At 43.9% G+C, this 72,089-nt stretch overlaps 2 protein-coding genes across 5 annotated transcripts in view; both read right to left on the reverse strand.

Moving 5' to 3' along the window:
- The window catches only part of TBKBP1 (TBK1 binding protein 1), an 18,057-nt gene extending 7,378 nt beyond the window's left edge, over window positions 1-10,679 (reverse strand). Inside the window, exons 1-7 of one of the 4 annotated variants that reach the window (XM_049860918.1) lie at window positions 10,620-10,679; window positions 8,408-8,667; window positions 7,877-7,999; window positions 7,476-7,580; window positions 6,043-6,226; window positions 5,294-5,469; window positions 5,011-5,072 (exon numbers count right to left, since the gene is read on the reverse strand). In XM_049860918.1, the coding sequence (XP_049716875.1) occupies window positions 5,011-5,072; window positions 5,294-5,469; window positions 6,043-6,226; window positions 7,476-7,580; window positions 7,877-7,999; window positions 8,408-8,632 (875 nt within the window). In that variant the 5' untranslated portion in view covers window positions 8,633-8,667; window positions 10,620-10,679. The other 3 variants (XM_049860917.1, XM_049860919.1, XM_049860916.1) reach the window with 3 other exon arrangements.
- Window positions 10,680-19,019: 8,340 nt separating this feature from the next.
- On the reverse strand, window positions 19,020-45,043 carry KPNB1 (karyopherin subunit beta 1). The gene is made up of 22 exons (XM_049860054.1): window positions 44,640-45,043; window positions 44,476-44,534; window positions 41,760-41,942; window positions 38,618-38,818; window positions 36,934-37,086; window positions 36,059-36,118; window positions 35,326-35,415; window positions 34,968-35,078; window positions 34,097-34,198; window positions 32,317-32,541; window positions 31,271-31,462; window positions 30,529-30,659; window positions 29,437-29,584; window positions 29,038-29,109; window positions 27,175-27,319; window positions 25,918-26,000; window positions 25,301-25,408; window positions 24,601-24,744; window positions 24,378-24,483; window positions 23,594-23,708; window positions 22,794-22,955; window positions 19,020-22,079 (listed from the first exon to the last, which is right to left on the reverse strand). Coding segments are annotated over exons 1-22 (2,631 nt in total). The 5' UTR covers window positions 44,680-45,043; the 3' UTR covers window positions 19,020-22,078.
- Window positions 45,044-72,089: the final 27,046 nt, after the last annotated feature.

Genomic DNA, 72,089 nt, shown 5'->3' on the forward strand with positions numbered 1-72,089 from the left:
CATTCATTCTTTCCATGAATAACTCAGGGATCTCAAAAACTCATCTGGCATCTGTTCTGAAGCAAAGAAACAAGACTCTTCCCTGTTATTGATAAAGCAACTCAGATCAGAGAGGTTAGAGACCCAAGTGTCCTCCTCTGTAGAAAGCCTCTTTCTGCCCCCAAACCAGCTGTGAGACACGTTGGCTTCTATGTGCCACGTCTTCCCCTGGGAAGTTTACTGGGTGCCTCGTGCTGTACTGGGACAGCATGAGGATGTGGTAGGGTCGGGATCCAGGCTAGAGCTGGATCATGATCGAAACTAGCGATGGGCTTGAGGTCAGGATAAAGCTGGAATTAGAATAGGGCTGAAGTTGATGGTTCATTTGCAATCAGGACTGTGGACTGAGTTGGGGTCAGGTTAGGGATAAGGTTAGAATTCAGGATGCAGTTAGTGTTAGGGTCAAGACTGGGGTCAGGATTAGAGCTAGTCATGTGGTCAGAGCTGCAGTCTGATTCAGAATTAAGAGGGAGACAGAAATCCAGCATTCCCAGTCTTTTCATCCTTGCCTGTAGCTGCCCCCAGCTACCTCACCCCTTTCGGGGAATCTAGGAACCAAACTTTCCACCACCCACAGGCACACCCACTGTCAGTCTTCCCGCCCGACCCTTAGGGAGGGGACCACAGGCACCCGGCCGTGGAGCGGACTTGAGGTTGCGGGCCAAGCGGGGGGAGGAGGAAGTCGCATTGCAACAACCCAGCGCTCTACCACTTCCTTTCAGGCGCCTTGAGCCCCTTCACCCGCCTCGACCAGCTATGACTTGCGGTCCCCAGAGCCCGGCTCTTCATGGCACCCCCACCATGCCCCTAGCACAGCCAGATGTTTGCTGCATCTAGAAAGTCTCCCCAGATGCAGCTGAATTCAGTAGCTCACAGCGAGGCTAGAAACCAGAGTCCCCATTCAAGAGGGTGACCGTCCATCCCACTTTACTCCAGACTGTCCCGATTCAAACTAGCTGTCCCAGCTAATTATTAATAGTGCCCCTTTCACTTTCAAAAGTGTCCTTGTTTGGCCAACAAATCATGTGGTCATGCCCATATGGGGCCTCCTACGTGGAGGGGAACCTGAACCAGAAACACACCGCAGAGGTACTGAAAGGGTTGGTGGCTCGAACCCATCCAGAGGGGTCTCAGCAGAAAGGCCTGACAACCGATTCTGAAAGGTCACACCCTTGAAAACCATATGGAGCGCAATTCTACTCTGTGACACATGGGTTTGTCGTGAGTCAAAATCAACTCAACAGCAACTGGTTTGGTTTTGGTTTTACCTGGAGAAGAACCTGAACCAGAAATAATGCCAGAGGTGTCATCACCCTGGCTGCTCCGGACTTGCTTGGTATTTGCACTTAAACAGATGACTTAACTTCTCTGCACCTCAGTTTGCTCATCTGTAAAAGGGGGACAAATACCTACAGCACGTCTTTTTGTGAGAATTTAATGAGACTTTGTATGGAAATTGCCTCGCATAGTGTCTGGGGACAAAGAATCAGGGGGTGCCTAGGAGACAGGTGGAGAAAGGGGGAAACCAGTTTTGATACTTTTGCAAAGCCAGCTCAATGACTGCTTTAAGAATGAAGGGGGGAATGTGGAGTTTCCCATGGAGGGAGAGAACATGGGAAAAAGCTGCTCTCTGCCTGCCTGGCAGGGAAAGGGTCAAAGGCTGGGTTCAAAAGCGCACCATCCCTCAGACCAAATTAGTGGGAGCATGTGGACCCCCAGCTTCAGAACCCCTTCCCACCTGAGAGCCCCCCAAGGCTACAAGTGCTGAGGGGTTAATTCCTGTGAGCACAGGGTGCCCTGGCTGAAGAAGGTTTGAAATAAAGGAAGTAGGGAGGGTGAGAAGCGTGAAGGGGGAGGCCCTAGACCCACAGGTTCTGGGGCATGAGGCTAAGTTCAGGGCATACGGGGGTCTCCGACTTCCGTCCTGACCTACCCCACACTGCCCTTGACCTCCGTGCAGAGTTTCCATCCTCTCTCTCCGAGTTCACACTTCTCCCCCACCACTAACCGCAGCCCACGCAGAGGCTTGTGGGCGGAGAGAGGGGTGTGGGGGGTGGGCGGAAAAGGGCCCAGGCTGCAACACCGAGCCCCCCGTGTTGGGAAAAAAGAAAAGCTTAGCGCTTTCCCCTAGTCACCCGGACTGAGCCCCTGTCCTCTCACCGACCCCCTCTCTGTTGAGCCCCCTCCCCCACTGAGCCCTCATTTCCCTCAGAGCCCTCACCTGACTCAAGGAGCCCCCTCTCCACAGTGTCCCCTCCACCCTTAGCACTGGCCACACCTTCAGAAAGACCTGGCTCAGGACCTTTGTGCTTTTGAGCTGCGTTCAGAGTAGAGGGGGCCATGGGTTCTGCACGTTCCACTTCAGCCAGGAGCCCCCCTGTTCACCCTAAGGAGCAAAGTGGTCCCCACTCCCGGCAGCTCCATCATCACCACGCTTGGACCTTGGGTAACCCCAGTGGCTTTTCCTCTGGGGCAATTTGACCCTTAGGCACTGGCCACCAGGTGCTGAGAAATCTTACCCTGAGGTCAGATGCCATGTTCAGAGGGCCGTGGATGACCAGATCTTGTGGCCGGGGCTTGGACGGGAGGGACTGGGAAACCTTGGGGCTGGGGCTGCCTTCCAGGCCTGCTCCCTTGGGCCTGGGATAGGGTCCATGGAGGTGAACTAATAGAGGCAGGATCCAAATCCATATAAGGGAGGGTATTGTACCAACCAGAACCCCCATGATAAAACTGGCTGCCTGGGAGGTGTCCAAACTGAGCCTGGGTGAGCGTCTTTCCAAATGGAGAAGATTGCCACACAGGAGTAGGCTAGACTCAGGAATTTCTGGGTCCCCCTCTTCAGCCTTTGCATCCCCTGGGCCCTCTTCATCCTGATTAACAGCCCCTCCTGGATAACCCAGTCCCAGGGCACCACGCTCCTGAAAAGCCCACATGTTAAATACCCACTAGCCTGGAGGGTCAGGCTGAAGTCGAAGGAAGAGGAGGGGATGGTGGGAGAAAGGAATTGAGAAGGTGACTGAGGCCTCAAGTGGGAGGACCACGGAGGGAGCACTCGGGACGCAGCCTATTACCAAAAGGAGCTGAGTTTATAAGAAAATAAAACTACCGGGGGAGTGAGGACTTCCTCTGCAAATTAACTCTTGCCAAGCTGGGGCTGTCCTAAGATCCTTAGCTGGAAAAGGCGTGAGGCTGGGCAGGCAAGGCCCAGCTGGCTCCATGCACGGAGACCCAGGAGGCCCTGAGACAGAGTCTGAACCACAGGGAAGGACTGGAGGAGCTGGGAGGTCACCTCCAGCAGGACTGGTTCAGGCCAGCCCCCAAGCAGAGCCCAGCTCCCTGTGGTCAAAGGGACCAGGGTAGGACAGGTTCCTTGGGGTGAGAAGAAAAAGGGCTGTTCTGGCCGAATAAGCAGCGTGGATGACACAGCCTCCAAAAGAGCACCTCCGTGGGAAGGGTTCTCTCACTCACTTCACACACAGCCTTGGCCCTTTGGGATCGGACACCCCATCTCTGATCACCCACCAATATCCACATCATCTTCCTCTCACATCTCTCAGCAACGCCTAGGCCCACGAGGGAAATCTGGGGTCCAGAGAGGTGAAACCACTCAGCAAAGCCATTCAGCATGCCAGGGAGGGCCCCAGGGATTTGAAGCCTGATGTTCAGATTCCAGCCCTGCCTAAACAGTCCTCCCTGGACTTCAGACAACTGGGGGAGCCTTCGGTGCTGGTCTTATAAAAGAGTTTGGACTCAGTGACCCATCGAGAGCACTACAATGTGATTTCTGGGGGAGCTAGGATTCTAGAAAGTGTACGTATGTGTTCCAGGTCTGGGCACATGGGCTAGAATGGGCTCAGCACCCCAGCCACAAGCTAGGTTGGACTCTTTCTGTAGAGGTCCCCTGTACCTCCCCACTAGCAGCCTAACCGATGGGCCCCACCCACCAGTCTCACAAACTGGGTTCTCACCCCCCAGCTATCACAGCTCCACCCAACCCCTCACCCCAGAGTGGAGAGGAAGGCAAGGGGTCTCCCCAGTTGGCCAGAAGCTGGGAGGAAGATGAGTTGGAAGCCTGCTGGAAGACAGGACCCTTGTGGTCCTGTAGCTAGGTATCTGTGTGATGAAGGGTTAGTTCCTATCCCTCTCTGGGCTTCAGTCTCCCCTCCAATGAAAGTAGGGAGTCTACGCCACAAGCCTCATCTTGGGGGAAGAGGACTTAGGCAGAAGGAGGGTTGAGCTCTATTTCTTAGAAAGTGGGAGAGGATGAGTTTGGGTGCGGATGTGACAGGCATGAGGCTCCACTGCTGCAGGTTGCCACTTACCCCCTTCCTTGCTGCCCAGCGCTCCCCCAGAGGCCCCTGGCATTAGGCTCCCCACCGGCACGGCTCCATTCCTACTTCCTGCTGCCCCTCTTTCCTGGTAGGATTCTAAGGGGACACCCCAGAAGGGGACGTTCTAATTTCCCACCCCACTGCTGTGTAAGCCCAGGGAAGCCCTTCCCCTTCTCTGAGACTCGGTCTTCTCTCTCCTGAGATAAGGAGGCAAAGCAGCTCCTAAAACAGACCACCTCCTCCATCCTCACCAGGGAAGGAACAGTTTACCCAACTGGCTTGGCCCGGTTACTGATACAGAAAATGGGGCCCCAGAGAGGCCCAAAAACTCACCAGGGGACACAGAACATAGCAGCAAAGCAGTTAAGTAAATCTCTCTCAAACCCTAGCACCTCTAGAAGATGTCCCAGAAGAAAGTAAAGGGAACCATCTAGAACCTTATCACTCCCAGAGCCTTACCTCCTTCCTATGGAGACTGCACAGCCACAGACCCAACCCAAACACCACACCCCGAGGGCTGGGAAGAGAGGCCACCCAAACAACACGGAAGGAGGAAAGCAAACCAAAGGGGGACTGAGATGTGCCATCCCCAGACGTGAAGAGGTTAAGAGGGAGAGGAATTACAGATGCAACTTACTGATCATCCCCAACTCTTTTCACCCACGCCATGTCCCGCTCCGACTGGTTGGAAGCCAAGTCCTAAGGGGGAGATTGAGAAGTCAGGCTCCAACCTCACCCTAGCCTGGATGCCCCTTCTCTGCCATTGTCTGTACTCAGGGAAGAAGGCAGAGTACTCCACAGAGGCAGGGGGTTGGACCAAGTGGCCTCTGAAGGTTGTTTCCTGCAGCCCCCCAGAGGTCCACAGTGTTCTGTGAGTGCCAGAGCAGAGCGCCGGAATCCAGAGCCCCCCTGGCAGTTACCTGGGCCCGGGTCTCTTGCAGCTGCTTCAGCTCTCCCTGGAGCCGCTCACACTCCGCCTGAAGCTGCTCCTCCCGGAGCTGAGCGCCCCGAGCCTCTCCCTGGGCAGCCTCCAGAGCTTCTTCTAGCCGCTGCCGCTCCAGCTCGCTCACGCTCGGCGAGGGGCCCGGCCAGCCCACTGCCAGGGGAGGGGACAATGTGAGGCTGGGTCCAGCTGTCCAGCTGCTGGGCACCTCCCACCTACTCCCAGATCAGCACAAAGTGAAACAGGTGAGGATTGCAGCTTGACGGATCCAAGAGAGATGGCCAGTAAGACAGTGAGGAAGGATGGGCTGAGCTGCTTTTTCTAATATTACAGGTGAAAAAAATAAGATAGACTCTCCAAGGCTTCCCTGGACACTCAAGCCTACAGCATCCTCAGGGGCCTCTAGGAAGGCAACTTATTACCGGCAGGGGTCTGGGTGAGGGCGCCCTCTGCCGGTGAATACAGGAGTTGCATTGGGGTAGCCAGGGATTGATCAGGAATGCAGGCGTGACAAGGGGGATGTCAGTGGGAGAAATTGGGACAATAGTGAAAAAGGTGGGGGAACAGTTAGTAGGTAGGGAGCACAGTGATTATGGGAGAAACTGAAAATATTAGAGTGGGGTGTGACATATCAATAAGAAAAGCAGGAGGTGTCCCATGGTGTTGCAATGGGGGTTAGGATCAGAGAACAGGGGATAGGGAAATCAAGGGTCTCCGAGATCTCACCGTGACTCAGGCCGGGTCCCCCTCTCAGTGCCAGGTAGTGCAAGTCCAGATCAGGACAGGGCAGGGCAGGGGCCTGTGGCGGAGGGCTCAGGCTGGGGAAGGCTGTGTCCTGGAGGCCTTGCTGTTGCTGTAGCTGCTGCTCCAAACCACAGATCTGCTGCAGGTGGGTCTCTACCAGGGCCCGCTGAAAGAAGACAGAGGGGTGGGGGTCTGCACAGGGCCAGGGCACCCCTCTGGGCTCCCCAAACCTAGGACCTCCTCAAGTATGGATAGTCATCACCCCCAAAACTAGAGCAGAGACCCTCAGGTCACACACCCCAACCCCACTCTCCAAGTGGCCATGAGTGCATGGTCTCTCCTCCCAGCAACCACAGTGCAGATGTTTCTGGCTGTTGCAGCTTGCAAGGTCAGGGGTACTGCCACTTCCTTGTCATTAACACACAGGGGCACTCATAAGAACATTCAGCCCCTGTCCAGACACCACCACCCCCTCAGTGATAAAAGGGCAGGAGCAGAATAACGTACATTTGCATATTGTGACTTAACTGGGCTTCATCTACATCTATAAAATGGGGATAACAATATCACCATACTTACCTCTTAGGGTCATTAGAGAATTAAAAGAGATAAGAACGGTACCTGGCACATACTAAGTGCCGTATAAGTGTTAATTATACTGTATTAAGTCCCTGGGTGGTACAAACAGTTAACTCACTTGGCTGCTAACCAAAAGGTTGGAGGTTCAAGTCCACCCACAGGTGCCTCAGAAGAAAAGTCTGGCAATCTACTTCCAAAAAAATCAACCCCTGGAAACCCTACGGAGCACAGGTCTACTCTGACACACATGGGGCTGCCGTGAGCTGGAGTAACTCCACGGCAATTGGTTATTATTATTAAGGCAAAGCGTTTTCACACAAACGCCCCATCTGCTCATGACAGCTCAGCAAGGCTGTTATCTTTGCTCCACTTTTCAGAGGTAGGAACAGAGGCTAAGTGACTTGAACAAGGTCACAGCTAGGAGTTATCAGGGAATCGTGTCTCCTGATTCTAGTGCCTGCTGACCTGCTCACACGCATGGCCACGCCCCAACTCAGAATCACACACATGCCGTCTTGGTAGTCACAGACACTCCTGTTCACCTCTGCGTTCCACAAGGTCACTCACAAGGCCAGCGTGCCACACACACATCATATCTGGTCACTGCACAGCCAAGATGTAGAGTCACCCACAGCCTGGATGACACACACAGTCTCACTCACAAGGCCAGATGGGTACTCATAGACACACACGAACACAAGCAGGGTGCACACTATAAGCACACACATAGGGTCACACACAATTACCACAGAGTTGGGATGCTGACACACAGAACTACACGGAAACACACACAACCAGGTATACACCCTCAGGCACCCCAGCTCCCTGGGCCTCACCATCTCTCCCAGCTCCGTCTCCAGATCATTCTTCTCCACACAGAGTTTCTCGTAAGCCTGGATCATCTCCCCAAGCTGTTCTTCCTGCTCCTTATTCTTCTGCAACTGGATGGGGCCCAGAAGGGATGGGGTGTACACCACAGAGTCAGGCCCATCCCTGACTTAGGGACTGGGGGCTCCCTGTGCCTCCCTGCCCCCACTTCCAGCTCCCCATGGAGGGGTGGAAGGGCAGGAGGAGCTGCAGCTGGTTCTAGGAAGGACCATGGTCATCCATCCAATCAAGGGGGCAGAAGATCAGAGGCTGTGGGGAGGGGTATCAGAAACAGATTGGCACAAGGAGCTCAGGGAGATGGGACTCAAAGGGCTCACCTCATGAAGGGCTCACCTCATAAAGGACTCACCTCATGCTGGAACTGGTTGAGCCGTTCCTGCAGACTGACCTTCTCCACCTCCAGCAGGGAGCCATCCTTGATTTCATACAGAGAGAAGCCATGCTCCTCTCCAAAGTCATTGATCAGCGGGTACTGCGAGCAGGGCAGGGGCCTCAGGAGGGCTGGTTCCCTGCTCCTGCCCAGGCCTCAGCCCCACCATGGTACCCCTGCTCCACAACCTGCTTCTCCCTCCACTGTCCAGTGGGATCCTGTACATCCCAATTCCCATTGGCCTGTAGGCGTCTCCCACCAACCAGGTCCTTTTTGGACCCAACGTCCAGCCCTTCCAAAGTGGATCCCTCCTGAGCCCTTCCTGATGGGCTTGGGGCTCTCTAGAGTTCCCATTCAGAGCAGCCACAGTCCTTATGGGTGATTCTCAAGTTTACGAGGGTCTGTACCATAACCCCCCTCTTGGATCCCTGGAATCTCTGCCAGATCCCCAGTTTCTGCCGCGCCACCAGCCCCACACACAACTGGGCCCCCCTCATCTCCAGGTTCTACCTTGACCTCGTAGACTTTGAGGCGGCGGCGGAGGGTGGCGTTCTCTCTCTCCAGGCCTCCCAGCCGCTCCTTGATGTCTCCATAGGCCGTGATGAGGGCAAAGTGGGAGGCAGAGCACATGTCTCCCCCCAGCGAGGGATGTCCAGGACCGTCCAGCCACACCTCACTGGGCCCTAGGGCCTCCTGGGTCAGGATGCTGATGTCATCCTCAAACATGGACTCCATGGTAAGAGCCTGGGCCACGGCCCACACTGGGCCTCCTGGGAGAGCAGGAGTAACCGTGGAGAGGGCCACTTGGGTCTTGTCCCTAATACCCATCATCCCAGTCCGAAGGACCCTGCAGCCATCTGAGATGCAGCCTGGAAGCTCTCTGCCCTGAGCTCAGTGGGGAAACTCCCACAGCCCCTTCCCAGACTACTAAACCCCATCTTCTCTGCTGACTTTAGGGGAAGGGGCTGGGATCAGGTGAAGACGAGGGCATGAGGGAATGTCTGCAAGTAGAGACAAATATGCCAGGCCTGCAGCAGGGAGGAGCTCCTTCCGGAGCCCAGGGAGGTCTGTGGAGGGGACAGAGTGGTTGTCCTGGCATGGGGACCAGACCTCAGCCTGCCCTTGGCTCCCTACCTCAGCCCCTTCTTTGCCCCAGGCCTCGCTTCCCCAAATACCTCTCTGCCCAGCTCCTCATCCCAGGCCTCTGGCACCCCCAGCTTCTCCCCAAGTCAGGCCCAGTGCTGCTCTGAGGGTCAGCCCCCTATAGTCAGCACATCCTCTGCCGCTGCCCCCGCCCAATTCCCAGCTTCCTCCTCCAGGATTTCAGAGTTCAGGAAAAGGAAACACCTCCCCCACTGGCAAGGGCCTGTGGCAACCATCCAGGCTCTCCTGTCCCTGACCTGGGACCTACAGGAAGTCCTTGGCTGAGAGAGGGAACAAATGTGGAGAAGGGTGTTATGGAGGGGTATTAGTGCAGGACGGAGCTAAAGAATTCCCAAGGCCATCCCTGGGTGGCTGCATGCAGGGAAATGGGGAGCCCTGAGGGGGCAGGAATGACTCAGGGCTCCCAAAGAGTGGGCGAAGGGGTGCTTGTGTGTGTGTACTTCTCCTGGCCTATTTATGAATGTGTGGCTGTGGTTGGCATGTGTGGGGGGAGTGTGTCTGTGAATGAGTGTAGGTGTGTCACAGTCTCTGCCTCAATGAGCGCGCTTTCAGGGTTGAGGGGGTGTCGGGGGACAGAGTTGGGGAAGTGGCCGGGAGGGTGTGTGTGTTTGTGTGTGTGTGCGCGTCTGTGCATGCGTGCGTGAGCGTGTGTGAAGGGTGGGCACGTTCGGGCCCTGTGTCACGTGAGGCACTATGGGAATGTCCGAGGTGTGTGCGCGAGCCGGAGCGTGTGTGCGCTTAAGAGGGGGCTCAGCGGTGTGGTGTGAGTTGAGACAGAGGGGTCCCCGACCTCCCAAAGCTGGGCCGCAGGTGCTCGGGGTGAAAAGAGCTCAGGCCCAGGCCCCAGCACTCCCCTCCCAGCCTCATCTAAGTGCCAGGGAAACGCGTGTGACCCCATCCGAGTAAGGAGTGTGTGTGCCCCTGTTTGTAGGGCTGGCCCCACCTTTAACCCTTCCGTGCCCATGCCCACGGCCTCCCCCCTCAACTCCGCTGTCACCGCTCACCACACCCTGCCCCCCAGCCCCGTACCCGCCACCTCAGGCCCAGACCCACTTGCGGGGGCTTCGTCCCTTGGGCCACCCCAACAAATGTTTCCTTTCCTCCGCATGCTTCCCTTGGCCCGGCGACTCCGGGTGAGGGCGATGAAAGGCGGGCGGGGAGGGGGTGCCACAGTCAACCCAGGGCCCCTCCTGCGGCCCCTTTAAGAGCCGCCCTTTAAACCCCTTCTGCTCGGCCGACAGAAATTGTCGCCCCTCCCCTCTCGGGGGCTGAGACCACGCAGCCCCCTCCCCCATTGCCGGCCGAGCCGGGGCCCCCGGCCACCCGCCCCAGGCCAGGGAAGGGGCTCCGTGGGCGGTGCGGCCTGAGGAGCGGGGGAGGAGGGGGAAAGGGCGGACTGCGGCCGGCTGGCCGCCACTGGCCCCTTCCCCTCTCAGCCATCCTGGGCAAACTGCTGGCCAACCTCCCGCCCCCTCCTCCTGCCCACCCCGCGACCCTCAGGGGCCGGGCCCGGGGCGCCGCTTCCCTCCCCCCGCCCTAGCCCCAGCCGGGGACTCACAGCTGCTGCCGGTTCCTGCTTGTAATCGCAGCTTCCCCCCTCCGCCTGCTCCCTCCCCAGACGGGCACCGGTGCCCCCACCCCCCTGGCACCGCGCTCCGCTCCTAGCCCTGTCGCCGCCGCCGGGTCTCTCCCCACCCCCCACCTCTCCCCAGCCCCCCTCCCTCCTGCCCGCCCCGCTCCTCCTCCGCCGCCGCCGCCGCCGCCTCCTCCTCCCCTGCTGCTCCCGGTTGCTCCGGCTGGGAAGGCGCCCGGGACCCTGCCGCTGCCACCACCACGTGGCGAGGGGCGGCCGGCCCCCGCGGCTGCGGCCCGACCTGGCAGCGCGCCCGGCGCCCACCCGGCTCCCTGCAGAGCGGCGTGGCCCGCGCTCGGCTCCCCCTCCCGGACGCTTCCAAACGCAGGGTGGCGTGGTGTGTGTTGGGGAGCGTCTGCGGACAGTGCAGGTGGTGCTTAGGTTTTCTGGTTTGGGACTGTTTATTTTGGGGGTGGTGATGGGGCTGTTTATTTGGATTTTTTTGGCGTTTGCTCTTTTAAGAAGGAAAACATTAGACCGACCTACTCTTCGTTGCTCTGGTGGGGGAGGGGGGCATTGCTCTCTGATGATAAACATACCGAATCTAGGGTGCAGTCGGACAGATTAGAGTTAAATCAGTAACTTCGGAAGTGAGAGTGAACTAAGGAGGTCAAAGGTTCACGTAGAAAGACAGCTTTCTTCTCACACACAACTCCCTCCCCTAACAAAGAAGCACCCACGGGGGCCGGTGACAAGAAGAAACAACAAATTTCACCCTTTCCACAAAGATTATTTGTGCACCTGCCAAACTGTGCTGGGTAGGACATGAAAGGTTTCTGTGTGTGTGTGTGTTGCCACTTTCCCACTGTGTGACCTTGGACAAGTTACTTAACCTTTCAGAGTTAAGCGGGAGATGATTCCTGTCCCAGGGCAACCTTATGGGTGAAAAATGGGGATCAGAAGTAAAGGTGCTCTTGACCCCTCAGGAGATGGTAGTGGATAGGAAATCCTTTGGATTATTCCCTGAGGGATTAAAAACCCGGTCAGCCTGGGTGCAGGTTGGGAATGATCAGGGGAAATTCTGGAAGTCTCTGGCTAAAAAGCATATTCAAGGAACAGAGAGATGGCCAGAGAAACAGTCCCCTCTTTATCTGACAAGCAAACCCAGGACTCAGGGTATAGACAAGGAAGAGAGCTTCTGGTGGGGGTGGGGGGCTTAGTGAGGTAATAAGCTCCCACAGGCAATCTCTAAATTGAGCCCTCCCCCCCATTTCAAGTTGAATAGATGTTGATAGTGGTGAGGAGTCAGCAGAAACACCCCCCCCCCTTGTCCAGCTGCCTCAGTCAGGTGCCTTTCTTATTTGTGGTGTCTTGGAATGTCATTCTGGGCCTCATCTGGTGCCTCCCTGGACTTGTGCTCTGCAGCAAGTGCCCGTCTGCCCACCTCCCTCCCTAGGCCTCTGCTTCTGGTAGGCTCAGCATTTAGATGTGACTCACCCCATCTCCAGGAGGGTTTTAGGCTGTTGGGCACCTGAGTTTATCTTTCTGGTTTCTGGGGAGATTGAGGGGAAAGAGGGAAGAAAAGGTTTCTTTCTCTCTGAGCTGAGAAAAGCAAGAGCAACTGCCATCTATCCCCCACTGTGGGGAGAAAATTCGACTGAGAGGTGAGCTTGCCCCAGGACAGCCAGCAGGAACTTTAGACTCTTTCTTCAAAGAGGATTTTCGCTGGCTTCCTTCCTTCCTTCTCCTGCTGGGTTCCCTTTCAGTCTTGCCTGCCAGCGCCTGCTCTCTTTTATAATCCAGAACAGGAAGGCACTAGTTTCTCTGAGCCACGTAGGATGACCTACCCACTAATCCCAAGTGGTGTTACCTTCCTCACTTGCTCCATAAGTTCTCTTCTGAAGCAGGAGAGCAGGCAAAAGAGGCTAAACTAGAAGGTGTGAAGTTATCTCAGGGCCCTCGATGAGTGTGGACTTGGTCGAACTGGACCTGTGAAACGGATTGGTTGAAGCCATGGCCACGACAGCATGGCGTCCATCACCAGAAAGGGTACCGGGTCTAGATGTCCTCTGAGCGCACACTCGGCTGAATGAGTTGTCAGCCCCTGCTGCTGAGGTGCTCATACCTGGTTGAGCCACTCAGCAGGAGGCAGCCAAATGGTTCAATCCTGGGTTTTGGTGGTTGGTGCCACAACCCAGCTGAGATTAGGCTCGACTTTGGTGCTATTGTTAGTTACCTTTGAGTCATCTTAGACTCATGGCGACCTTATAACAGAAGGAAACGTTGCCTGGTCTTGCACCATCTTCATGATTGTTGGTATGTTTGAGCTCACTGTTGGGACTATTATATCAATCCATTTCATTGAGGGTTTCCCTCATTTACGCAGACCCTCTACCAAACGTGATGTCGTTTTCTAGCGATTGATCTTTCCTGATGATGTGGCCAAATGAAGCGAGCCGAAAACTGACCATCCTCGCATCTCTGGTTGTATTTCTTCTAAGGCTGATTTGTTTGTTCTTCTGGCAGTTCAGGGTATATTCAGTATTCTTTGCTAGTACAATTTGAATGCATCAATTCTTCTGTCTTCCTTTTTCATTGTCCAGCTTTTGCGTGCATATGAGTTGACTGAAAAGACCATAGCTTGGGTGAGATACACCTTTGTCATCGAAGTGACATCTTTGCATGGATGCCCCTAAAATGGGCTTCCCTCCAACAGAACCTGATCTCATTGTATTCTCCCTGTTTCTAGTTCTGTTGCTCAACCCAGATAGACAGTTCTGAGAGCAGGGACTATTTCCCTTTCCGCTTCGTATCCCCAAGTGCCCTATTTGGTGCCTGGTCATTATACATTTTTTCAGCAAAGATTTCTTGAGCACCCATTATGTGCTGGATGCTGGGGATACAGTGATGAACAGCACAGACTTGTCTCTCTTTTTCCATGGAGCTTATTACATTCTAGAGGGGGAGTCAGGCCAAACAAAAAAGATGAATAAAACAACGACAAATTGTGATAAAAGGTAAACAACAAGGGGCAGCTATCCGAGGAGAATAGGGGTGGTGGGATCAGCTTTAAATAGAGTAGTAAGGGAAGGGCTCTCTGATAAGGTGACATTTAAGCTAAATCTTAAAGGGTAAGGAGTATTCTTTGTTGAATGAATAAATGAATGAAGCAGTGTGAATTTGAATTAGTTCCTTCACCACTCTGGGCCTGTTGCCTCATCTGAGAAAGCTGGAGATGGGTCTGAATTCCTTCTCAGAGCCCATGATATTATCAGGGCTCATCATAGTGGAGATTGAAAATTATAAAAAACTAGGAGCACGGTGAAAGGGAAAGCCCGGTAGGAGCTAAGGCAGGAGAAGGAGAGAAGGGAATGTGGTGGACAGCTGGTCAGGTGCATGTCGTAGAACATTTTAAATGGCCTGTAAAAATGGCGTGGTGGGAGCATCATCTGACCTCCTCTAACTTCACAAGGGGGAAGGATAATCAAGATCAACAGCTTGAGGCTAATTCCTATGAGGCAGAGATCAGACATACCTCTTCTCTCCAGCCTTTTTACCAATTCTGACACCAGCTGTCCCTCCCATGGCACTCTCTACATCTCTGCTGGGTTCAATCATTCATTGCAGTGGCCACACAGAACTCTCAGACAATACTCATGATTATGGGGTTTATTAGGGAAGTAACAAGATACAACTCAGGATCAGAAACAACTCAGGATACAGTGCTTCGATCAGGACAGCTTCTAAGCCCTGCTGACAGGCAGGCCTTTCTCCAGCCTCTTGGCCTTGCCTCTGCCCTGCTCAGGCAAGTGTTACAAAGCTCCCAGCTGTGAGGGTCGGCAAGCCCCACTGCAGGCATCTCACACCTGTCTCCTGGTTCCTGCCTTCACGTGTAGCTATCACTTTTACTCCTGCTTACTACTACTGTGCCCTGTCTCTGGCTGTCTTCTATATCACTGCTGCTCTCTGTCTCCATGTCTCTCTTTAAGCCTAGTAGGATGGCAAAACTGACCAATCCCCTCATTAGGGTTCAATACACCTTGTTTGCATGGTCTCACCCCCTACAAGGGTGCCATGCACCTTGTTTACATTATTAGCAAGCTATCCAATCCCTTGGTGGGCCACGAGAACCTCATTTGCGTAGTTCCACCCAGTCATTTGATGGAAGTTACAAAGACTATGGCTAGAAGGGTCATATTAAGTAATCCACTGCACCCCGGGTGTGCAGGGTATGGTAAGAGAGGACCTGCCTCTGGCGTCACTGGTAGGTGAGACAGTGCAAAAGCAGCCCCCAGTCATCCCTGTATTTGTTTCCTCCTTGGAAACCATCAGGGAGAGGCTGTCTCCGACTCAGAGTACTCACTCTACAGAAAGACTTTCTTTCCTGTCCCGTTCTTGCCTGAAAAGAGTCAGGTGGTGGCATTAGCAAGCCGGTAAAGGGGTCGAATCAAAATAAAACCCAGATGACTCAAACAGAATCAGGCAGGCAGGGAAATTGATTAGACACATGTGATAATGCAGGATCTGGGGGCCACCTTAGCCCTCAGTTCCAAACCTTAGGGAATTAGAGTTCACTGTGGAATCATCCTGAGACTCCAACTGCAGCTGCTGGCCTTCCGTCACCTCAGAGCTTAGAACAGTGGGGGAAGATTCCTTCCTTCGCCAAGTCCTCAAATTCCTGTGGAACTAATGCACACCCTCTAATCGAATTAGCAGGGTTTTAGGTGCAAATAGAGTGTGTTTTGTTTTGGTTGTTTTATAACTCTTGACTGAAAACAGTAGCACTGTTTGTGCTTCGGTTTCTCCAAAACCAGTTCATTTCTGCTGTCCTTCAAACAGAATTTTAAAAATTATCATACTGACTTATGGAATACTTCCTATGTACTATCCATTAGAATGTGAACTCCATGGGAAGGAGATTTCATTTAATTCACTGCTGTATCCCCAGGGGAAACCCTAGTGGCATAGTGCTTAAGCCTTAACGGCTGCTAACCAAAGGGTCAGCAGTTCGAATCCGCCAGGTTCTCCCTGGAAACTCTATGGCGCAGTTTTACTCTGTCGTATAGGGTCCCTATGAGTTGGAATCCACTGGACGGCACTGGGTTTTTCTTGTTTTTTTTTTTTTTTTTAATATCCCGAGGGATTTCAGCAGTGCCTGCCACATACTAGGTAAATAAAACCAAACGAACCCGTTGCCCTCGAGTCAATTCCAACTTTTTTTTGGTGCTGGATAAACAGTTGTTATTAATTAGTGAGGGTGCTAGGCACTGTACTAAGAACTTTTTATGTATTTATTTTGCATTGGGATCCCTGTTTTACAGATGAGGAAATTCAGGATCAGTAAAGATGAAGAATTTGCCCAAGGTCATACATCAAAAGACTATAAAATATTTTGAAGGGCAGTGCTCAGAAAAGAGCAGGCATTGCTCATTGCTCTGGAGAGCTTATTCACACAGAGCCACTTCTTAATTCTCCTTCCCTCAGGATGGTGACAGGCTGCCCCTCTGCACTAACTCCCCGGAGCTCAGGCCGGGTGCCACAGCTGAGATGTACTTTCCTTTCAGACAAGGTGTATTTCACACTGAAGACAGCTCAGCTCAGGAACCTGTGGCCTACAAGCACCTGGGAGAGAGAAAGGCTCCAGCTTCACAGGCCTCCTGCCTGCTGTGCTGTAGGATCAGCTGACAGAGCCAGGATAATTCAGATGTGGAGCTTACTCAGCAGCCCTGTGGCCTTTCTGGCCACCAGGCACCAACATCCACCCCCTCCTGCAGCCCTGGTTTCGGAAAGCTTCACAGTTCAGAGGGGAAAGGGCGCAAAAGTGCAGGGAGATGGTTTACACTCCAGGTAGGGGTAAAGTTGACTTTGGGGAAAAGGTCACCCCCTCACAGAGTTAAGAATTTGGCAGTTGCTAAAAAGTTAACAGCGGACCTTATTATAGAATTAACACAGAATGATTTTGCTAATGAATTCCAAATGCCCTTAATCAGGGCTTTCCGATTGCTAACCATAAGCTCCTGACAATAAAGCCTCATCTTCTTGTGTTGTTGCTAGTGGCAACCCCATGCCCAACAGATCAAAGTGCTGTCTGGTCCTAAAAAAAAAATGCTCTCAGGTCCTGCACCGTCCCCGTGGCCTGTCGCAGGTCGGACCCCTGTGGTCCAGAGTTTTCGCTGACTGGTTTTTGGAAGTGGATCGCCAGGCCTTTCTTCCTAGTCCATTCTAGTCTGGAAGCTCCACTGAAACCTGTTCGGCCTCAGAGGCTCATCTGCTCATCCTTAACCTGCATTCAACAGTGGTATGAAACAGACTGTAGTGGTTACAGGAACAGCCACTGCTTGCTGGCTGGTGTGACTTTGGGCAAAGGTTCTTAGCTCCTCTGTGCTTCAGTTCTCATTTGTAAAACGGAACTAAAATGGTGCCTCTGCTATAGTGTTGATGAGGATCACATTTATTACTATACGTAAAATGCTTATTACAGGTCTGGCATCTAGTACGCGCATAAAATGGCCATCGTATACTGACTACTGACTGGTCTCATTCCTCCAATTCACCCAAGGTTAATAAGTTTGCCTGGAGTCATCCAGCAAATGAGAGGAAGAGCTAGGTGCCTGTCTCCTGAGGCCCTGCCCCTCCCAGGATTCTGGGTGCCCTGCCCTTCAAAGGCTAAGTGATGCCACCACAGAAACTCCCTCAATGGTGTTGGCGTGTCATTAGTTCAACCAAATACTTATCGAAGGTCTACTACGTGTCAAGCGCTGCTCTAGGCTGGCGATACCGTGGTAGCAAGACAGCCAAGATACTGCACTCAGGAGCATACATTACAGTGGGGGAAACTGGCATCAAGTAAGCAAGCACATTTAAAATACACTTGCCAGATCGTACTTTGTTTTGTATCCCTGAGGGACTGACAGTTATCTGTCCTGGGCGAAAGTGTGAAAAGCTCGGGTTTTGGTATCTGACAGACCTGGGTTTGAATTCTGGCTTCTGTGTGACCTTGGTGTGACAAGTTGATCTTTCTGGCTCTCCTACCCCATCAGTAAAATGGGAATAACTCATTGCCGTCAATTCTGACTCACATGGACCCTACAGGAGAGAGTAGAACTGCCCCATAGGGTTTCCGAAGAGTGGCTGGTGGATTCAAACTGCCAACGTTTTTCTTAGCAGGCAACCTCTTAACCACTGCACCACCAGGACTCCAAAATGGAAATAGTGACTGTTAAGGCTGTTTTTGAGTATTAAGATATAATGTAATACATGAAATCTCCTCTTTGATGTTTACTTTTTCATTTCAGGTAGGTCAAGTTGGACTCTTGATGAGGCCAGGTGGGACCGTAACCTTTCACTGTGTTTGCTGTTGGGGAGGGGTGGTGGTTAATATGGTAATGAGATACCTGGAGATATGATATATACCAAGAGAACTGTAGCAGAGGAGTAAATTTTTTTTTTTTCCCTTGGGAAAAGCAGTCCCTCCCCACCATTTGATAATGAACATGTATCATTCTTCCCTCCAAGTACATCTCCAGTGAAGAGCTGTCCTCAGTTGACTGCTGCTGATCAGGACTTAATGCAGTCTTATATGTTAAGAATTACAAGCTACCCTCTGTAACCCAGTAATCTCTGAAATTGGGTGAATAAATAAAATATTATAACTTCTATTTATATTTATTTTTCATATAATTGCTCTTTAATTTTTGTGTTTTACCATTACACAATATATAGGTACAGAATTACAAGTATATAAACACATGAAGGGGGATGCATGATCAAAAATTCCTTACTGACAGGGTGTGCAATCAGGAAAGGTGAAAGGCCAGATGGAGGCCAAGGGAGGAAAATTAAGTTCAGCCCTCATTTTACTTACCCAACATAAAGTGCCTATTTCCAAAAAGTAGCCTCCAAGTGCCACTACGCTATTAAACAGTAGGATGAAGGAAAGGACCCCAGTGTTTTAAATCCCAAGTTAGTGTCCCTTCCTCTACAAGTTTCTTGGGGGCTGGGGATATGGGAAGTAGAAATGAAATACATGCTGCCAACTAAGTAAAAAGCCAGCCTTTGGCTGAACCATCAAACAGACCAGGCCATTAGCCTGAAAAATATGCAGCAGAGGACAACCTCCAGTACTACCTCAGAATCAGATGCTCCGAACGGGAAACCCCTCCGTGTACTACTTTCTCTCTACCTCATTTGTAGGGAATTCTTTTTGTTTCTTATTTATTCCACAGAACACTATGTAGAGTCCGTTTTAAAGACATATTTTCTTCCTTTTCCCAGCTCACACACACAACTATCACCACACACTCCAGCTTCTTTCAAACCATTCATTTTACCGCAAAGGAAGTAACACCCTCTGGAACCAAGAATGAAGCAGCAAAATGTTGAAAATAAAAATAAAGCCGACTTTATTTAGAAGATAAAGGTGGTGTATCAGTTTTGGTTAATAAAGTTGGGCTCAAGTGTTTTAACAGGTCTTTAATGCCATCACAGACTGGCATGCCAAGGGCATTCTGAATGCCAATTACAGATTGAAGTTATTTCAAAAACCAAGATGCTATCAAAAGCTGATGGAGTTTGGATTTCTCTTAAAGTCAGACTAACACGCTTCAATAGTAAGAGTGAATAATTACTTAGTTGTGAAAGTTAAAACACTACACTGAGCAGTCCCCCTCCCTTCCTCCACAAGTCCCTAAGGCAATATTATAGTTGCCTCTGACAGCCAAAATTTCAACATTTCAACAGAGGGGAGCAGAGGCGAGCTGGGAGAATAAAAAGCAAAATTAATAAATGTAATTGATATAGGCAGCTGCCACTTGTGGCAAACCAAAGCCTAGTCCCGTGCCCATTTTCTTCACATTTGCACTGACATCTTCCCAAACAGACGGTAACTACATTCTTGCAGGAATGTGCCAAGACTAGGGTGGGGAAGGCCCAGTGAAAGACAGAATGCATTCTGCATCCAGTACCCTTAGGTGGTACAATTAAGGACAAGTACCTAGACTATGGAAAACCCACTAGCCAAAGGTAACTAGAAAAGAGAATTAAATACATAACCAGTGCAGAGTAACTGCGAGGCACCAAGACCACAATCCAACCAGCCCATTTTCCTCCTCTCCATCACTGAATGGATACGGGAGAAAGTTATTAATAACAGCACTCATCAACTGCTTCCCTGGAACAAAACATGACAAAACACACCGAAGGTTTTGTTTTCATTATGGTTCTCAGTGTACTTTTATTCTCCTGCTGTCTAGCTAAGCAGCCCACACAGGACAGAAATGGGTAGCACTGAGGAATGATCAGATTTTTTACTCTCCCCAATATTCCTGGCCCCTCTCTAAGCCCTAGCCCAGCCCTATCTAATATCAGGAATGGTTAGTATATCATCCTCTCCTTCAGTAACAGCTAAAGTTAAAACAAGGCATTAAAGGGCCAGGCCGCTTCTAATAGGGCTTAGGAGCTGGTGCCAAGCTTTGTTCACAATGGAGCGTCTCTCCTTCAAACACCTGGATTTTTTTTTTTTTGTACACTGGTTCATAGATCGGCACTTGACTTTGAACCTGGCACCAAAAGGCACAATATCTGATACCCTGTACAAGAGCTATTAGAGATGCTGCTGTGTAGATGGGCAAAACCAAGTCAATTCCACTTAGGAGTGGAAAGCTTGGATAGGGAGGGGAAGATGGTGAAGGAAGAGACAAAGAGAATCATTAGCCCATACTTTTGTTAGGATGGAAATGAGTCTTGTTTTTTCATCTTCCAAATACTGGGAAGCAATTATAAAACTTCCTTAGTTTTTTGAAAGCAGCATATTCAAAATGCCAGCAAAAAATCCTAACAACTGCAAAACCAAAAGGGAATCAAGCTCACTGACATCCCTTATTGCTGAAAGATTCTAAAACCAAAGTTTGGGATGCCCTGCTCCCATGGAAAAGGGAAAGTAATTAAGTCTGATTTATGGTAATCACAGCACATCACACCTTTAAAAATATATATTAAAGTGTGTGACCAGGGGAATGTATGACACCATTTTATTAATCTTCAGTGGAAAAATATAACCGTTTTTCAAGTGCCATTTTCATCACGAAAGTCCTAGTTAGTGTATATATATATATATACTTCTATATATATATATTGTTTTTGTTTTGTTGTTTAGTTGGTTTTGAAGTGCAGCAAGAGACCAATACCGCATTGTAGTCAATCAAATAAAAGAGAACAGAAGGCCAAGCAGTTTCCAAATGGTTATTTTATCAGATTGTTTGAACATTAAATTTATCTGTTTGCAATCCAAAATAGTTACCTGAAGTTTACTGTTTTGTGTGTATGTGCGTGTGTTTACTTTTATTGTATATTTGTTTTCTAAACTCTTTGGCACAATTTTCGGGGGGCGTTCAGACTACCAGAATACAAGTCAGGAGAGAGCCTGTCTTTTGTGCTGCCAATTCTGAGCATTTATAACTTTTGGTTTGTTTGGGTTGTGGCTTTTTTTGTTTTTGAAGTCTGTATTCTTTATTTTTAACAATTGTACTTTTATTTTTACTATATTCTCTAATTCCAGAGTTTTCTTTTTCTCCCCCCTCCCGCCACTTCTACATTCACAGTTGAACCATAGTATTAGGAAAGGCGCCTGGATGAAAGTATCAGGATGGGAGCTCTGACCATTCGTCAGTGTTTTCCCGAAGAGATATTGAAAGAACAAAACAAAAACCCTAAGGAGCTTCTTGCCTTTTTTTTTTTTTTTTTAAAACATCTCTTGTGCTGCATCAGTAGACAGAACTTCAGTTAGTTTTATGAAATGCAACGTCTAACCCCTTTTTTTTTTTTTTTTTTGGGAAAAAGAAACTGCAATGACTTGAAGTTGAGAATGTGGATACCGCCTCATTCACACACACTCATTCTCAGACTGAAAAGAATCCCTCACCCTCCTTTTAGCCGGCACGTGTACAGTACCGTGTGGCAAAGGTACGCTGAAGGTGGGCTTGAGACCCAGGCTCCATCTTTCTTATCAGTAGCAAAGGCCAGGCTGCCTTTTACAACAAAGCACCACAGCTGAACCCAGTCCCTCTTTTCCCAAACCAGTCATTCCACTCAGCACCAGCCAAAAAACAGAAAAGATGGTTCTAGCCTCTCCTGGGAAGAGATAGCTTTCTTTCTTGCCCCCTTTTTTTTTTTTTTAAGTAAATCCATCGTTTTTTCTCTTTTCCAAGATGGCCGATGTTATGGTTTTCTACGAAGTCAGTGCTTACTTAGCTCACTAACAGCGCTGCTGTTGGCGGCTGCGGCTGCTGCTGTGGCAGGATTTTCAATGTGGTGTGTTTTCAAGCCTCACTCACTCATCCTCTCATTCCCAAACATTCAGCATCCGTGCACACTCCTCACTTCCGGGTTTTTCAAAAGATTGGAGATTTCCAGTGGGGGTCTCAGGTTATCATCCCAATGGTAACAGATCTAAAAACAGAAAGGAAAAAAGTCAATCTGAGATCACATTTACCCAGCACAGCCAAATACCCCTCAGATTCTTACAATTAAGTGCTTCTAGTCCTGAACTGAATCTATTAACTATTCAAAGACTGATATTTTTCTTCTCTTTTTAGATGCCATCTACCTTTCATCAGCACATACATTATTGCAGGATAGGAAGGAAACCAAAATAGCCAGTTTGGCTGCGGTCTGTGGAACAAATAACTGAGTGGGTGTGAGGAAAAAAACCCTACATCCCAAAGCAGGGCTTGGACAACACTACCTTCTGCAGAGTTAAGCAATGTCCAAAAGCACTGCGATAAAGCACTTCCACAGGGATGAGGGAAGGCAAAAGGCAGTAGAAAATGGGAAGGTAGAAAAGAGAGCTATGAGAAAACGTCATTATCAGCAATTTTATGAAGGTCCGGAATTATTTGGGGATCTCAAACTGATTCTAGTTTTATTAAGTTCTGTTCTTCATCACCATGAAGAATCAAATATTTGGCTCAAGGCAAGACTGAGGCTGCTTTACCCTTCCACTAGCACAAAGCTGAGGGACATTGGTTTGGCTTAGAAATATCTATATGGGAAAGAGTACAAAGCATACCACCAAAAGACAGCCCTTGCCAGAACAGCCTAAAGAAAACACACTTATTTCCACAAGAAAGTAGAAGATAGAGGGCAGTAAAAACAGGCTCTTACCAAGCTTGGTTCTTCAGTTTCCTCAGTTCTTTTGTTGCCCATGTAGCAAGGGTTTTTGCTTTGTTAGTCTTCGATCTCCGTCCTTCAGTTAACAGTTCATGGATCATGGGCCTAGCTTCTACTAATTTCAGTACATCCTTCCCAAATGCTGTACATAAATCCCTGTGCAAAAGAAACACAGAGAATGAGTTCCTGGCCCCATACTGGTATCATCTGTTTAGAGCCTCCCAAACTAGTGTTAACTAGTTACGTTGGTTTCTTCATATTCACCGAATTTTTAAAGCTGGAAGAAATTTTAGAGATATGTAAGTCTAACACCTTCCTTCAACTGATGAGAAGATGAGGTCTAAAGAGGTACAATGACTTACCCAAGGTTCCACAGCTACTGCCTGGTAAAATCAGAACTGGAATCCAGGTCTTTGAGCTCCTCACCACCAAAGTTGTTTCTTCTAATGATGCCTCAGAAACCCTCAGTAGAGGAGGCTAAACAGGCAATTTGTTGACCAACGTCAGAATATGCCCTGAGAACTTACTGCCTGAAGAGTTTAAAGGAAATTAAGTAGATCTGAAGGATCTAGAATAAGGCTGGAACTCAGGTCTGTAGTCAATCACATTTGTGAGCACTCAAAATAAGACACCATGAGCTCTATCTACATCGTAACGCCAAATCTTAAAAGAATTCTCCTCTGTGCTACAGAGGTGGGTTATTGCCATCTAGGCTCCTCAAAATTCTTCACTACACGTTTTCTCATTTTCCGCGAGAAGCTCTACTCAGCTTTTGGAAGCAGGAAATAACCTACCCTATCAGTCCAGCAGCACAAGCTACTACTCCATCTGTATGATCCTCATCTCCAGCAATGTGGTCAATGAAAGACAGAATAAATTCTACTCTGGGTTGGACCAGCATCACATCCGCTATAAAAGAAAGAGAAGGTCTGACAAAGTTGTCCCACATTTGATAGGACTACACCCCTCTTCAAAATTTTCAAGTATTCTACCCCATTCAGTGAGATTCAGGCTAGATAAACAGCAGCATATAGATATGCCAAATTACTCTTCCTCAGATTAAAATGTCATTCCTTGAGTCAACAGAAGACACATATACTCCTCAACCTATAAGCAGGTAAGATGATATAGAAGGTTTAATAATGGAATTTTCCCCTCAAAGCCACTGATGTCAAAGGGGGAAAGTATAAATCTGTCCCCAATCAGTAATAAAACATCAAGTAATATGGACTTCTGATTGCCAGTCCTCCAACTCAGTTCCACTGGGGCTCAGCAACTGCCACCTGTGGTTGGTGCACAATAGCAACTAGTATCTGTCACAGCTTTTTCCAACAACCTTGCTGGGTCTCATCTCTTGCAATGCTCAAGACATGTGGGACAAAGAAGACGGGGCAGCAGTTCTATACTCCCACAGATAGCTACTCTGTTCATTAGGGCACTGCTCCTCCTTCCTCCTCCCCACCCCTCCTTTAAGCAACAGGTGCTAATTTACAAGTGAGCTACAGAATGGAAAACTCAGCCCATTTGTTTAGGTACACATTGGCCAGTAGACTAAGTAAATTTGGTTGTATACTCAACGGTGTACGTTCTCCTGATCTCCCTTCAATCCCTGGACGATTCCAGTATAGGCTTCCAAGCAGCCTTCCCTTAGCTCGTTCAGATAATCCACCATGTCATAGTCTGACTGTAAGAGACAGAGAACAGAAACCCCACTGATCACATTTGCTTGTATTTTTGTCAAAAGCCCCTCTCCTCCAAACAGGGTTAGGCTTACAGATCAGCAAGATAGCTTTAAGCATACCTTGTCCACCTGGGCTTGGGAGGCCTGCTGAAGAGTATTCAATACTACCTCAAGGTATTTTTTAAACTCTCCACCAATAGCAAGGGCAATATCACCAAACACTGACAGAATCTGTGGCTTCACAGACCTGTGGACATTCTCATTCTGACAAGAAAAAAGAAAATTAACAACCAAAATTTGTTTGGTCCACTCAAAGACACAAAAAACTTTTATTTACTTATAACAAAAAACTACTAATATTAAATATTTGAATGGTCCTTTATAGCTTATAACCACGCCCACTTGAGCCGCATATCAATCCTAAGAAGATGCTAATACAAGCATCGTTATTCTCACGTTACACATACAACTACACTTCCAGTTCAGACGCTCAGGAAAGGAGACTGAAGCTTGAGAGTTCAGCCACTTGTTTGATATCACACAAATAAGTGGTACAGCTGGTTATACACAAGAATTAATGGTGGTTATCTCGGAATGGAGGTATTACATATTTATATTTTCCTTTGTGCTTTTCTGAATTACTTTAATTTTACAACCTTACTGTAGAATCATCTTCTGAAAGCTAATATTCCTCTTTTTCATATGCTCACGGTCAATGTTCTGGGAACTTCCAGCTCCCTGTCAAGGATCTTAATGTTTAATTGTCTTTCCAACTGATCATTTCTTTGAGAACTGGTTAGCTAGATGTGTAGACACTCACCCCCAAATTCTCCAGGAGCAGCTGCATCACCTCATCACAGAAAGGTAAAATGTTGGACTGCAGGGCACGGCATAAATCTCCCACTAAGCCCACAGCTGCCAAACAAACCTGCAAAGAATCAAATAAATAATCTTCCCAACAGAAAAGGTCACCTACGGAAGTAAGGCATTACTTTTACATTTTTTAGCTGGTCCTTTATTGCTTAAACCTAGAGTCAAACAAGAAAATATTCAACATGGCAGTAAGAGAACTAGAAATATCCAAGATAACATCAAAGAAGGACAGAAAAGCCAATATTCACAAAGGATAATAGAGGCAGGTAGTTGAAAAAAAAAAAAAGCCTTGCTAAATCTTTAGGGTGCTGACAGCACACTGTTACATCACTACTGCCTAGGCAAACAATCATCTTGTGCTCCCTTATCTGGAGCATCCAGTATCCTGTTTTTCACAGACTCCTTCCACTTCAGACACTCAGAGCAACAAATAAAGCAGCTAATACTTGGGATGATGCACAGAGAAGAACTACCTAAACTGCAGGAACCTGATTTGTCTGTACTACAATGACTATCAGGTATGAGTAAGAACATAAATGTATTATCTCAAAGAGCATATCCTACCTGGTACTCAGCATAATTTTTCAATCCAATGCCCAGGAAGGGTTTAAAGGCCTCCATATACTTTAGGAATTCACCACCCAACACTGCAAGAAAACAAGCTATTAGCTAATAGCAGCACCACAGGATATCATGCAGGTGAGCACAGATGTCCTAGCTCTCCCGAAACGTTATCCACTCCACATAATAGGTTGGGTAGAGTGTGGGTTAATTACTAATTCCATCATGAAGACATTAAGGCTGTCTAAGATAAGCCAAATCCATAACTACTGGAAGGGCCTAACTCTTACATCCTGGAGATAATGCCAATTCTCTGTGGAATGGGCTTTTGCTCTGGCTGGAACAACAAAGTGGTATGACCCTCAAGGAATGTCAAGGTTAATTTTGAATTGGCTGAGCTGGCAGTACTGGTCCAATCCCTTGTCTGATTGTAACACGTCCTCTCTGGAAGCCAGCTTGAAGATGGGGTCCCAAAGCAATCCCATCAAAGGCTTACCAAGCCACAGCCAGGAAAAGCAGCGCTGGACTTCATATTCCAATGAGCTATTCTGGGGAGCCAAAATTAACTTCACTGCTCTTGTAGAGTGGTCACATGTTGCCAGGCCAGTTGGACATATGCTCTTTATGCCAGAAACAGACTTGGTCCTCAGGTAATGGCCTTAGTAACACGCCTTACAGGCCACCCCTGAAGGGGCATTCCAGGTTTCTTCGGTGCTCTTTAAAGGGCTTTCAGAGCCTTAAGATATGCTCTCCCAAAAACAATTTATCATAGTCAAACATGTAATAATCAGAAAACGATTTACTTCCTCAAGCTTTTTCAAAAATGTTTCATTCCATCCCACACTAGCCACCATGATGTGGCAACCTGACTCCTAAAGATTATAGGAGGAGCCAGGAAAGAAAACAGAAACCTATGCTTCCTCCATCCTTGACGGAAGCCAAAACCTAACGAAGCAAGTAACTTTCAGGACAGGAGCGGGTGGGAGTGGGGAGCCTGATGAACATCAGGTAGGTGATAACAGTTTTCTCCAAAGCAGGCTGCCAATGTGACACAGTCATAAACCGGCTCCCCACTTACTTCTAGCAAAGAGTGGCAAGGCAGTTATACGAATTTATACCTAAGTCCAATCCAACTCTGAACTGACTCACGCTCCAGTAGAGGAGAGAGGTAGAATATGCTTTTGGTGATCAAAAATTCTTCAAGGCCATTTAAACTGCCACATTCTGAAGACATTCCCTGCCCGCTCACGGCTCACTGACCTTCCACCAATGTGCTAACTGCCATCAGGGCATCCTCTTGCACTCCCCCAGACCCAGCTGTGCTCTGAAACATCCTTAATAGGGAGGCCATGACCACGTCAGAGATCTGCAAAGCATCTTGATGCTGCACTTTCCGAAGAACATTCTGTGAAATGAACAGAAGTTCAGAATCTGACGGTTCCAAACCCTTTAAATAGAACACTACACCTTTCTCATCCAGTCCTTTGATTTTTTTATTTTTGAAAAGGCTGAAGACACTTTTATGCTCGAGAGCTTTGACAGTGCAAATCATCTGCATCCAAACACTCACTTTAATATGCCTTCTATTTCCCAATTCAGAACGAACATGAGATAATCCCCCAGGTGCACAAAGTCATCTCTACATTTGGCTTGTGTCTGACAAATCTGTCAGTAGCTTCCATACTCCATTCTTATGGAATGGCACTTGAATTATTTCCGTTTTAAAGAAGATCACATCATATTAATTGTTCTTACTCATAAAACAAACAAAAAGGGACCTTTCTTATATCCTAATACGTTTCAAGATGTTGGTCCAAGAAATAAGTCTTTGTAAACTGAAGCCTGACTTCCTCTCAATTCAATACATATTCCCCAAACCTCCCTCCTCATCCTTTCATTTGTTTCAAATGATGTTACTCCTGGGTCATTCTTGTATTTCATCTGATGAGAAAGGAAAGATCCTTTAACAGTCATGCTTTAAAAAATAACCCCGCCCCCCCAAAAAACAAAAACCCATTGCTATCAAATTGAAAACAGAGATCACAGGTTAAATGAATACTACAGTCTAGTGCTACAGCTGCTAACCAAGAGGTCGGCAGTTCAAATCTGCCAGGCGCTCCTTGGAAACTCTATGGGGCAGTTCTACTCTGTCCTACAGGGTCACTATGAGTCAGAATCGACTTAACGGCAGTGGTTTTTTTTTTTTTTAGTACCTATTTAAGCTTCAGACAAGTTCCAGAGTTTTCCTGTTCTCTGGCAGAAAAAGGAATACCTCCTCAGCTATCTCATAAATGGGGAGTGTCATTTTATTTTAGTTTTTTTTTTTGGTCTCTCAGAAAGTCTGTTACGAACACTTTAAAGACCAGTTGCCATCAAGGTGATCCCATGTGTTCCAGAGTAGAACTGTGCTCAACAAGGCTGTCGATGGCTGGTTTTTCAGAAGTAGATGACCAGACCTTTCTCCCAAGGTATCTCTGAGTAGACTTGCATCACCAACCTTTGGGTAGCAGCCAAGTGCATTAACTGTTCGCACCACCCAGAGAGTAGGCACTGCTAAACAATTACTGACTATAAATTACGTGAATTTCAATAAAAGCTCCCAATAGTAAGTGTTCTTTTAAAAGATGATGGTAGAAATTCAAGGCTGTATTTTTAGCAGAGTGAACCACAGAGGGGAATTCAAATCTGACCGGGTTAGGCTTGGGCAACCTAATAAAAACCAAAGACTAAAAATGACTAACATGAACCTAGCTCCACAAACTAAGGAGTTTCCTTCACTATACTGTTCAATAAACAAACTAGGTCTTTCTGCACCCATGGAAATTATTCTCCCAATCAGCCACAGACCAACACCCTTTCAAGAGTTCTGTATGTATATGGGGGCCCTGGTGGTGCAGTGGTTAAGAGCTACAGCTGCTAATCAAAAGGTCGGCAGCTCAAATCCACCAGTTGTTCACTCCTTGAAAACCCCATGGGGCAGTTCTACTCTGTCCTATAGGGTTGCTATGAGTTGGAATCGACTTGACGGCAATGGGTTTTGTCTTTGTATGTACACCAACTTGTCATCCCAAGATACAGATTTGCTCTTCCCCGGAAACATTAGGTTATAAGGCTCCATTATACCTGAAGAGTTGCGCAGAGTAAAGACTGAAGGTCATTGAACTGGATTCTATCGGATGTGCTCTGGATGTGTGACTGTTAAAAGACGAAAAGGAAATCACTCACCGTGTTCTGAATAAAAACATCAGAGGATTCTAAATAAAAACTTTCATTTTTCCTAGGTTTGCTGGGATTATTAAATAATTTTTATTGATACTAACGTAGGAAAGTAAATTAAAAAAAAAAAAAACGCAGTCATATAGCATGATGTATGTGTCCCAAGTTGTAGTATCTTGTGTAAGCCTTGTATCTTTCTGATAGAACATATACTTAGCACCAAAGAGAGAGAACAGCCTTGAAAACAGAGCTATACATTGGAAGAATGTACTCTTCCCACCAACAGCCAGGAGCACTAAACCTCACCTCCATCTGAAGCACTTGTTGCAGTCGCTCCATAATGACCAGAGTAGTTTTTTGAACTGCAGGGTAACAATCCTTGGCACTGTTTTTTACAATTTCCATTAGAGATTCATAGGCAGCACTCCTCAGGTTGTTCTGATGTCCATCAGGCCTGTAAGGAACACACAGCAAAAGTCTCAAAGCCTCAGTTGAGGAGGAGAAAGGACAGAGAAGTTCTTATAATGTGTAATGTCTCACCAAAAATAAGAACCCAGAAACTGATGTGGTTGTAGACCTGGTCTTGAGTTTGGTGACACGACAGCCAGGAATCAATGACTATGTTCATTATGGCCTTTAGTTTGGTTAAAATTCTTAATAGCTCTTTTAGAAATGGGCTAAAATTATGGGAGGAAAAAAAAACACACCTGGTCTGAAACACTTAAGAACCCATGTGGACAATGCAAGAGGTTGCCTGAAGAGTTAAGAAAAGGGCACTTCAATCTTCTTCATCCATCTACGAGACATGCCTTTACATATAATCTGAACAGTGTGTGGAGATGAACTAGTTACGCATGAAAGATCCTGATGGTTCATTTTGCTCAGGGCTTTGGGTTTCTTCTCTCACACAAAACCAGAATATGATTAAAGGTTGTCCCCAACCTACAGTCCCTACATTTCAAAAGCTCATTTGTCAATCAACTGTTTGATACAAAATTTCTCGTCAAGTAACATAAATGGCAGTTACTGAGCTGGTATGGCAACTAAACTAATGAGAACTACCCTCTCTCTTACACCAGGACCAAATACTGGTGTTAACTGTCGATATTATCAAATTAAGGAAAACTCCTTAGATCAATTACTCTTTAAAAGGGGAATTAAAAGGCAGTGGAGAAACGAGACTGTTTTCAGATTGTAACTGTAAATGGAACACATCTGTGTTTCCTTCTCTAATTTTAAACAAACAAGCAATCTACTATAGGATCCCTTTAATTCCTTCAGTGCATAAAAATCTTGTCCTTTCTCAACGTTTCTATAATTAGGCTAGATATGCCCCACAGAGAAGACTATAGGAGTTGGATGCAACTCCACCACACATTTCTATGGAACACCAGTTACCTGTCTGTGGTCTCCAGTAGCTTCTGAACTATGAGTTCAAATGAGGAGGATAAGCAATAAGTAGCTGGTTCTTCCTGGTCATCAGCTACATCTGCAGCTTCGTAAGCAGCTTCAGCTAGACTGGAGAAAGCCTAAAAGCCAGAAAGATTTAACATCAGTCCCGACAAGGATCCCATTCCAGGATTAACTCATGTCTTCTTAAGATACCTTGGACAGTGTCCTTTCTAAATAATCTAAAGATAAATCAACACTAGTGAATTCCCAACTTTTTCTGCTTTTAATTCCACTCCTTCCTTATTTCACCTTCCTCCCCCACAGCCCCAAAGGTCTCTAAATCAACTATATTCAGCCTATACTGACTCAGCATTTAGGCCACCTACCTTACTTCCCTCTTGTCCCCTTCTCAGCAATGGTACTTTTTATAGCCAGCAACTATCTACCTTAATCAAAACTTCTTGTCCCCAAGCAACTGAAGAAAAAGAATTGAATCCCTGTAGTTCTCCCGCTGGGTTGGTCTGACTGTTCTAAGTGCTTAGGAAACTAGCCACCATGAGTCAAAAGCTCCCACTGGCTCTTGCAGTTGGCATCTCCCCCACATTTTAACTGAAGAAATTAGAAAGGAGATGCTAGTCAGAAAAGGCCTTCCAGTGAGGCAGATCCATTTTCCTCCCACACCTCCTACTACTTCCTTGCCAGTGGTTCAACCAAGCTCTTTGTTATCACCAGGAAGAAAATCCCTTACCCAGCACACATTTGAAGCCACTCTGGGTTCAGCACTAAGGCCCTCAATCAGACATTGCATCAGGGGAGCCAAGTAGACATCATTGATGGCAGCTTCAGGGAGCAGTTCGCAAATTCTGCCCACAGTCCATGCAGCTGTATCTCGAACTACTACACTGGGGTCTTTCATTAATTCTATTAGGGTGGGCATAGCCTGCAAATACAATAGTTATCAGCAAAACAAAACAAAGATTAAAATTCATGCTGCCTGCTACCTCAAGAGTAAATACTAACGGTTTTAACTCAAAGCATCGTGATTTTAAAAGATATGCTTAAAAAATATCAAGCAATATAATAAAAGTAGGTGAAGTGAAAAAGTCTTCATCATCCTGTCTTCACCAAATCCCAGTATGGAGTTAAGAGTTTGGTGCGAATGCTTTCAGCTGTCTTCACTCAATTACTCAGAGGTTCCAGGATGCAGCTGTGATCACATCTGGCTCTATCCTGAAAGGTTGAGTTCCATATGCACTAAACTCAATTATAATGCACTTTTGTGCCATGTATAATAGCAAAATAAACACGACATTCCCTTAGAGGACTTTCAATACATAAACGTCACTATACTCAAAGGATGGAAAAACCCCATCATTAAAAATTATGGGGAAATGTTTACAACATAGCACTAAATGAAGATAATAACAACTGTAAGGGTGTTTGCACAGTAAGATTTCCATCCCGTTGCACACACATGCACACAGAAAAAAGTATGAAGGATAAATACCAAGAATTAAGAGGGTTATCCCTGGGCAATGAGATTAAAGGTGACTTTTTTCTTTTGGGCCTTTTCTGCATACACTTTTCAAGTTCTTAGGTCCTGATTTATGTAATAATAATTTTCTTAAAAGGCAATAAAAATACTTTATCCCTCACTGATGGCAAATAAGTATTCAAAAATAACCTCCAGTGACTATTTACAACTGTTTTTAAAATAAAGACACATTTTCAAGGAAAACACTTAAATAAGCAATAAATACCCCACTTTCTACTCCCAAACTCCCTTGGCTTCACCTGTATAACTAGTGGTTTGAGCTGATTGGGCTCTGGTCCTTCCAAGATACAGCCAAAAGCCATCACCGCCGCATCCCGGTACCGCCAATCAGGGTTCTTGATGTGTTCTTTAATAAAGGGGAGGACATGTGGGACAATGTCATCTTCACAGCAGGTGGCCAGAAGCATGAGACACACTCCTGCTGCTTTGCAGGGGTTCCAGTCATCATCATCATCATTTTCATCCTGGTGAAAGAATACAGTACTAGTTAAGGTTTTGTTCAAAGAATCATTTTACCTCAAAAGGTCCTGACTACTCCCAAATGTCTTTAGGATTTAAGCTTTGAAGAAATAAAATATAAAACATTTTTATAGTTTATCCCTTCCACAAAAACTCATCACAGTAAGCCTTTGTTAAACAAGATGCAGATGGAAGAATATCCCACTAGTACTATACAACAGAAATGAAAAACTATGACTACATGCATGGATGAATCTCAACTCTGCAGAGTACAAGGCAGAACAAAACAGTATATACTATATGATTCTGGTTATATAAAAACTTCCAAATTAATTAAAACTAACCTAGAAAGTTAAAAATCAAGAATAGTGGTTCCCTTTGAGGGAGGCAGTGACTGGGAGGGAGGTATAGGAGGGGCTTCTGGAGGGCTAGTTGTTAAATTTCAAACAAACAAAAGAGACTCCATTCAGACTTCCATTAAATTAGAATTCAAGGTGTATCTTCCTTATTGTGGCCATTCACACTTCAATAGTAAGAGTGAAGAGATTACTTAGTTGTGAAAGTTAAAACACTACACCAAGCAGTCCCCCTTCCTTCCTCCACAAGTCCCTAAGGCAGTATTACAGTAGCCTCTAACAGCCAAAATTGCAACATTTCAGCAGAGGCGAGCTGGGAGAATAAAAAGCAAAATTAATAAATGTAATTGATATACGCAGCTGCCACTTATGGCAAACCAAAGCCTAGTCCTATGCAGTTTCAGAAAATTACATACCTAAAGAATGACTTATTCCCAAATGAGAAAAACACAGTAAAAACATACAAAAGCAAAGACACTAAGGTCAAAAGATAAAAAGCAACTGCAGAACTGAAAAATGAGAATTTAAGGGAACACCCAGTCCATTTCAAACCAAACACATCTCTACTTATCTTGAGACTGCTATATTCAAAGACCCATGTACAAATTATATTCCTGTGTACAAAGACACTTTACAGGGCTCAAAGTCACCAACACTGTTTCCTCAGAGCATTGCCAGCTCTTTGGTAGTATTTCCCATGCACCAGAAGAGATGAGGTGACAGAAAGAACCTTTCAACACCAAACCAAGAAAAACTGTGTGATACAGAAAGAAGAAAACAATGGTAACCAAGATAGTAACTCATATCCCACCTCATCAGCATTTAAAATGTATGTACATCCTGTGAACCCATGAAAATATCTGAGATATTAGAACAAATATTTAAGTGGCCTGAAACTAGCAAAGCTATTCCCAACCTTTCTTTACTGTAACTTTTACAGTCTGCCTCTTGTTAGAAAAAAGTAGCACTCAGGCAATCAGAGCAGCGAGTGTGGCTCCTTCCTGATCAAGATGCACCTGAAATGTTCAGACCCAACTGTCCTTCACAAAAAACTCAAGAGCCTAGGATGTACCTGAGTCATCTGTAACAGGATATCCAATGGTTGAGATGGTGCCAAGTTTTTTCATGGAAACGGTTCTACAGCAAACCACCAACCCTCACAAGGTTTCAAAGCTTACCTGGCTAGGTTTGGAAGATAACTCACCTGTTTTGTGAGTGTCTGTGTGAGGATTGGAACTAGGTATTGCAGTGCTCCCTTGGCATAAAACTTGCTGGTGTGCTCAGGGGGCCGTCCTTGTTCTGCTGCCTGAAGAGAAAACATACAGCAAATTCCAGAGAGTAGCAAACAAGCTATTCTAAAGGCACACAATGAGAGTTGGTAAGGGTTCCGCAGCAGACACATATGGGACAAATGATAACATTTGCTGTGATCTTTGTCTACTTCCATGAGACTCCCTTAGGCCATATACACAAGCTAACTTAACGGACCAAGGCAACTTTAAAGAATTACATTCTTTCCTCACAAGCTCAATCTGTATTAACAAGCTGTCATCTACATGATCTTTGGATCAAGAGATGCACCAAATTTACTTGACATTGTGTTACTGAAGTACATATAGACAACCAGGCTTGGAAACAAGGCTTGGGTCCAAAGGCTGTAAGTACAGAACTAAACCCTCCCCCCCATCTGATTCCTTCATCAGAATCAGTCAAGTATCTATTATATACCCCACACTTACACTGGAACTTCAGACAGGAAATAATTCTGCATCAGGTGTCGCCTCCTTACACGGTGACAGCCTGCTGCCCCCTTGTGTCCACAGAACTAAAATCAGTATTTACAATAAACCATGCTTAACTCAGCAGCAAAAACCTGGAACGCTTTATTATTGCTCTGTTTCCCTTAGGAGGGGCTTTGGCTTGCAGAAATGTCCACAAATGAAGACAATTCTCAAACTTGAGTCAGAATAAATGCTTTCCCAGCAGGAGAGTAACCACACTCACAAATGAGATCCGTCCCAAAGCTCACTGAGAATTAAAGTTCTCCCCCTATACCCACCCTTCCCCAGGCTCACCTCTGAAGCCTCAATAGCCAAATCCATTTCCTCATCACAGACGTTAGACCAGAATTCTATCCCTTGCAGTGCCACCTCATCAATGTCACTTTTCATTGCTTCAATTGTGATCTTAAGAGAAAAAATATGACACCCCAAGCCCCAAGTAAGTACTCGTTTAAGTTAGACTCCCTCTTTACCATAGATATCTAAGTTTTAAAGTCTAGATTTATGAAAGCTAGGTCTGAAATGAAAGAAACAGAAGCAGATTTTTTAAAAATACTATTTTTACCAGCACAAACACAGCACAAGTTTTCCTGGCATGACACTGATGAGTATACATTCAGACTCGAGCTTAATGTAAAATGAAAATACTTACAGCAAAAAGAGCAGGACCCATATAAGTCTCCATGTACTGATAATACAAGGACATTATCTTCACCAGATTCTGTAATGCAGCCACTCGTACCTTTTACAAAGAGCAGAGTAACAGTTTACTAAAATAACAACACAACCTGACCAAAGTAAATGAAAATGGGTCAACAATCTAAAGGGTTGACTGAGATACATTTAATGTTATTTCCCCAGAAAATGAACCTCTTCCTCAACTTTTTCTTTATCCTTTCTTACTTATTCTCCCACCTCCTTTCCCCTCCCCCCCCATTTGCTTTGAAGGTGCCTGTGGAATTGATGACACAGCTAAATTCACTGATGCTACCCAGGCTGAAGATGTTACTCTCACCTGCTTGAAGGGTCAGGCTTAGGTTACAGCAACACCAAAGCTGTTTCAATGGCTACAATTCAAAACGACCACTTGAATAACTTAGGGCAATTAAGTAGCAAAGCTCATCAAAACCACTTCTCCTCTAAATCTTTAAGAGGATGGCAACTTCCATTATGATAACTTTCCAAGTATTGTTCTTCCCTCTCCCTGAATATGTTGGAGAAAAGCTCCTATTAACACAGTAAGTCAAGCCTTATTTCTGAAGACAAGCAATTCCCAACATTTCAAACAATTACATGTTATAGCTGGCAATTCCTAGGAAAGCCTTAAGACTGAGACTTTTCATATGACTCCACATTTTCCCTCGTATCTGTCCACTCTCACTCACCCTTGTATCTGGACACTGTGTGGCTTCACAGACCACCTGCATAATAAAGTGCCTTTCGGACTGCAAAAAGAATAAAGAGAATTAAGAGTGCATCAACCATACATGTGAAAAGTATAAGCAGAACCTCTCTCTTCCTCAGGTCCCACATAACCCTCATATAATCAATCGTGTAGCTTTTACGAGGCAATAATGGCACCATGAAGGCTTTATAATAAAGGGTTTGCCCCTAGTATCTGCTATATGACCTGCACTCTAAGGAGAACTCTAATCTTTTAATCTCCAAAATGACCTTCACTAACAAAACTTCAGGGAGGAAGGAGACAGGAAAATGTAGGCCACAGGGTGTAAATAAAGATGGTTTAAAAAAAAAAAAAAAATCATGTCTAGGAAAACCAATTTCCTTATATCTAAAACGTAAGAGAATTAAAAATATCTGTTTTACTTCAAAGATGACATTTGTTTTCTAGGAGATGACAAATCCAACAAATGTGCTAAGTAAAGGGAAGCCCAGAGTAATGAACTTCATGCATAGAGACAAAACATTTATATAATGATGTTCAAAAGGACCTTCCTAAAGAGATACAAAACAGCCCAATTTCTGTATTTTTTAAATCCCAAAACATACCTACACCTTGAAATACCAAAGGAAAAAACCTAAGCTTAGAAACACGTTATTCCCAAGAGGCTGAGAAGAAACGGCAAGCGTCTACACCTCACACAATACAAATCCCTACTATGATGGGATCAAATACTTCTAAACAAGATGGTACTTTCTAAGACGTAAACTTTTTTTTTTTATTATTAACTTAAACAAAAATCCCCTTTCATTTCTCATCCTCTGAACCTATATACCTTTTTTGTCAAAAGACATTTACCTCTTTGTCAAAGTTTGCTTTGGTGAACTCCAATGAGTTCAGGAGTGCGTTAGTAGCCGCGAGCTTCACATTATTACTAGGCTCTTCTTTCCTCATTCCCTGGATTATGGCAGTCAGAATCTCATTGGATTTATCCTGTAGCTGCTCTGGGTCCTGAAACAAGCAGAAAAGTGTGGTGAATCTAATTATAAGCTCTCAACTAATGAGCAGTCCTTTTAATGATAAAATCTACTCAAAGAAGTATTTTGATTTTCTCTAGATCTTTTCACACACATTTCCATTTAGGGACAGCACTGCAAACCACCTGCCAAATATCCCATAGTACTGGTAATCCAAAAATGAACTCAAACAAGTTGCAGATATCAACTCCACCTCTGACTTTCTTAGCAAGATGACTCTGGGTATGAGTTAATACTGGCTTTTTTTCCTTCTGAGCAAATGAAGATGGCAGCCTGCTATTCCTTCCCAGGCCATCCATACCAAGTAAGTATAAATTTCAGAACATCACAGGATCAAGAGCTAACACCTGGCAAAAACACCTAGGGAGCTGAAGTCCAAGTTAAATCCTGTAGACTTCTTTACTTCAAGTCTGCATATCAAAACAGATACCAAGGGTGGGGAACTCAGCAGCAACAGCCTTATGAGGGCTGCATTTAAAACCCTACGTTGTGGCTCCAGGGGCTGGCAAACTACTTCTGTGAAGCAGTGAAGTATCACAGCATCCACAGTACACTGAGCATCTTAAGGATCAGGGCAGAGATGCTCCAACATAGAAAATACTCTCACTTAAAAAGTCCAGAACCTAAACCTCTCCAAATATATGGGTTTCCATTATGAGTGTGTGACGCTCAAATCTCTTTAGGGCATGATTAGTAATGTGAGGATACGGTAATTATCTCAGTTATCTAGTGCTGCTACAACCGAAATACCACAAGTGGGTGGTTTTAACAAACAGAAGTTTATTTTTTCATAGTTTAGAAGACTAGAAGTTTGATTCAGGGTCTTGGCTCTAGGGGAAGTCTTTCTCTGCCAGCTCTGGAGGGAAAGCTCTTGTCTCTCTTGAGCTTCTGTTCCTGGGTGATCTTCATGTGGCTTGTCATCTCTCTCTCTCCATCTCTCCTTGCTGGCTTGCTTGTTTAATCTCTTATATCCCCAGAGGTTGACTCAAGAACACTTCCTACACTAATCCTGCCTCATTAACGTATCAAAGACAACCCATTCCCAAACGGGATTATAACCACAGGCACAGAGGTTAGGATTTACAACACATATTTTTGGGAGACACAATTCAAGCCATAACAGCAACTAACTGAAATTACAAATCTAAACTAACAAATAAGGCACTTTTATTTGCAAAACACTGCAGGAGCTTGGTGTTCTTCACGCTACGACAAAAAGTGTCCCTAAAACGATGCAAGGAGCCCCGGGGGCACAGTGGTTAGCTGCTAACAGAAAGGTTAGCAGTTCGAACCCACCAGCCACTCTGCAGGTGAAGGATGTGGCAGTCTGCTTCTGTAAGGACTTACAGCCTTGGAAACGCTATGGGGCAGTTCTACTCTGTCCTGTAGGGGTGTTTTGAGTTGGAATTGACAGCAGTGGGTTTGGTTTTTGGTTTAATACCATGCAAATCACAATGAGAGGCAATCAGAGGTATGCAAGTTGGACACATTAGGCAAGCACTTACTATATCCTGGCAAATGTAACCAATAGCTTCCAATGTCGACTCTTTCATGTGCTCTGTGCTGTTGGGGTTTGTGACATTGGCCACCAGCTGAGGAATGAGTTCTGGCCACTGGTTCACTGGGATCTCTGCACAAGCAATACCAGCTACGCATTGAGAGGCAGAACTAGGCCGGTAGGTTTCTGTGCCCAAAGTCTGCAAAACCTGCATACAAGAAAAAAAAAAAAAGATATCAATTTCTAACACTATTTGAGCACATTTTGCCCACTACACCTCTTACGTCATTCTCACCTGAATTCTTAAAAACAAAAAAGTTAGAACATGCATATGCAGTACAGTCAGCTATAGAAAAAGGCCGGCTTCAGTACCAGCACAATCCACACTGTCCCAGAGCCGAAAAACAAAACCAACCATCTTTGCTTCCAAATGGAATTCTCCAAAGCCTCACGCCTCACTTCAACACAAAGTAGGAAACTAGCAGTAAGAAGGGGAGGTAGCATTAAAAGGTGATGTGGTATGGGGACAAAATCCAACTTCCAGGCTCCTTGATGGTATAAGGGAAGGATGCCCAGTCTTAAGCTGTGCTTTGTGGAAGGAAGTGTGGGGCTCTAGAGCAAGGCCAACTCTGGGGTGTTCAAGTGGCTCTGATACATAGAAAGGCCTTGGTCAAGTAACAACATTGCTAAAGCCAGAAACAAAGTTACTGATGTTACCAACACCTAAGAACCAATCCATATTTAACTTCCAATCTGAAAAGATGAGTTCTGTTTGCCCAAGAATCAAACACTGTCCTCTCCTCCGTCAATAGATACCCATAACTAGTCAGAAATGCCAATTAAAACAGGGTCCGCTTGTCATTAAACATGTCTTGTTTGAAATGGTAACGACACAAGCATTTATACAAAGAGTAAAGGCACAGGTACAAATGAAGGATGAAGCCACAACTGACCCAGGGTTAATCATTACCATGATCAGCTAATTCAGTCAAATGAACTCACTAAGAATCATCAGTCCACTCAAAAGGCAAGCAGTTAACTGTGGCATAGACACAGGACAAAGAGTAGCTGCCAAATATTCAGGCCAGCTCTGCTGACTGGGCCAGGTCACTTAGTATCCTGCTTTGTAGCTAGAGGCTAATAATGAACTCAACATCTTTCCCCCTTATACAGTATGTTATCGTCCCTGCCAAACTCTACCAGCTCTGCCCAATAACAAATGGCTCTGACTGATTCTAAATGAAGGTTTTGTTTTGCTCTCCAGGACTAGCAGAGCTAGAATGGACTTTAACAAAAACTGTATGTCAAAAACATGAGGTCAACTGTCCAAAATGGCAACGCCTGAACAGGTATTAACCTTGGTCTAACTTAATAGTCCCGGTCCAGGGCGCCTTTATATTAATATTTGAATCCCATTCTACGTTTACCTTTTCTTCTTTAAATTGATTCTAGAAAATCCTTAGTATTACTTGAGATGATTTAGAAACTACAGAGTTCAACTCCTGAGAACTGAACTTTTTTTTAAACCAGTCGTGGGCCTGATAATACCCAATTACCAGAAATAAGTGGAGTAAGAAACCAGCAATCAAATATGTCCCAAAGTCCAGATTTCAAAAAAGAAATGACCACCAGCACTGAGAAATAATACTACTGGATATGTTATGAAAAAGGAGAAAAGGCCAAGATGACTGTCAAGTTTTTTTCACGCACGAAGACTGAACCATGCCTATATAAATTGTGATCCAAATTTTAAAAAATATTTTGGTGCTAAGACTGATGTGCCAAAAAAAGTCAATTACCATTCCCATTTTGTCTTATTATTATGTAATTCAAGAGGAAATGAGAAATCAAACGGGCACGATAACCATCAAGATAATGGAATAAATTTCATTTATGTCAAATTGCTGAGGAGAAGGGGTATCAAAACGTTATTACGTAAGACGCTACGTAGATAGAAAGAGCTTCACGTATTCCAAGAAAGATTCAAAATAAGCTCGCTTTCATAACCTAGTTCCCTGTCGTGGGCCCCTCCATGCAAGACTGAAAAAGGAAGGAGGTACGTAACTAGAAAGAAAGATTTGCTGTCTTAAGGATCACTAATTTACCTAATGCTGACACAACAAGGAAATGGCAAGTAAGGTGCATAACCTTGACCTGCACATACACACACATAGGAATCCCCTAATGGTTTCCCCTCAAAAACCAAAGACCAACTGATGACTGCACAGATGCTAAACTGACTCACCCTTGTGCCTTTTATCCCTGTAATACAAGCCACTAAAGAACCTCGCTAATTAAAAAAAAAAAAAAGGAGCACATCTGTTCGTATACTCCAAATCCTTTGTTTCATCTTCAATCATGCATTTTTATCTCAAGTCACAAGAACTCCATGATGCAAAGCAATAAGGGACATTCGACTTTCCTCAAATATTGGGAAAATTCATCATTTCAGTTTTCCAATGCCTTGAAAGAGGCAGGTGTTTCTAAAGAAAGTTTTTCATAATTTGCAAATAAATAAAAGCATCTTTAACGGCCATAATAATATTTTGCAAACTCTGTGGCCTTGAAAGGGCCAAGAGATAATTTAATTGCCCTCTGGCTCCAGAGTACTATGCATAAACCATCAGAGAAAGAGGATTACTCACAGCAGTTCACCAAAAGCTAGGTGCCGCTTGAACTGTGGAAGAATCACTTGGGAAGACAGTTTTAAAAATATTCCTGGGCCTCACACCAGACCTACCAACTCAGAAGCTCTGGGGGGAGCCTGGACGAACGTATCATTAATAAATTCTCTATGTGATTCTCATCGCTTCAAGTTTGGTAAAACCAATTTTTATCTCCAATTCACCAAAGAGATTCTATAAACTCCTTTCATTATCAGTTCTGGCAACTAATTAAAGTTTCCCCAAGTGTTGCAGTCCACCTCAAGTTATGGGGGCGGGGGGAGCGGGGGATCGCAATCTATCAATGGGAATGGACAAGCTGAACTGACAAAGATTTAAATCAAATACAGCTTTTATCTTCAAATCAAGTTTACATCTCAGAAACCTATCACACCGTCAGCTCTATTCCATGCAAATGACAAAAGAGCTGACAGATGTTTCTTGTTCCCTAGGGAATATGACCAAAAGGAGACGAACGTTACTTACATAGTTCTTGACTTCCCTTCGCGCGTTAGCATCAATAGCCAGCCATCTCTGCTGATATTGTGCCTTGATGTCTGGATCCTTAGATGTCAAAGAGTTCTTGATTTGTAGACCAGCTGCAACTCTGGCAACCTGACTGTTTCCTGGATTTGCCAGCACTCTGGACAGTTCCACAAGGAAAGTGGGCTGTTAAGAGATGCATATACAAATAAAAACATCTCGAGAATTTCACCAACTGAGCATAGCTTATGAGCACCACACCACTGAGAAAAGTTGTTTTTTTTTTTTTTTGAGCAAATCATAAATGTCTCAGATAATTCCCCAAAATGTACCTATTAAAGTCACCCATCTTCTCATGAAATGTCAAACAGTACTTACAAGAAGTTGTAGATTTTCCTAGCAAACCTTTCTTAATGGCCAAATCTTTACATTAAATCTCCAGAACTAAATCAAATCTGGCAATCTGGTAGCCAACGGATTCTTCCACGTCAATTGAAATATCCCAAACATCTACACCAGTGCCTGATAGTCAATAAATATTTGTTGAATGAATGAATACGTTGTAACAGGGTAGAAAGTAAAACTATTTTCAAATATTCAGGCCAGCTCTGCTGACTGGGCCAGGTCACTTAGTATCCTCAGTCAGAAAAAAACCTCAGTCAGAAAAAGATACCAAGGGTAGCTTTTGGACTAGTGAAAGTAAATCTTGAACAAGAAAGAGAAATACTTATCAATAGTCCTAAAACAGACTTAGAAGCCTATCCTCTATATTTTAGTTACAGTGCGGATAAGGCTACATCTGCGAAAGGGGAACAGTGGAAAAAGCAGATTTATAAGGAAGAATTCATAAATATTTAGAAGGTTAAGTGGAAAAGATAAGAAAAGTCAAGGCAAGTTGTTCCAAGGTAACTGATTTTGTATTTAACAGTTAACAGATTAAATAAAAGCTGCTTTACATTTTGGACTTAAGTTGTGCACTAAACATAGTGAAGCCCTGAAAGACACACTCGATCTTTTGTAATGCACAGGTCCCCTAGGAAAAGCTACCCCCTTTGTTTAAAAATTTTAACATACACGCTCCCTTCCCCTCCAAAAAAGCAGCTCTGTCCAAATGGAAAAGTTTACAGAAAAAGCCAAAAGCAGACAGTTTCTTCCACTATCAAGTACTGCCTGGCACCTGAAATTCTAGTCACGGCAGAAGATATTCTTAAGTCTTACTAATGTTGGACAATGGGATAGAAAATGCTACTGGTGAAGAATGAGCTTCCTGGATCAAGTAGTCACGTGAGACTATGTTGGCATCTCCTGTCTGGAGGGTAGATGAGAGGGTAGAGGGGGTCAGATGCTGGCCGAATGGACACGAAGAGAGACAGTGGGGGGAAGGAGTGTGCTGTCTCATTAGGGGGAGAGCAATTAGGACTATATAGCAAGGTGTATTTAAATTCTCATATTAGAGACTGACTTGATTTGTAAACTTTCACTTACAGCACAATTAATAAAAAAAAGTCTTACTAAAATGTTGTACCACTAAAAAATATTTTTAAAATAAGATAAAAAGCAGAAACAGGAATATATTCCTATGGAATGTTATCAGTCTATACTAATAGAAAAAACCTTTCCTGGGGAAAGATTAAAAAAAAAGAAAAAAACATAAGAGTAAAAAAATAAAAACCAGCAATTATAAGAACAAAATACATCATCCACTGGCAGTCTGCACAAAATAAGCCTTGTCTTTTTTTTTTTTGCTTACATTATTTTGCCTAGAAAACTCAAAGGAACACATTTTGTTACAGTGTTACCAACACATTGCTTATTACCTTTAAAAGATGTCAAGGATCAGCCACCCTTCCCTATGCTCCCTCCCATTCCCACAACAGGAGAGGAAAACCAGAGAAACGTTAACTGGCACATGGGCTGTTGAAATCATTTTTATACAGCAGGCCAGACTTTATACTCTAGTGGGCTTATCTTCATTTTTTCTGTGCCTTTTAAATTTGAAAACATGAAAAACGAGGAACTTTCCTCTGTGATTTCATCAGGAAATAGGCCCGATCTTCTCAAAGATAAGCTCCAGCCTGTTGTCTGGGTGCAAATCCCTACTGATTAAGTCTCTGCTCATCAATGAAAAAAAAAAAAAAAAAAAAACCCAGGAGAGGAAGAACCGAGTATACTAGGAAGAAATATTAACGGGAATGGGTTAAGAGGCATTCGGGTGCCAGCCCTAGCCATGAGCACAGACCAAGGGAGCTAGGAAAAGGCAGAGCTCTGGGAAGTAAGTGGAGAGAACCCCAGAGGCCACGGGACAGGAAAGAGAAGCCAGCACAGGTCCGAACAGGGCTGGCAGCTGGGCTCGGAGCTTCCACATGGCCCCTAGGCCCGGCTCCCCCACCCCCACCCTTGCTGAACACGCAGCGCCGCGCAACCTAACTTCCCTTTCCTCCCTCTTTCTCCCTCCCGCCGCACCGCCGCCCTCAGGCCGCGCGGCGATTGGGCGGCAGTCACCCCGGCGCGCTGCGCCATTGGCCAGTCGCCGGGCCCTGGGGCGGGACACACCCACCGGCTTCCCGATGGCGGGGTTAGGTTGGACCGGGGTGCGGGGGGAGGGGGACGGGATGGGGCGGGGTAGGTTCCCGAGGCCTGGGCCTCCGGGAGGGCGGGAAGGCCCCGGACGCAGGAGATGGGAAGACGGCGGGATGGGGGAGAGCAGGGTGGCACGCACCAGGTTCTCCACGGCCGCACGCTCCAGGAACTTCTGCGCCGCTTCCAGTTCCAGGCGATCTAGGGGGAAGGAAAGTGGGAAAGGGGACAGGGTCAGAAGGGCAGGGCCTCCCCCTCCCCCACTTCAAGTCGCCTCGGCCCGACCCCCCGGCCCCCGCGTCCTACCGGGAGATACGGTCTTCTCGAGGATAGTGATCAGCTCCATCGCGAAGGTGGTGGCGCCGACTCCTCCTAAGACGACGGTCCGGCCTCTCGGGCGGCGACTCTAACTGGGGTTGGGGGTTGGGGGTCGGGTGGGAAGGGAGGGTGGGGTGGGGGGCGGGGGTCACCACAAGCCCATTCACCGGCTCCCACTTGCTAGTCACTCAGGCCCCCTTTCCTTCCTTCCTTCTTTCCTTCCTTCCTCCCTTCTAATGTGCGGCTCGCGGCGACGGCAGCTGCTCTTCTGGCGGTGGGGGAGGAACCCCGGGGGCAGCTCAGACCGCGGCTGGTGCTCGGGTGGCGGAGGGAGAAAGAAGGAAGGGAGGCAGTAAGTGAACGGCGGCTCGCAGGGAGGGAGAGGGAGGGAGAGAGGGAGGCGGAGGGATATTCGGGCCGGACCTCTCCGCCGCGGCACCGCGCTCCACGTCGATTGGCTGCCGCTGTGGCCACGCGGAATCCCCAATTGGCCGGGCGGTTAGCGTTGAAGGGCCGCCTTGCGCCGATTCGCCCGCTGGTTTCAAGGACCGGGTTGGCTGGGCGGGCAGCGGAATGGGGCATGCGGATTGGCCGAGGGAAGGGAGGTTGGGGTGGGGCAGGTCTGAGCCGGCTGCTGATTGGATTGGCCTGGCAAAGGCCGTGGGCTCAGACTGGCTGACCGCTAGGAGGAGGGTGGGTCAAAGGCAAGACTCCGAGCCTGGGTGATTGGCTAGGACACTAGACGTTGATAGACTGGGGTGCTCGGGAGAACTGGAGAGAGGTGTTCGGGGTCGACTCCGCGGAAAGGCGGGAGGCCCCTGGCCGCTTTAGGGGCCTAGCGCGGGGCACGATGGGACGCCCCCGGGAAGGGGCGGAGCAGTGTTGGGGCCGCTTCGGGCTGCGGTTTTGGAAAGCGCCGTCACTCCGAGGGGCGTGTTGAGTTAGGACTTGGCGGGTCTGAGCCTGGGAGGGAGACCGTTAAAACCCTGTACCGCGTCCACAGGAAGCTGCTTTAATAACTAGGCCTATTTAGTACCAGGCTTTCTGTTGGGGAGGATTTTAAGAGACCATTTGGTTCAATTTCCAATTTGCAATTGTAGAAACTGAGGACCAGAGAGGGCACGGAACTTGTCCAAGGTCACACAGCCCGTTAATGGCCTAGTCCGGACTGCTTTCTAGCACTCCCAACTGCCCTTGGCCCTGCCGGCAACATCCTCCCCAAGAAGGTGAATGCTAATACGTCCAGTTAGAAGGCCTGACTCCAATAGATGTGGGCACTTGGATTCTTCTTAGAACCCAGTCTGAATAGGAATGTATATCATTCTCCAAAGGTGTCCCAATAAAGGCACAACCGTGAACCAGAAGGAATGTGTGAACAGGCATAAAGGATTGTGGTTTTTAGCCTTTTTTAGTTAGGACATTGGGAGAAACTAATGAAAGTCTTTCCTTAGCAAAATGCACAGAAAGAAACTGCGTGCGGTTTCCTGACTTCACCTCCCATTGATAATGGGCCCCAAGTTAACAGATTGCTCAGCTTTTGCATTTTTCACCGTATTGCTGATAGTGTTAACTGTAGCTGTTTGGAGTTTGTGAGGTATTTGCTCTCTACTCTAGCCTTTTTTTTCTAGCCACACTGGGAAAACCTAGGCAGAAGTCTTATTCATGCTGAGGGGTCCCAACCAAGTATTAGGAAAGCTTGGCCAGCTGCCTTTGATCCTTAAAAGAGGAAGAAGAAATTTTTCTGTGCTAGATATACCTTTGCAATCCTGAAGCTGGAAATGAGGCATACTGTAGCTAGCTGATTCCTATGGTTTAATAGTCCACCTACTTCCAACCTTTTACTTTATTAACTAAGAAAGAACTGGCCTGCGTAACTTCATTAGAAATCAATGAAGGTTAAGTGAGATGACATCCATGGAAATCTTTGAATTGTCTTTACGTGAATTACACTATGAAGAAGCCTGGGTGCTCCAGTGGTTAAGCACTTGGCTGCTAACTGAAAGGTCCTTGAGTTCGAGCCCACCAGCCGCTCCAGGGGAGAAAGATGGGGCAGTCTGCTTCTGTAAAGATTACAGCTTAAGAAACCCAACGGGACAATTCTACCCTGTCCTATAGGGTCGCCATGAGTCGAAATCGACTCTTTGGCAATGGGTTTTTGGGGTTACACTATGAATGAGCTATAATTTTGTTTCACTGCAAGCCAATTTTCTTCAGCTCTCCAGCAGTTTTCTGTGCCAGCTCCTCTGCTCAACATTAGTCATGATAATACTACTGAGGGCACATTGATTTTTAAAGTTGTTGCTAGTTGCTGTCCAGTCGATTTTGGCTCATAGCGACCCCATATTAGCTTCTCAGTTACCTTGTCTAAACATTAAAAGAATACCTTAAAGGAATGCAGAGATTAAATTAAATAATGCAGCCTGAAAAACTCAAGCACATAGTGGGCACTTCATTATGGATTACTTCTTGTGGAGGGGGAGATGGTATCCCAGGGAGGGGCAGTCACAGAGGGCTTTCTCGAGGACAGGATAATACCCCCTTACCTTGAAATAAGTGGTATGTTTTGATTAGGAGAAAGGCTTCTACTACACTATAGCAACAGTTATTAGGTAATAGATAAGGGACTGAACTAGGGCCCCTGCCCACTGCTGTCAAGTCGATTGCAGCTCATAGTCTAACCCATTGGGTTTCTAAGACAGTAAACCTCTACCAAAACAGACTGCCCCATTTGTCTCCCTTGGAGCCGCTGGTGGTTTCTAACTGCTGACCTTTTGGTTAGCAGTCAATCACCTTAACCACTGCACCACCAGGGCTCCTCACAAACTAAGGCCAGGAGGAACAATTAGAGAAATGTTGAATCAATAGAATTGATGGGGTTTAGTGGTTGATTAGATACAGAGGAAAGGGAAGGATGAAAGGTGAGTCCTAGATCTCCAGCTTGAATGTTTGGGAGAGTGGATAATTGTAAAAACATTTATTGAAGCTAGGTTGGTGCAGGAGGTTGGGGTCAAGGTGGGGGAGATGGTTGAAGAATTCAGTTTTAGAAATAGTTTGTCTTTATGGTCACAGAGGGACATTCAAGGGAAACTGTATTGGGATTTGGAAGAAAGGCAGGTGCTTGGGGAAGAAAAAATAAGTCAGTTGATCAGAAATGGTCATTAAGACCCTGACATCCTATAAAGAGAGAGAGAAAAGCAAAATATTTAAGAGAGGACATGGAGTTCCAAACTAGTGGGTAATACGAATAAGAGGGAGAAAGAACAGCAAGAGGTAGGAAAACAAATAGAAGAGTGCATTATTTTTAGTTGTGCTAGTCTGAATAGGGTCACTATGAGTCGGAATCGACTCAACGGCACTGGGTCTGGGTAGTCTGAATTACCAGTAACCAGTAGCCGTTGAGTCAATTCCAACTCACGGTGACCCCCCTGTGTGCTAGAGTAGAACTGTGCTCCATAAGGTTTTCAATAGCCAATATTTCAGAATTAGATCACCAGGCCTTTCTTCCAAGGCACCATTAGGTAGACTCAAACCACCAACATTTTAGGTAGCAGCTGAGCATGTTAACTGTTGGAACCACCCAAAGATGTCCATGTGCTAATCCCTGGAACCTGGGAATATGTTAATCTACATGGCAAATGGGACTTTGCAGATGTGATTGAGTCAAGCATCTCGGGATAGTAAAATTATCACTTATTATCCTGGTGGACCCAATGTCCTCATAAAAGAGAGTCCGAGTCAGAGAAGGCTCTGTGATGACAGAAGCCGAGGTCAGGGTGAGGCGTGGCCAAGGAATGCAGGTAACCTCTAAAAATAGGGAAAGGCAAGGAGTAGATTCTCCCATAAAGCCTCCAGAAGGAACTCAGCCCTACCTATCCATATTAAACTTCTGACCTCCGGAACTACAAGTTGGTGTTGCTTTAAGTCGCTAAAGTTATGGTAAACTATTACAACAGCGATAGAAAACTAATACCAAAACCAAAAAAACAAACCCATTGCCGTCAAGTCAGTTCTGACTCATAGCGACCCTACAGGACAGAGTAGAACTGCCCCATAGGATTTCCATAGGTGGATTTGAACTGCTGACCTTTTGGTTCACAGCCAATCTCTTAACCAGTGCGCCACCAGGGTAAACTAATACAGTAGTTAACAATTAAAAACAACTGAAATATCTAACAATGGTGGATTCATTAAATAAATTATGGTACATTCTTATGATCAACTGTTGTAATTCTAGTTAGCAGTTAAAAATTATGCTGTCAAAGGTCATTTAATCAAGTATAAAATGTTCACACTCTTGTTTAGAAAACATCATAATATTGTAGATTCATATGTTAAAAATTCATCAACATTTTACACACTTGGCTAGGTATAAGCTAAACCCATTGCCGTTAATTTGATTCCAACACATAGTGATCCTACCCCCCCCCCAAAAAAAGCCCTTTGCCTTCGAGTCGATTCCAACTCATAGCGACCCTATATAGCACAGAGTAAAACTGCCCCATAGGATTTTCAAGGCTGTAAATCTTTAAGGAAGCAGACAGCTACATCTTCCATGGAGTGGCTGGTGGGTATATGAACAACCAACATTTCAGTTAGTAGCCGAATGCTTTAACCACTGTGCCACCAGGGCTCCTTAGGTATAAAAAAAAAAAAAAAAATTTTTTTTTTATACCAACCCAATAAAAATTCTTGCAGAGTATACATAGAGAGTGCCTGTTTTTTGTTTTTAAATTAGCTACTTGATTTAAAAAAAAATCATTTGATGTTTTAACAAAAGTCTTAGCCGAAATACAGAGGTAATTTAAAATTAAAGGTTAATTCTTAGTTAGTGTTAATTTTCTTCCTCTCCTTTTTTTAATTTAATTTAATTTAATTTTTTTTGTGCTTCAGGTAAAAGTTTACAGAGCAAAGTAGTTTCTCATTAAACAATACACATATTGTTTTGTGACACTGGTTGCCAACACTGTGATGTGTCAACATTCGCCCCTTCACCCTGGGTTCCCTGCTTCCATTCATCCAGTTTTCATGACCCTTCCTGCTTTCTCATCTTTGCTTTTGGGCTGGTGTGCCCATTAGTCTCATATACATGATTGAACTACAAAGCACATTCCTACGTGTGTTATTGTTTTTCCTATAGACCTGTCTAGCCTTTGGCTGAAGGGTGAACCTCAGGGGTGACTTCAGTACTGAGTTGAAAGGGCGTCCGGTGCCATACTCTTAGGGGAGAGTATCCTATTTTGTTCAAAGAAAAGGAGCTTGAGTTCTATCTGTGTATCCGTGAATAGGAAAAAAGACTGGAAAAGTATAAACCAAGTGTTAATAATGGCTGTCCCTGGATGGTAGGATTACAGTTGAGTTTTTTATACTCTTTTCTTTGTGTATTCCAAATTTTCTCCAATTAACAGATACTACTTTTTTTATTATTATTAGAAAAAAATGTTTTAAAAATCAGTTAAGAGGGGTAAGGAGAAAGTTTCAAGAAGGATTTGTAAGCTCAAGGGCAAGGGCCCCATTGAACCTGGCACAGCAAATCTTCTATAATCAATCTTCTAAAAATACATGGTGATTTTATTTCTAAATTGTATCCCTTCCAAAGCAGAAAGGGATGCAATACTGGGGAGATAGAGGGAAGGGAAAGAAAAACAGACAAGAATAAAGAGGTAAAATCTTCCTGAATCCTGACTTGGGAGGCCTCTGAGAGACTTGGAGGGAAGTGGAACCAATTACTTAATGACTTTCCCCACCCCTACCCTGCCCCCTCCCTTGTCTGCCGAGGAGCTGGATCCTGAGCCAAACACCTTCAGCAGCTTCTCTTTTCATTTACTCAATCCTCATTAAATTCCTTTCTTTGTTCTTTCTCTAATTATCAAAGTAATACATGCTCCTCACTGTAGACATTTGGAAAAGTATCGAGAGTTAAGAAGTAGAAATCCTAGCCATTAGAGAGATGCAAATAAAAATTACAATAAGGTACCATCTCACTCCTGCAAAAATGGCACTGATCAGAAAAACAGAAAACAAACGCTGGCGAGGTTGTGGGGAGATTGGAGTTCCTATTCATTGGAGCTGGGATTGTAAAATGGTTCAACCACTGTGGAAAATGGTGTGGCACTTCCTCAAAAAGCTAGAAGTAGAAATACCATATGACCCAGCAATCCCACTCCTAGTTATATGTCCTAGAGAAATAAGAGCAGTGACACAAATATATGTACACCCATTTTCACTGCAGCATTATTAACAATAGCAAAAAAAAAAAAGGAAACAACCTACATGTCTATCAGCAGATGAATAGGTAAACAAAATGTGGTACATGCATACAATGGAATACTATTCAACGATAAAGAATAACGATGAGTCTGCGAAACATACCTTGGATGAACCTGGAGGACATTATGCTAAGTGAAATAAATCAATCACAAAAGGACAAATATTGTATGATACCACTTTTATAAAAGTCAAGAATAGGCTTACACAAAGCAACATTCTTTGATGGTTATCAGGTATGGGAGGGGAGGGAGGCGGAATCACTTAATAGATAGTAATAGTAGACACGTGTTAATTCTGATGAAGGGAGAGGCAATACACAATACTGGGGAAGTCAGCGCAACGAGAGCAACGTAAACGAAGACACTGAAAGGTACACAGAAATTAAGGACAACCACAGCATTAGGGAAATCTGCAGAAGACCTCTTTAAAGCATTAAAAAGCAAAGATGTCACCTTGAGGACTAAGATGCGCATGACTGAAGCCCTCGATTGCCTCATATGCATGCAAAAGCTGGGCGATGAATAAGGAAGACCAAAGAAGAATTGATGCCTTTGAATAATGGTGTTGGCAAAGAATATTGAATATCATGGAGTGCTGTTGTTAGGTGCCATTGAGTAGATTCCGACTCATAGTGACCCTGTGTACAACAGAACGAAACACAGCCCGGTCCTGCAACATCCTCATAATCACTATGCTTAAGCCCGCTGTTGCAGTCTCTGTGTCAATCCATCTCATTGAAGGTCTTCCTCTTTTTCGCTGACCCTTCAGTTTACCAAGCACGATGTCCTTCTCCAAAGACTTATCCCTCCTGATAATATGTCCAAGTATGTGAGACATAGTCTCGCCATCCTTGCTTCTAAGGAGCATTCTGACCATACTCCTGCCAAGACAGATTTGTTCATTCTTTGGGTGGTCCAACACCACAATTCAAAGGCATCAATTCTTCTTCGGTCTTCCTTATTCAATGTCCAGCTTTCACATGCATATGAGGCCACCGAAAATGCCATGGCTTGAGTCAGGCACACCTTAGTCTTCCAGGTGACATCTTTGCATTTCAACACTTTAAAGAGGTCTTTTGCAGCATATTTGCCCAAAGCAATTCACCTTTTGATTTCTAGACTGCTGCTTCCGTGAGTGTTGACTGTGGATCCAAGTAAAATGAAATCCTTGACAACCTTAATCTTGTCTCCATTTATCATGATGTTGCTTATCGGTCCAGTTGTGAGGATTTTTGTTTTCTTTATGTTGAGGTGCAATCCATACTGAAGGCTGTGGTCTTTGATCTTCATCAGTGAGTGCTTCAAGTCTTCACTGCCAGCAACCAAGGTTGTGTCATCTGCATAACACAGGTTGTTAGTGAGTCTTCCTCCAATCCTGATGTCCCGTTCTTCTTCATACAGTCCAGTTTCTTGGATTATTTGCTCAGCATACAGATTGAATAAGTATGGTGAAAGGATAAACCCTGACGCACACCTTTCCTGACTTTAAACCACGCAGTATTCCCTTGCTCTGTTCAAACAACTGTCTCTTAATCTATGTACAGGTTCTCATGAGCACAATTAAGCATTCTGAAATTCCCATTCTTTGCAATGTAATCCATAATTTGTTATGATCCACACAGTTGAATGCCTTTGCATAGTCAATAAAACACAGGTAAACATCTTTCTGGTATTCTCTGCTTTCAGCCAAGATCCATCTGACATCAGCAGTGTTATCCCTTGTTTTACGTCCTCTTCTAAATCCAAACTTGAATTTCTGGCAGTTCCCTGTCGATATACTGCTACAGCCACTATTGAATGATCTTCAGCAAAATTTTACTTGTGTGTGATATTAATGATATTATTTGATAATTTCCACATTCAGTTGGATCACCTTTCTTGGGAATAGGCATAAATATGGATCTCTCCCAGTTGGTTAGCCAAGCAGCTGTCTTCCAAATTTCTTGGCATAGATGAGTGAGCACTTCCAGTGCTGCATTCGATTGTTGAAACAGATTAATTGGTATACCCTGAATTTCTGGAGCCTTGTTTTTTGCCAATGTCTTCAGTGCAACTTGGACTTCTTCCTTCAGTACCATGGGTTCCTGGTCATATGTTACCTCCTGAAATGGTTGAACATCAACCAATTCTTTTTGGTATAATGACTCTATGTATTCCTTCCATCTTATTTTGATGCTTCCTGTGTCATTTAGTATTTTCCCCATAGAACCCTTCACTATTGCAACTCGAGGCTTAAATTTTTTCTTCAGTTCTTTTAGGTTGAGAAATCCCGAGCATGTTCTTCTCTTTTGGTTTTCTATCTCCAGCTCTTCGCACATGCCGTAATAATAGTTTACTGTGTCTTCTCAAGCTGCCCTTTGAAGTCTTTTGTTCAGTTATTTTACTTCATCATTTCTTCCTTTTGCTTTAACTACTTGATATTCAAGAGCAAGTTTCAGAGTCTCTTCTGACATCCATTTTGGTCTTTTATTTCTTCCCTGTGTTTTTAGTGACCCCTTGCTTTCATCATGTATGATGTCCTTGATGTCATTCCATAACTCATCTGGTCTTTGGTCATTAGTATTCAGTGCATCAAATCTATTCTTGAGATGTTCTCTAAATTCAGGTGGGATATACTCAAGGTCATACTTTGACTCTTGTGGACTTGTTCTAATTTTCTTCAGTTTCAACTTGAACTTACATATGAGCAATTGATGGTCTGTCCCATAGTTGGCCCCTGGCCTTGTTCTGACTTATGTTATTGAGCTTTTCCATCATCACTGAGTGCTAGAAGAATGAACAAATCTGTCCTGGAAAGAAGTACAGCCAGAATGCTCCTTAGAAGCAAGAATGGTGAGACTTCTTCTCAGGTATTTTGGACACGTTATCAGGAGGGACCAGCCCATGGAGAAGGACATCATAGAGGGCCAGTGAAAAAAAGGAAGACCCTCAATGAGATGGATTGACATAGTGGCTGCAACAATGGACTCAAACATAGCAACAATTGTGAGGATGGCGCAGAACCGAGCAGTGTTTCGACTTGAGTCGGAACCAACTTAACGGTACCTAACAACATCAACAATAAATGCTATAACATATACAATTCTGCAACAACAATAATAACAACCAAAAATTTGTGGGTGGCTATTTTTTACATAGGTAGATATGTATGCTATATAGGTGTGGGAGAGCATATGGGAGGACATACATGTGCATATATAGCTATAGTTGTGGGCATTTGTATAGACATATTTGTATGTGCTGTGTGTATATGTAAGTGTATATATATATACTTATATATATTATATATATATAATATATATATAATATATATTATATATATATATATGCATACATAAAATAGAGCACATGGGGGGCACATTTATGGAAATTCCTTAGACATATCCAAACACCTTGTGGGACTGAGTTATTGGGCTTGATGTCTAAGGACCATAGATAGTCTCAGGGGACATCTAGGTCAATTGGCATAACAGTACATAAAGATAATGTTCTACATCCTACTTTGGTAAATATCACCTGGTGTCTTAAAAGCTTGTGAGTGGCCATCTAAGATACAACTATTGGTCTCTTCTCATCTGGAGCAAATGAGAGTAAAGGAAACCAAAGACTCAGGGAAGCAATTAGTCCATGAGACTAATGGCCCACACGAACTACAGCCTCCTCTAGCCTGAGACCAGAACTACTATAGATGGTGCCCAGCTACCATTACCAAGCTCTCTGACCAGGGATACAATAGAAGGTCCCAGTTAGAATGGGAGAAAAATGTAAACCAAAACTCAAATTCATAAAAAAAGGCCAGACTTCCTGGACTCTGATAGAGACTGGAGGAACCCCCTAAGACATCCTTTTGACCTGGAACTGAAGCTACTCCTGGAGATCACCTTTCAGTCCAATAATAGATTGGCCCATAAAATAAACACCACCTGTGAGGAATGTGCTCCTTAGAACAATCAACTGTATTAGACCAAATGGACAACATTTGCCAAAAAGCAAAGATAAGAAGGCAAGGAGGGGCAGGGAAACTGGAGGGATGGAAACAGGGAAGACAGGGTGGAAATGGGGAGAGTGCTGACACATTGTGGGGAGAGCAATCAGTGTCATGGAACAATTTGTATATGAATTGTTGAATAGGAAATTAACTTGCTGCGTAATCTTTCACCTAAAACACAATAAAATATTTTTTTTAAAAGTAGAAATTCTCTTTTTGTCCACCATTAAAATATTGGCATATTTTCCCCAACATTTGGCGAATTTTATTTTAAATGAAAACCAAAGTAATACTTTGTGGTATTTCTTGTTACTCCCAAAAATGAACTTTAAAAAATTTAAAATTAATTCAACTCTTTGCATTTAAAAATAGTATAAATTAAACATAATGGTATGAATTAAACAAGTTAAACCGGATGGGTTTTCACACTGGAAGTTCAATGGAGAAGTGAGTGAAGCCTTTAACTTTGAGTTAGGCTTTTAAAAAAGTAAACACAGAATAAGCTAAAAGTTGAAAATCACTGAATAAATTGTGCCTATTTAGTCAGACAAGAGCCCTGGTGGCACAGTGGTTAAAGAACTCGGCTCTTAACTGAAAGGTTGGTGGTTCAAACCCACCAGCCACTGTGTAGGAAAAAGATGTGGCAGTCTGCTTCCGTAAAGACTATAACCTTGGAAACCCTAAAGGGCAGTTCTACTCTTTCTTACAGAGTTGCTTTGAGTAGAAATCAACTCGACAGCAATAGGTTTAGTATTCAGTCAGAAAACCCAAGGCTCACTGAGGCTTTTTTCCTGGACTGCTGTCACATGGAATCACTGTTCTGGGCCAGGACTTTTTGAATCTTTTTCTAGTCCTGTTTTTTGTTGTTGTTCTTTATTTAACTGAGTACATATTCAATTGTGATTATCTGCTTTGTACATTTTGTATGCACACATGTATCTTTTGCCCCCAGTTAGACGACAGCTCAGTTCCTGAACCTCAGTACGACTGACAGTTTGGACCAAATAATTCGTTGTTGTTGGGGCTAGGGGCGGGTGCTGTCCTGTGTATCACAGGATGTTCAGCAGCATCGCTGGCCTCTACCCAGTAGATGCCAGTAACACACCCACCTCCTCAGTCATGACAATCAAAAATGTCTTCAGACACTGCCAAATGTCCCCTGGGGACAAAATCACCCCTGGTTGAGAACCACTGCTATAACTCCTTGAGGTCAGAGGTCATGTGTTATAAATTCCTGTATCCACTAAAATGCATAGCGTGTAGTTAACTATTTTTATTATCCAAACAACATTATGGCCTCGTGATAATAATAACTAATATTTATAAAGCACGTACTCTTTATATTGTTCTAAACCCTTTACTGATATTAATTCATTTAATCTGGACAAGAACCTATGAGATAGATAGTGTTATTATGCCCATTTTATGGTCAGGAAACTAAAAAATCAAAGAGGTAAAGTTAGTTGCTCAAAGTCACCTAGCTGGGAAGTGACGACCTGGGATTTGAACCCTAACCCCAGGCAGTCCAGCTGAAGATTCTGTGCTCTCTCAGCCATTTTACTATACTGCTTCTAAATACAAAGGAAAAAATTAATTCATGACACTGCTATAAAAAAGCCAGATATTTTTTATCTGCCCATGTAATTTGCATAGGCAAAGAGATGGTAAAAATAAAATTTCCTATTCTGCCTTTTTCAAAAAATATAACAAAGTATTTTGTCGTTATAGCAAAGCATTTAAGACTTGTTTGAATGGATACATCATATTCTATCAAGAGGATAACCAATAAACTAACTTAACTAGTCTCTTATAGAGCATTTTGGGATATCATTGATGATATCACATGAATCTTGGCGGAAAGCACAGAATACCAGAAAGATGTTTATCTGTGTTTTATTGAATATACAAAGGCATTCAACTGTGTGGACCATAACAAATTATGGATAATATTGTAAAGAATGGGGATTCCAGAATATTTAATTGTGCTCATGTGGAACCTGTACATAGACCAAGAGGCAGCCATTCATGCAGAACAAGTGGATACTGCACGGTTTAAAATCAGGTGAGGTGTGTATCAGAGTTGTATCCTTTCACCATACCTATTCAATGTGTATGCTGAGCAAAATAACCTGAGAAGCTGGACTATATGAAGAAGAATACAGTGTGAGGATTGGAGGAAGATTCATTAACAATCTGTGATACGAAGATGACACAACCTTGCTTGCTGAAAGTGAAGAAGACTTGAAGCACTTAATGATGAAGCTCAAAGACCACAGCCTTCAGTATGGATTACACCACAACATAAAGACAACAAAAATCATCCCAACTGGACCAATAAGCAACATCATTATAAATGCAGAAAATATTGAAGTTGTCAAGGATTTCATTTTACTTGGATCCACAATCAACACTCATGGATGAACCCACCAGTCCAGAAATCAAAAGATGAATTGCACTGGGCAAATCTGCTGCAAAAGACCTCTTTAAAGTGTTAAAAAGCAAAAACATCACTTTGAGGACTAAGGTGCACCTGACTCAAGCCACAGCCTTTTCAATTGCCTTATATGCATGCAAAAGCTGGACAATGAATAAGGAAGATGGAAGAATTGATGTATTTAAATTATGGTGATGGTGAAGAATATTGAATATACCGTGGGCTGCCAGGAGAACAAACAAATGTCTTAGAAGAGGTACAGCCAGAATGCTCCTTAGAAGCAAGGATGGTGAAACTTCATCTCAGGTACTTTGGACATGTTATCAGGAGGAACCAGTTCCTAGAGAAGGACACCATGCTTCGTAAAGTAGAGGGTCAGCGAAAAAGAGGAAGACCTCAATGAGATGGATTGACACAGTGGCTGTAACACTTGACTCAAATGTAGCAATGATTATAAGGATGGTGCAGGACCAGGCAGCATTTCTTTCTCTTGTACATAGGGTTGCTATGAGTTGGAAACAACCTGATGGTGCCTAACAACAACAACAATATTTGATTTGAAATGTACTATAATCAACTTCACTGAAATATAATTTATACACAATAAAAGTGCATCTATTTTAAAGGTACGGCTCAAAAAGTTTTGACAAATGTATAAACCCATGCAACCACCAACATAATCAAGATATAGAACATTTTCATCACCTTTATTCCCTTTGTGGTGGTGTGTTAGAGCCAGCTAGTACCAAGTAAGTGCATCATTTCCCATACTTGTTTCCCATGGTGGGAGTATTTACACCACAGAAATTTCAAGTGTCACAAATCAGGGATCATGCTTCTTTGCCATCCCCTACTCTGACCCCTGGCAACCACAGTGTACTTTCCAACGTTATAGTTTTTGCCATTTCTAGAATTTTTAAGATTTAGATGGTATACTCTTTTGTGCCTGGCTTCTTTTGCTCAGCATAATATTTTTGAGATTCATCAATGGTGTTGCATGTATCAATAGTTCATTCCCTTTCATTGTTTTCCATTGTATGGATATACCACACATTCATTCACTCATCTGTTGGTGGACATTTAAGTTGTTTCCATTTGGAAGCTATTATGAATAAAGTTATCATGAACATTTGTGTACAAGTTATTGAATGGACAAAAGTGTTAATTCTCATATCCTAGAGAAATAAGAGCTATCACACGAATAGACATATGCACACCCATGTTCATTGCAGCATTATTCACAATAGCAAAAATATGGAAACAACCTAAGTGCCTAACAACAGATGAATGGATAAACCAACTATGGTACATACACAGAATGGAATATTATGCAATGATAAAGGACAATGGTGAACCTGTGAAACATCTCACAACATGGATGAATCTGGAGGGCATTATGCTGAGTGAAATAAGTCAATCACAAAAGGACAAACACTATATGAGAACACTATTAGAAAAACTCATGAAAATGTTTACACACAGAAAGAAACAATCTTTGATGGTTATGAAGGAGAGGAGGTGTGGGGAGGGAAAAGCACTAACTAGACAATAGAGAAGTAGTAATTTTGGTGAAGGGTAAGACAGGACACAATACTGCGGAAGTCAGCATAATTTGACCAAGGCAGTCACAGAAGATTCATAGGACACCTCCGAACTCACTGAGAGACTGAGTTAGTAGGCTGAGGGTGGGGGACCATGGTCTCAGAGGACTTCCAGCTCAGTTGGCATAACATAGTTTATAAAGAAAATGTTCTACAGCCTCCTTTGGTGAGTAGCATCTGGGGTCTTAAAAACTTGTGAGCGGCCATGTAAGATACATCTACTGGTCCCACCCTGTCTGGAGCAAGGAAAAATGAAGAAAACCATAGATACAAGGGAAAGATTAGTCCAAAGGACTAATGGACCACAACGACCACAGCCTTCTCACCAGAGTCCAGCACAACTAGATGGTGCCTGGCTACCACCACCAGTTGCTCTGACAAGGATCACAACACAGGGTCCTGAACAGAGCAGGAGAAAAATGTAGAACAAAATTCAAACTCACACACACACACTCACAAAAACAGACTTTCTGCTCTGACAGAGACTGGAGAAACCCTGAGAGTATGGCCCCCAGACACCCTTTTAACTTAGTGCTGAAGTCACTCCCAAGGTTCATGCTTCAGCCAAAGATTAGACAGGCCTATAAAACAAACAAAAATACACATAGTTCAACTATGTATATGAGACTAAATGGGCACACCAGCCCAGGAGCAAAGATGAGAAGGCAGGAGATGACAGGAAAGCTGAAAGAATGGAAATGGAGAACCCAAGGTAGAGAGAAGGAGAGTGTTGACAAGTCTTGGGGTTTGCAATCAATGTCACAAAACAATTTGTGTATTAATTGTTTAATGAGAAACTAATTTGCTCTGTAAACTTTCACCTAAAGTACAATAAAAAATAATAATTTGGAAAAAAAGTTTTAATTCTCCTTTGGTTACTGCCTAGGTGTAGAGTTGTTGAGTTATATGGGAAGTGTATGATTAAAACTTTATAAGGAGCTGCCACCCTGTTTCCAAAGTGGCCACACCATTTTACATTCCCACCAGCAGTGTTAGAGTTCCGGTTGTGCTACAAATTAACCAACACTTGGTATCGTGAACCTTTTTAATTTTAGCCATTCTACTGTTTGTGTCTACCATGTGTCTGTCAGTTTGTCGTACTGTGGTGGCTTGCGTGTTGCTGTGATACTGGAAGCTTTGCCATCGGTATTTAAAATACCAGTAGGATTGTCGTCGGTGGACAGGTTTCAGTGGAGCTTCCAGACTAAGACAGGCCAGGAAGAAGGATCTGGCAGCATACTTCTGAAACAATTGGCCAGCAAAAACTTTATGAATAGGAGGAGAACATAGCCTGATATAGTGCCAGAAGATGAGCCCCCCAGGTTGGGCGGCACTCAAAATATGACTGGGGAAGAGCTGTCTCCTCAAAGTAGAATTGACCTTAATCATATGGATGGGGTTAAGCTTTTGGGACCTTCATTTGCTGATATGGCACGACTCCAAATGTGAAGCAACAGCTGCAAACAACCATTAATAATTGGAAAGTAGACTGTACAAAGTATGAATTTAGGAAAATTGGAAGTCATCAAAAATGAAATGGAATGCATGAAGATCGATATCCTAGACATCAGTGAGCTGAAATGGACTGATATTGGGCATTTTGAATGGGACGATCATGATCTACTATGCAGGGAATGACAAATTGAAGAGGATCGGCATTACAGTCTTTGTCAAGGACGTCACTTTGAAGACTAAGCTGCGCCTGACCCAGGCCATGGTATTTTCAGTCACTTCATGTGCATGCAAAAGCTGGACAATGAATACGGAAGACAGAAGAAGAATTGATGCCTTTGAGTTATGGTGTTGGCAAACATATTCAATATTGTATATTCAATACACCATGGACTGCCAGAAGAACAAACAACTCTTTCTTGGAAGAAATACAGCCAGAATGTTCCTTGGAAGAGACTTCATCTCATGTATTTTGGACATGTTCTCAGGAGGGACCAGTCCCTGGAGAAGGACATTATGCTTGGTAAAGTAGAGGGTCAGCGAAAAACAGAAAGACCCACAACAAGATGGATTGACACAGTGGCTGCAACCAAGGGCTTAAGCTTAACAATGATTGTGAGGATGGCACAGGACCAGAAAATGTTTCATTTTCTTGTACATAGGGTTGATATGAGTCAGAACCAACTTGATGGCACCTAACAACAACAACAATGGGTGTGTGTTAAGTGTCATCTCGTTGTGTGTGTTTTTTAGTCACCTTTATTGTACAATTTAAGTGTACATTTTGATAATTTTTGACAAATTTATAAGCCATCTCATCACCACCATGATCAATATATGAAACATTTTCTTTACCTCAAAAAGTTATCTTGTGTCCCTTTGTAATGATTCCCCTCATATAGCACGTACTCATGTCTGGCTTCTTGCTTAACATAATGTTCTTGAGATTCAGCCATGTTGTTCCATGTTAATGGTTTGCTCGTTTTTATTATTCAGTAGTATTTCATTGTATGAATATTTCACAATCTGTTTAACCATACTCCTGTTTATGGACTTTTGGGTTGTTTCCAGTTTGGAGCTTTTATAGACTAAGTTGCTTTGAACATTTCTGTAGAAATCTTTGTGTGGGCATATCATTTTATTTCTCTTAGGTAAATTCCTAGGAGTGGAATTGCTGGGTTATATGGTACGTATGTATATATATATATATCTCTTTATAAGAAAATGCTATCTCCCAAAGTTGTTATACTATTTTACATTCCTACCAAAAATGTATGAGCATTGTTTTTGCTTCACATCTTCACAAACATTTGGTATTGTCAGTCTTTTTCATTTTTGCCATTCCAATCATGGTATATCATGTGGTTTTAATTTGCATTTTTCTGATGGCTTACAATGTTGAGCATCATTTCATGTACTTATTGGCCATTCAGTGCTGCAATGAATAACCTGGTGCATACACCATTTTACTTATGTGAAAATATATCTTTAGGATAAACTGTTAGAAGTGAAAATGCTGGATCGAAGGATATAAATCCAAAAAAACCAAACCCAGTGCCATTGAGTCGATTCCGACTCAGAGTGACCCTATAGGACAGAGCAGAACTGCCCCATAGAGTTTCCAAGGAGCACCTGGCAGATTCGAGCTGCTGACCCTTTGGTTAGCAGCCATAGCACTTAACCACTACGCCACCAGGGTTGGACTTGTAATTTTGATAGATATTGGAAATTATCTCTATACAGGTTAGATTAGTTATCTATTGCTATGTAACAAATTACTGCTAACTTAGTGGCCTAAAACAATCAACATTTATGATCTTGCGGGTTCTCTGTGTTAGGGGTTTGGGAGCAGTTTTGCTGAGTGGTTCTGGCTTGGGGTCACTCATGAGGTTGCAGTCAGATAGCAGGGGCTGCAATTATCTGAAGTGGGATTTAAGTAGGGCTGGAAGATCTTCCAAGATGGCTCATGTGGCTGTTAGCAGGAAGCTTCAGTTTCTTGCTCTGTGGGCCTCTCTATAGGCTGCTTGAGTAACCTCAAAACAGAGCAGCTGGCTACCCCAGAGCAAGTTAGCTAAGAGAGAAAGCAAGGAGGAGGCCACAGTGCCTCTTATGACTTAGTCTTTCAAGTTGTACTCTGTTGCTTCTGTTTTCTTTTACTCACTAGAAGTGAGTCCCTAAGCCCAGCCCACCCTCAAAGTCAAGGGGATTGGATTCCTCCTCTTGAAAGGAAGAGTTCCTGGGTGGTGCAATGGTTAACATGCTCGGCTGCTAACATAAAGCTTGGAGGTTGAAGTCTACCTAGAGGTACCTCAGAAGAAAGGCCTGGTGATTTACTTCTGAAAAATGAGCCATTGAAAACCCTATGGACCAGTTCTACTCTGAGTTAAAATTGACTTGGCAGCAACTGGCTGGTGGTTGGTCTTGAAAAGAGGATGTCAGGAATTTGTAGAAATATTTTAAAACTGCCACACAGATTTTACCAAGTATCTTCTTCCTCCTAGAAATGTGTAAAAGTGCTGAAATAGACAGCACTAGGGATGCAGGTAGCACAGAAACCAGAAAGTTTGGATGAAAATTGACAGAAGCAATTAGACCTCCAGATCCTTCTCCAAATTCTGGTACACCCTGTAGATTATCCCTTCTCAACTTGGCTGAAGCTTACCTTTTTGATAGGTTAATCCAGAAAGATGCTGAACTATAAGACACCAAGCATAGCTGAGATAGGGTTGTTGTGTGCCGTCGAGTGAATTCCAACTATAGTGACCCTATAAAACAGTGTAGAACTGTCCTATAGGGTTTCCTAGGCTGTAAATCTTTACAGGAGCAAGCCTTTTCTCCCGTGGAGCCTCTGGTGGGTTCAATTCCCCAACCTTTTGGTTAGCAGCTGAGTGTTTAACCATAGTACCACCAGGGCTGTTTTTGAAATAAGGTACTGTACTATATGGAAATGCAGGGGATTAGGCAAAAGACTACATGCTTTTATATGGCCCCTCTAGCCACGGTCTTATAACTCACATAAAATGATTTGATGGGACTATGCAAATAAGGTGCTTGTGGTCCACCAAGGTGATTGGACAACCTGCTAATGCAAATAAAGTGCACAGAACTTTTATGGGCTGGGACTATGCAAATAAGGTTTATGGAGCCCTAATGAGGGGATTGGTCAGTTTTGCCATCCTGGTAGGCTTACAACAAGCCAATCTCAGTGGCTGAGGGGGGACCTCAGTACCATCAAGAAAAAAATCCAGGAATGGGGTGTGTCCTTTGGACCCAGGTCCCTGCACTGAGAACTTCCTAGACCCAGAAGACAGAGAGAGCTGTAACACTGACGATGGGTGAAAGACAGCAGTAGCACAGGACTGGCAGGCTAGGCTTGGTGACCCACAGAGTGAGAGAGATGAGTACCTTCGGCAAGAGGCTTCCTGGCAGAGTGCAGTGTCTCCAGGCACTTGTTGGTGGAGCTAAAGAGCTTTGTAACACTTGCCCAAGCAGAGCAAGGGCCCAGGCCAAGATTGAGGGCAGGCGGCAGCAGCCAAGAAGCTGTCCTGATGGAAAAACTGTACCCTGAGTTTTTCCTGTTACCTCCAAGTTGACCCTGATCCTGAATCGTAACCTGTTACTTCCCTAATAAACCCCGTAATTGTGAGTATGGTCTGTGAGTTCTGTGTGGCCACTGCAATGAATTATCGAACTCAGCAGAGAAATAGAGAGTGCTGTGGGAGGGACAGTTGGTGTTAGAATTGGTAAAAAGTTGGAGAGTGAAGGTGTGTCTGACTTCCATCTCATAGGGGTCGGCTTTGGGCTGATGATGCTGATGGTGATTCTCCTCTGCCTGAAGTTAGACAAGGTCTGATGCCACGCTATTTTTACAATACCAAATGGTGAGACCTCCTGGCTTCTTCCCACACTTGACCCGAAGAGTCTTTTTCTGGGAAAACTGATCAGCCCAAGAGGAAATACATGTGGATACTGTATTAGTTTCCATGAACATGGTGGCTTAAAACAACAGAAATTTACTCTCTCACGGTTAGGTAAGCACGTGCTTAGGACATCAACAAAACAGGGGCACCAGTTGTCCAAAGCAAAGAGCCATAGATGCCAAGCAGACAGGACATAAGGAAAAGCAAGTGCCAAAGTGGAAGAGAACTGCCAGAGCACTAAAAAATTGATACTAGCTCCAGTGTGTGAGAATGAGCTGGCCGGAAATAAAATTCACACAGGGTCACAAGGGCGCCCACATGCAAGGTTGTTTAAGCTATGAGGCCCCTACCACTTCAACACCTTCATTGACCTCTATCTGCTATGGTCCTCTCCTGTGTAACTGACACTCCTTTGCTTGGCGGATCTCTTGGAAGTATACTATTTCTTTCTAATAAGTAAGAGGTGAGGGTGGGCTGCTGAGCCTAACTCTTGCTACATTCTCCCAATATCCAGCTAGAGCCAACATAAGCATTTACTGGGTAAGGGCCAATTATATTAAGGGATAACAGGTCTCTGATCCATTTCGAGAGAACTGTTTTGTACATCCACGTCTGATAATCCATACAAGGGTATGCTCTTGCACACATCCTGGTAAACAACCAATGGAAACTTCAATCCCAGATGATGTGCAAAAATGAAGGAACTCTAATAAGTCAACAACTGTGATTAACTCAATCAGGTTACTTTTTGACTGTATATAATTTATGTGGAGTTACGGCCTAAGTTTTGTAAACAAAATATTTATTACTTTAATTTTAAAGTAGGTTTGGCATACATGTGGACACAATCTGGCATACATTTAATATAATACTAAAGTGGGTAATAATTTAATGTAATTCTAACATAGCAAACATCCAAAAAATACTGGAAAAAAACACTTAAGAATCCATGTGGGCAATGGAAGAGGTTGCCTGAGAAGTTAAGAAAAAGACACTTCCATCTTTTTCATTAATCTACAAGAGATGCCTTTACATAAAATCCTGAGCAGAGGTGTTGAGACAAACTAGTTCAGTGTGGAAGATCCCATAAATAACAGAAGTACAGATCCTGCTTAGTGAAATAATTTTCTTCTAATGATGTAAATTATTGAATTGAAAGAGGGCCAAATGATTGTCGACATCACAGTGGATCATTTGAAAAATTCGTGTTGAAAATTTCTGGATGGTAAACAAACCAGGTTCTGTACCTAGAAGATATTTCTAGGGTGCAAAGCTAATGGTGAAAATTGTAAGAGGGAGTACTACTGTATTCTCCATCAGTCAGCTCTGTATATTATTTTGTTTGCAAACTATTCAGTCCTAAATCATTTAATTCTCAATTTGCTACAGATGGATTTAGCAATTGGCACACCTTGAATATGACTGATAAACATGAAAATAGTTCAATTCACAGAGGTTAAGTTATATGTTGCCATATTTAAGCCAAAAGCTTGGTTTTGGCTTAACTCATGAACTGGAAACATAAATTAATGAAGAACATCAATACTGGAAAGCCGTTTTGTAACACATTGCTGCTGTCATTATAACAATCGCTGAATGTAGGCTATCTTTTCAAGGAAGAAACGAAGTGCTTGAGTCCCCACAAAATGGAAAATTTTGAGGTCCACTTGAACTTGTTGCTCAGTTTGATACATTTTTAGCAGATCACATCTCAAAATGTGGTAACACAGGAAAGGGCAACCCATCGTATGTGTCTAAAACAACAAGTGAAGAATTAATAAATTTACTAAGTGATAAAGTTCAATCAACTATTTTCAGTGAAATAAGTATAGCTCGATATTTCAGTTTGTCTGTAGATTTCATTCCTGAGCTTTCTCATACAGAGCAGCTAAGTATTGTTTTAAGATACATATCTCCAACAGATGGAAAACCTGTCAATTTATCCCATTTACTAGCTTAAAAAGTCATATTGGTGAAAAAATTGCAAATCAAGTGCTTCACTATGTGAAGTTTGAAAAATTGATTTTTCTAAGTGCAGAGGCCAGTCCTATGAGGATGCTGCCAATATGTCAGGGCAATTATAAAGGCATGCAACAGAAAATTTTAGAACTTAGTGAATATCCCATTTTCATACCATCTGCTGTGTATTCACTTAATCTTGTAGATTGTTGTCTGCAGCTAAAACACATCTTCTACTTTTGATTGTCAACTTTGCCCTCCCCTCTTGAGGTATTTTCATAAGTATGATATGCTGATTTTTTTTAAGCAACAGGTAAAAAAATTGGCATAGTGGTCAGTGCTTACAACAATACCTCATGGGGGGAGGGCAAGATTGACAATCAAACATAGAAGGTGTGTGTTAGTTCTGTAAAAATATGGCAGATATTGTTCAGCATCTTAGTTGTGATGAAATCATTGAAGAATTTGTAAGAGCAAAGAATCAAAAGAATGTTTTCAATTATAACATATTATTATTTTTTATAGATGAAAGATCTAAAGACAAAATACAGTAATTTTTAATATTTATTTTCTGATCATCAAATTTTCTTTTATGATATTTTTTCATTTGTTCATTTATAATTACAGCATTTATTACAAAACAAGCATCAAAATTGAAGTATGAGCTATTTAAAGCAAAATTAATGAAAGTCTATTTTTCATTATGGGAGATCAACAGAATTTTACACTGGTTGTTGAAACAACAAGTTCATTAACTCATTTTCTTGTAGAATATGTGTAATATTCTTTTTGTAGAAAATGTGATACACAGTAAAAATCTTAGTACCCCACATCCACTCAAATTCTCATAATCTAGTTCATCTCATTCTGCTAAAATGCCACACTCCACTTTTGTGTTCAATTGCTAACATTATAGTCACATTTAAAAAGAAGTTACACAATGGATAGCTAAGACGCACACACACACATATATAACTCACCTATCCTGTTCAAATGTGTGAGTAAGCAAAGGAGGAGGCACCACAGATTATCAGTGTTTAGGGCTCCTGCATGCCCTATTCTGGACCTGCTCACAGTAATGGAAGCTAGAAGCCTGAAATCAAGGTGTTGGCATGGCTGTGCTCTGTTAGATGTTCTAGCAGACGTACTGTTCCTTGTCTCTTCCAATTTCTAGTAGTTCCAGGCACTCCTTGGCTTGTGACCACATCACTCCAATCTCTGCCTCCATCTTCATATTGCCTTCTCCTCTTCTCTCTGTGTCTCTCCTCTGTGTGTCTCATATAAGGACAATTGGCATTGAACTTGGGTTCCACCTGGATAACCCAGGGATGGTCTTATCTAGAGATCTTTAACTATATCTGCAAAAACATTTTTTCCAAATAATGTCACACTTACAGGTTTTGGACCCACCATTCAACCCACTACAGGTACTAAGAGCTAAGAGTACAACAGTCTAAGAGTGAAACAGTCAGCTCACTACCATAATGCCCACCAGCTGAGAAGCCCTGCTTCATGAACATGGAGCTTCCAAACAACTTAGTGCCTAGTCTTCACTATGACTAGACAACTGTCATGGATTGAATTGCGTCCCCCCAAAATATGTGTCAACTTAGGCCATGATTCCCAGTATTGTGTGGTTCTCTCCCATTTTGTGATTGTAATTTTCCTACATGTTGTAAATCCTAATCTCTGCCTGTAGTTAATGAGGCAAGATTAGATTATGTTAAAGAGGATTAGATTATTTTAAAGTGGTGAGATTGTAACACTTTTACTAAGGTCACATCCCTGATCCAATGTAAAGGAAGTTTCCCTGGGGTGTGGCTTGCAACACCATTTATCTTACAAAAGATAAAAGGAAAAGGAAGCCAGCAGAGAGTTGAGGACCTCATACAACCAAGAAATCAGCCCTGGGAGCAGAGTGTGTCCTTTAAACCTGGGGTTCCTGTGCAGAGAAGCTCCTAGACCATGGGAAGATTGATGGCAAGGACCTTACTCCAGATGTGAGAGAGACAGAAGGCTTTCCCCTGGAGCTTATGCCCTGAATTTGGACTTGTAGCCTACCAGACTGTGAAAGAATAAACTTCTGTTTGTTGAAGCCACCCATTTCTGGTATTTCTGTTATAGAAGACGACTAAGACAACAACCAAGGATCATTATGTAGTCAAAGAAAGTATCTAACTTGAAGAATGAAGACCATACAAACAAGAAAAAAGGAACTTGGAGAAAACAGAAACAAAGCAGAACACAGAACAATACTAAATCTAAACTTTAAAAAACAAGATAAATATTCCCAGAGCGATATGGAGATATTGCATTCATGAAACAAGAACAGAAAGTTATATAAAAAAGAAAATTAGAGAAAAAAAACAGACCTTGAAAATACGATAACCATTAAATTCAATCAAGGGGGTAGAAAATAAAATTGAGTAAATAGCCTTAAAAAACCCAAAGAACTGGAAAACAGGCATGAAAAGATAATCAATTTAGAGGTGGCCCAGGAGGACTAACATTCAACTAAGAAGAGTTACAGAACAAAAGAACAGACAAAAATGGAAACAATACTGAAGGAATAATTAAATTGTCTCAGAACTGAACAGCCTAGAATAAGAGGTCCACTGAATTCTCAACATGATGGATACAAAAGAACCATTCCAGTGCACATCATTATGAAATATCAGCTCATTGGTACACAGAAGACATGAAAACCTTCCGGAAAGAAAAGCAGGTCCCGTTCAAGGGTCATTATACCAAAAAGAATTAGTCCATGTTCAACCATTTTAAGAGGTAGCATGTGATCAGGAACCAATGGTACTGGAAGAAGAAGTCCAAGCTGCTCTGAAGGCACTGACAAAAAACAAGGCTCCAGGAATTGAGGGAATATCAATTGAGATGTTTCAACAAATGAATGTAGCACTAGAGGTGCTCACTCTTCTATGTCAAGAAATATGGAAGACAGCTTCCTGGCAACTGACTGGAAGAGATCCATATTTATGCCTATTCCCAAGAAAGGTGATCCAACTGAATGTGGAAATTATCAAACAATGTCATTAATATCACACGCAAGCAAAATTTTGCTGAAGATCATTCAAAAACAGCTACAGCAGTATATCAACAGGGAACTGCCAGAAATTCAGGCCAGTTTCAGAAGAGGACGTGGAACCAGGGATATCATTGCTGATGTCAGATGGGTCCTGGCTGAAAGCAGAGAATACTAGAAGGATGTTTACCTGTGTTTTATTGACTGTGCAAAGGCCTTCAACTGTGTGGATCATAACAAATTCTGGATAACATTGTGAAGAATGCAAATTCCAGACCACTTAATTGTGTGCTCATGAGGAACCTTTACATAGATCAAGAGGCAGTTGTTCAGACAGAACAAGGGGATACTGCGTGGTTTAAAGTCAGGAAAGGTGTGCATCAGGGTTGTATCCTTTTGCCATACCTATTCAATCTGTATGCTGAGGAAATAACCCGAGAAGCTGGACTATATGAAGAAGAACGGGGCATCAGGATTGGAGGAAGACTCATTAACAACCTGTGTTATGCAGATAACACAACCTTGCTTGCTGAAAGTGAAGAGGACTTGAAACACTTACTGATGAAGATCAAAGACCACAACCTTCAGTATGGATTACGCCCAAACGTAAAGAAAACAAAACTCCTCACAACTGGAGCAATGAGCAACATCATGATAAATGGAGAAAAGATTAAGGTTGTCAAGGATTTCATTTTACTTGGATCCACAATCAACACTCATGGAAGCAGCAGTCAAGAAATCAAAAGATGCATTGTATTGGGTAAATCTATGGCAAAGGACCTCTTGAAAGTGTTGAAAAGCAAAGATGTCACCTTGAAGACTAAGGTGCACCTGACCCAAGCCATGGTATTTTCAGTTGCATCTTATGCATGTGAAAGCTGGACAATGATTAAGGAAGACCGAAGAATTGATGCCTTTGAATTGTGGTGCTGGAGAAGAATATTGAATATACCGTGGACTGCCAAAAGAATGAACAAATCTGTCTTGGAAGAAGTACAACCAGAATGCTCCTTAGAAGCAAGAATGGTGAGACTGCGTCTTACATACTTTGGACATGTTGTCAGGAGGGATCAGTCCCTGGAGAAGGACATAATGCTTGGCAAAGTACAGGGTCAGTGGAAAAGAGCAAGACCCTCAAAGAGGTGGATTGACACAGTGGCCGCAGCAATGAGCTCAAGGGTAACAATGATTGTAAGGACGACGCAGGACCTGGCAGTGCTTCGTTCTGTTGTGTGTAGGGTTGCTATGAGCTGGAACTGACTTGACGGCACCTAATAACAACGACAACAACATTCAAAGGAATAAGCATCAGAACATCATTATGCTTCTCGTCAGCAATGCTGGAAGACAACAGAGAAATGTTTTCGAATTATTTATGACTTAGGATTTTATAAATTATCCAAATTGTCAATTCAGTAGAGTAAGCACACTTACAGACATGTAAAATCTTAAAAAAAAAAACTTTTAAATATCTTAAAAATTTTACTTTCTACCCATGCACCTCTTCTCAGGAAGCTACAGAGGATGTGGTGCACCAACATGAGAAAATAAACAAGAAACAGGCAGACATGTGATCCAGGAAACAGGAGGCTCGACGTAGGTGAGAAGTAAAGGAAATCCCCAAGATGATGAAGGGAAACCCCAGGGTGATGGCTGGGCGACAGGCCTAGCAAGCAATCAGTCAAGATTGGAGCCTGAGGACCCCAGGTCTCACCAGGAGGGATGTCTCCAAGAAATAACATGAAATGAATAGAAGAAAGATTTACACATTTCGTGAACAGTGGAGAATAAATTCATTATGGGGGCATAGAATACCAAGCAAATAAAAACCAAATTTGTTTTTATTAATAATTAACTCCAAGAAAAACAAAAAACTCTTAAAAAGAAATGAAGCACAACCACAGCCAACTAAATTGCTTGGCCATGAATAATATTTACAGAGGCAGGATTGTGTAAATGCAATATATTGCTCTATACCAACCCCAGCATGTACGGATTTTAAATTGTGGTGTAAGATGGCTACTTCAACTCCAACCATCATGACTACATCCATCCTGCAGGAATTCACTTTGTCCCAGCTATCCTGAGTTTTTTCTGATTCTTTAAGTAAGAATTGAATTAATTAAATTCAATGAATAAATTAATCAAACAAAAACCAACCCAGTTGCTGTCAGGGTTGATTCTGAATCACGGCCACCCTGTGTGTTTCAGAGTGGAACTGTGCTCCACAGGGTTTTCAATGCCTGAGATCTTTTGGAAGGATATGGCTGGAACTCTCTTCTGAGGCACTTCTGGGTGAATTCAAATTGCCAGCCTTTTGGTTAGTAGCCAAGTGCTTAAGCATTTCCACCAGCCAGGGACTCTATAATGAGTCAATACATTAACTAAATCAACAAATTAAATTAAATGTTGTATTAAAATATCAGGAAGAAAATGGGCTAGGCAAAGAACTTGTACATTAAAGCATTTAATATTTTCGACTAAGCATCTGGAAAAGATCAACTGTCTAAAGTCCAGACAACTAATTTGAGAACTTTTAATTTTGCCAACAACATATCCAAATTTCAGCCCATTATAGGAAAGTTTAGTTGTGTATATCTGAATCCAGCATATGTTAGACGAACCCTTAACATGTTATATTGCAATTTTTTTTTTTCTGGTTCTATGTTTATTTTCCACTCTAGAATGTGAGTAATTTGAGGGTAAGCTCTTGTTCTTTCGTCTGTCTGGTTCTGGCCCCTAACACAGACCCGGCCTTTTTTTTTTTTTTTTTTAACCTTC

The sequence above is a fragment of the Elephas maximus genome, chromosome 19 (assembly GCF_024166365.1).
Source record: "Elephas maximus indicus isolate mEleMax1 chromosome 19, mEleMax1 primary haplotype, whole genome shotgun sequence".
In the NCBI taxonomy this organism is placed as follows: Eukaryota; Metazoa; Chordata; class Mammalia; order Proboscidea; family Elephantidae; genus Elephas; species Elephas maximus.

Coding starts and splice junctions, on each gene's coding strand:
- KPNB1 (XM_049860054.1), bottom strand. CDS start 44,679: ATGGAGCTGATCACTATCCTCGAGAAGACCGTATCTCCCG. Junction 31,463..32,316: donor TCAAACCACTAGTTATACAG/GTGAAGCCAAGG, acceptor TTGTATTTGCAG/GCTATGCCCACCCTAATAGA. Junction 25,409..25,917: donor AAAATTATGCTGAGTACCAG/GTAGGATATGCT, acceptor GATTCTTTGCAG/GTTTGTTTGGCAGCTGTGGG.